This window comes from Chenopodium album, chromosome 18 (assembly GCF_948465745.1).
Source record: "Chenopodium album chromosome 18, dcCheAlbu1.1, whole genome shotgun sequence".
NCBI lineage: Eukaryota > Viridiplantae > Streptophyta > Magnoliopsida > Caryophyllales > Amaranthaceae > Chenopodium > Chenopodium album.
In genome coordinates this window covers 13,973,303-14,045,391 of record NC_137851.1, presented here as the reverse complement: position 1 = coordinate 14,045,391, position 72,089 = coordinate 13,973,303, and the positions used below count along the sequence as shown (strand labels likewise).

Genomic DNA, 72,089 nt, shown 5'->3' with positions numbered 1-72,089 from the left:
TTGGGGGCTTATCTAGGGTCTTGAGCTTTTTATCCTTTTTTCTTCAACGTTTAGCCTAACCCCATTACAACCCTTCAAAGACCTCTCAGAGGTATGCACACACTTGTGCGAGGTTAGGTTAGAGCTACGTTCGACCTGATTCCTAACGGATACGTAGGCAACCTGACATTAGGGTGCGATCGTAATAAAAATGCATTCATTCATTCACATTCATATTTACATTCATACATGATCATATCAAGGGATCTCCAATACTCATCCCTATCCATCTAGGTAAATGAATTTTGGATAGTTTTTTTTAAGATAAAAATGTTGCATATAGTTTTATTATCAATATAATTCTAATACTTCATATATGCATAAAATTAATCATAACTTTTAATAAATATCATATAAACCCAGTTCTATTTCCGTCATAAAATTCGTTTTGAAAAGTTCTTTAAAATAAGATCCATTTATAATATAATTAATTTATTAAAAAAATAATAGAGAATTAGTAAAAAAAAAAAAAACAATTTAAGTTCAATAAAAATATTTTCAAGTCAATAATAACATAGAAATTCACAAATAAATCTACACAAAGTACACTATTATTTAATTAAATAAGCGATATGACATCGTTTATCTAAATATCCTACATTATCAAAAAGGATTGTAAGACCGTATTTAAAATCCAAGTAAAAAAGTTTATATTGAAATTTTATCAATAATCTGGGCATCGGCGAGGCTTAAAACTAGTCACTAATATATAAAGCTGGTTTCGCAGGCAGGCCACGAGACATCGAAACTTGGCATTCCATTTTTTTTTGCCAAGTGTCGACCCACGTAGGAGATAAATATGTATTATTATGACACGTATGATGCTAAATAAACGATTTTTGGATAAATTTTTTAAGATAAGATTATTGTATAGAGTTTTATTATCGATAAAATTCTAATATTTCATAGATACAAAATTAATCGTAACTCTTAATAAATATCTTATAACTCAATTCTATTCCCATCATTAAATTCGTTTTTAAAAAATCTTTAAAATAAGATCCATTTATAATATATTTAATCACTAACTTTTATACATGGTTGGTCAAACCGTGTCACCTATTATTACAAAAGTTACTTCGTAAGTGCTACAGAGGTTACTTGGTCAGTGTTATAGTGGTTATCCAATCAGTGTTATAGATAGAGGTTACTTAGTCAATGCTAGAGGCTACTCCGTTAGTATTACATGGGTTACTCAGTCAGTTTTATAGAGGTTACTTTGTCCGGCCAAATGATATGGCTAGCTACATATAAGACGGCTAATTATATTTAAATAAAATTTATAATCTCGAAAGATAATATTTTATATTTAATTAATTCATAATAAAATAGATATCTATTTACAAACAAAACTACAAAAAGTACACCATTGTATAAATGTAAGCCATGAATGTCTAATATCCTACATTATCCAAACGAATTATTTGACCATATTTAATTTAACTTTCATATCAACCATCTGGGAATCGCTCGGACACAAAACTAGTTATAATATATACGGAGTAAATATTATAATTTTTGGTTTTATTACCATATACCCCTGAGTTTTTTTATTAACCATATGCCCCAGGACTTTTTTAAATTCATCATATACTTTCGAGTACTAACAAAAAATACACAATATACCCTTGATGACTAATGATTGTTAACTACGTTAGTCATTAAGGTTAATTATGACCCACAATCACCCTAAATATATTTTCCTATCCTCGAAACCACCCACATTCCTTCTTTCCACCCCAAGAACCACCCAAATTTCCTTTTCTCATCCCCAAAATCAATCATACTATAGACACCAAATTATGTCTCCCCAAAAACCAAACCCAGTGATGAGTATCTTTCACGTCATTGAATATTGAGCAAGGTAAAATGTTGAAGAGTCTCGTGAATTTTTCATTTTTCTAACCTTTCTTTAAATGTTTTAAGCCAAAGTCATTCACTTCGTGCCTTTAAGCCCAAAATAATTCATTTCGTGTCCCTTAAAATCATTCATTTCATGTCCTTTTTATAAACGTTCAAACCATTTATTTTGGTCCATAATCTGGGTTCAATGATTGTATAGTTGGATGGGGCTTAAAAAAATATTTACAACGATATATTATAAGCCAAAATCCAAGTTATAACAATGAAGTTATGGCTAAAATACTAAACTGGGCCTAAAACAAGTTTTATGTGCGACCCAATGATCATGTGGGGGTCCATTAATTTTAATTATATTCCTAAAAAAATTAGGATTAATTAAAATCTTCTATAAGTTTCTAAAAGATTTTAATTATCCTTTTTGAAAAGATAAGATTAAAGAGTTTGAAATTGAATAAAACTTCTCTTTTTTAAAGTCCTAATTCTATTCGAATTGAAAGACGTTCAAAGATAGTCAGATATTATTTTCGAGCCTCATAATTTTTATCCAAATCTTAGATTGTTGGATAGCCCTTGATATTATCTTTCCAATGATATATTATATATTAATTCCGAGCTATAACGAAAAAGATATGAAAGAAATACGAAACTCTATCCAAAACTGACACCCTTCCACTATTTCGGCCATATCTTTTAGTCTACATAAGATTTTAATCTGATTCTAATTGGGTTAGAAATTAGACTTCAAGTGCTTTCCAACTACTTATTATTTTTCTTATTCCAATTTCTGGATCAAAAGTTGTGATAAAAACAAAAACCGCAAAAGCTGCTATCCATCGAAGGAGTTTTATTCCGATTCGAATTCAAATCTTTATATATTCCTTCGACCCTCTTTTTTCCCCTATAAATAGAGGTCATTCAACCCTTTTTCAATAAACAAGCTTTATCACCCACAATCATCATCTCTTCTCCCTCTCTAAGCCAAAGCTTATTCATTCTTTCTCTCCTTTAATTTTCTAAGCCTAGTCTAAACACATTAAAAACATCCCTTTGATTTTTCTTGATTTGATCACCATTCCTCACTCACAAGACTTAGACAGACATAGCCAAGCTCGAAGTTACCTTAGACCTCGACGTGAAAGGTTGATAGTTCTAAGGGTTTGGTCCCAAATCTAATTTCAATTAATATTATTTTTATTGTTTGATTTGATATTTCCTTGAAGTTACTACTGTGTGTATTGTTTTGATAAAAAGAGGTACGAGGCATCAAAGTAAGTAATTAGATTACTTCTTAATTATTCTTTTGATATAGAAATCATGCTTAGATTGTTTTATTTATTCCTGGTATCATGTTAGGATGTCTTTATTGCTTTCTAATATCATGTATCTTTCTAGTATCATGTTAGGGATAAAGTTTTAAATTTTATTATTTTGTGACATGTTAGGATTTGTTATTAATCATGTTAGTATCATGCTGTAATACCCCGGAAATTCCCTTATTTTAAATTACTCTTTTTATTCTAATTAAAACTATTTTTAAGGAAATAACCAAAATATTACCACCACCGTGATAACGGCTAAAGCTAATTTTCAAAGTCACACAGCGGAAGTCTAAATAAAATAAACCAACTTTTAAAATAAAACTTGAGTTCACAACCTCAAAACAAAATAAACGTAATTAAATCACAAGTTAGAACCATTCCAAACATGGCCCTTTTAAAAATCCAACTTTAAATAACACATAAGGTTAGTCCATAATAAAATAATTCAAACATAAAACTAGGAAAGCATAACAAGTAACTCTCGGCACTCATTCTCATCATGCTCTTTATGCTTCAAGTACCTGTCACTTCCCCTTTATTTCAACCCCTATATTCACCATATAAATGGGTCATAGTAGGGCCAACCAAAGGAAAGCCAAACACAAACACAAAAGTACGAATTAGCAAAAGCTGAGTACATATGCACCACACTATTATGATATCCTATCAATAAGAATAGTAATAAACATGCTTGTCATACAATCACAGTCAACTTACATTTGACTCATAACTAACAATATTAATTATTAATTAATATCTTTCGATTACGCATCGAACGAGTTTCCTTCCTTAAAAATATAGCCCATTAAAAATGAAACTTCCAACCAGGGAGCTACCCCAATTGGCACCTACTATGTCACACCTTGGTGACGGAATTTCAGCGCATAAATTATAATAACGTCCTGTACCCCCCTGTAGAAGCTATGGTTAAATATTAAACCCCATAACTCCCCCCATGTGTTCATACTCAAGGTACATACGTTCCAAGAGTTTTGGTGCGTATCCTCTTATACTTTACGTGATTTACCAATTTAACATGTGAAGACTCCAACCAATCAATCAAGAATAAACATAGTAATAATCAACACATACTTCCAATTAATTCTTGAATTAATTAGTGAGCACATAGTGTTTTTTTTAATTAAGGTTCCTTGCCTAGTTTTGTGCACAAATTTGCACGATTACTACCTCCGTGCATATAATACACTAATAAACTTTCTTGACTCGATCTCAACTCACTTGAGTGAGCAAATAAATAAACTAACTTCCTTGATTCAACACCAACAATAAATAGGTGAGAATAAAATTCATGAATCATGTTCAATAATTCTAATTATAGCTCTTTTAAACATACACAAGCCTTGCTTATTATTTTCATGCTTCCTTGATACTCAAAAATAAAACATACTTCCATGATTCACATATATTCAACTTGTATCATGCTTCAAATATCATATTCACATGCTTGTATAATAATTCATGTTCAACTAACATCAATTCCAATCATATAATCAACCAAACATGCTACTAATACATCACTTCAATCACGATTCACATCCTAGCATGATACTACATACGCATACACAATTATTCTTGTGCACATACGTACCTTGAATAACGCCTAAACTAGGCCACACTTGCTAGAAATCACCTAGCTCGAAACTTCCTACAATTAAAAATACATAACTATAATTAATCCACTATTCTCACAAATTTCCAGCAACTATAATATTATTTAAACCATACTTACTTAGTATACTTATTTAGTATAAAACATCATTTTTAGACTAGGAAATCATTTATAAATCATTAAAACATTTTTCCCTTTTATGGGTAATCAAACCCTAACTCAATAATTAAAAAGTAGTGTGTGTAAATAATTTCCAAGCATTAAATTGAAGGCTTTAAACACATCAAAAACATGATTAGACCATGAATTAATCAAGAACAACAACCAAGCCTCAATCCCTAACCAATTATACCAAATTCCCAATTTCCAGGGTTTATAATTTGGGGTTTTTAATTAAATACAAATCTGAAATTTATGTTAATACATTAGCAACATCAAAATCCTAAAATCAACACCAAAACATAATAAAAATCATGCCTTTAAAGCAATAAATCAATATAATTAATTTTAGAATTAAAGAAGTTTTTATTTTTTATTATTTATTTATTTTTATTATTTATTATATATACAAACCGAAAAGATAAACAAATCGAAAAGAGAGAGAGAAGGGAACGCCGGTCGGCTGGGCTGCAGGTGCTGTTACCGCCGCCGGTGGTGGTGGTGGTGCCAGTAGCTGGCCGCACGTGAGGAGGGGGAAGGAGAGAGGAGAGTGCTTGGGATTTTTGGGGAAAAAGAAGAGGAAAAAGAAAAGAAAAATAAAGGAAAAAGGAGAGAGAGAAAATAAAGAAAAACCTTTGAATTTTTGTGAAATCTGACAATTATGAACTTGTGTGGAAAAATCTTGAGATTTTAAATTATTTGTACTCTCCTTTTAAAATTAAAACTCATATTTACAATTTTGCCATTACTAATTCCTAATGCCTTACAAATTCTCCCTTTGGGCCAACTTATTAGGCCCCTAAATTCCCAATAAGTTGGTTCACCCTTTTAAATAGGATTGACTCAATTAAAAATACTTTTATTGCCTCAATTCATGATCCATTTTATTTACATACACTTATAATTTATTTAAATAAATAATTTATTTAAATAAATAATTTATTTTTAAAATGAAATAAATCATTTTAGTAAGTAAAATAATTAATTTATGTATATAAAAATACAATAAAATACGGAGTATTACACATGCCTAGGATCTTGCTAATATTATGCTTTAATGAGATTGAGATTGATTATTTTGGTGATGATGATGATGATTTGTTGTATCAATATGTTGCTTGATATTATTTGTTGTTATTGCTTGATCACGCCCTCTGTGGCAGTTTTAAAGGGAATTTGTATTTGAAATCGCGTTTAATAAGATAATTAATAATTTTATTTAGGCTAATATGATTTTAATTCAAGTGATCGCCAATAATAGATTTATTTGTGCTTTAATAATCAACCAACATAGATTAAACAGGTTTATGATTAATATGTTGATCGGAAAGCGCACATGAATATGAGAAGAATAAAGTAGAGGCCTATTTAGGGCAGGTTCGATTTCTTTTAGGTTGGACTTGTACCTTCATCCCCGAATATCCAGTCATGGTTTTAGACCACTATGGAGTTAGCGATCTCTATGATCGTGAATGGTTTACAAGTTCCTAAAACTTGTTGGCAATTCTTTTGCTCTACCTTCCTTCCCTTTGGCGCCACCATGCTTAAGTGTATGATCATAGTGGGGCTCAACTGTGGGATGCTTGAAATATTCCCTACAGTTTTTGGCGACTCCGTTGGGGAGAATGTCTATTTTAATTCCTAAAATATTTTGGCAATAATTTAGAATGAGTGGACGAGACTGAAACGTTCTAAATATTCATGTGCGTAATTTTGATTAACATTAATTGCATAAGCATAAAAAGGTCCGCATTGGAAAGACCATCCATAATGCGTAAAAAACATAGGATTTTACACGTAGGAAATTTGGGAAATATCTTTCACAACTAGAATCGAAAAAATGCTACGAAAAATCGGAAATCCCGAGAACACAAAAAGCTGTCGAGGCATGTAGGAACTGTCGCGAGACAGTAGCGTCCATCGCTGTGCGATGGCTTTATCGCGACGTGATGGTCTCATCGCGGCGCGATAAAGTCATCTCTGTGCGATGGACCTTATTTTCGCGCCGAGTTCTTCCAATACCGAGCTAGTAATCTGCCTTCATGTTTTGCCGATTCAAGTATTGTTTGATCGATTTTACTTCCTGGTTAAATTTTTTCCTTCTTTTCCCGAACCCATATGTGTTCTACATATGGCTTTAGCCCTTAGGAATTCACGCTCCACCTACCCAATCGAACGCTCCGTGCAATAAAGGGTACATCCGAGTGTAACACCCTAGAAATTCTTTTTTTTAAAAAATATCTATTTTGCCCTGTTTAAAACTTTAAATAGGAATATCTAAGATATTACCGCCACTGTGAAAACGGCTAAGGCAGCTATCAAAGACACACAGCGGAAGACTAATTTCAAAACCATTCAAAACAAGTCAACTTGAAAAGTCAATCAATGAAAGTAAAGTCAAACGAAGTAAAATAAAATCAATCTACAACTTGGAACCATTATAGGCCCTTATTAAAACCAAACCGAACTCAAAACCTTTGCGTTAGTCATGCATAATAATGATATCACAAATAATTAAAGCAATAAACACATCGTATACTTATAGAAACTAGCATGATTCGCTCTTCACTCATGCCCATTCATGAATATGCTTCATCACCTGAAAAGCTTCTCTCTACTTGTTTCCACTACTCTCCATTCAAAATGGGTCATCATAGGGCCAAGATAAAGACAAGGTCAACAAACACACACAATCAACAAAGCTGAGTACATAAGCGTAATTAACACACTAGCATGTAATTCCCTATCAGTACACAACTTACCTCGTTGCACCTGTTTTTCAAGCATACAACAATCAATAAAATTTCTCACTAGACACTACATAATTTATTTAATGCTGACTACGCATCGAACGGGTTTCCCACTCTACCTCCCCCAAATAAATTGAGGTTACTGACACGGGAGCTAACCGTGCCAGCATCAATAACCACACATAGGTGGCAGAATTCCTGCGCATAATAATAATAAAAGGAATGTACAACGTCCTGTACTCCATTAGAAGTTATGATCAAATATAAAGTCACATAACTCCCCCCCATATGTTCATACTCAAGGTATATACGTTCCAAGAGTTTTGGTGCATAATCTCTTTCACTTTACGTTATTTACAGATTATTAAACTTGGTGATGACTCTTAAACCATAATCATTCAATCAACAATAATTATTCAAACAATCAAATATACCAATTTAATTATTAAATAATTAGTGACCACATAATATTTAATTAATGTTGAACCCTTTTTAAATCTACCTCGGTGTCAAAGACACCTTAAACGCATAAAGCACCACAAATCCTATCCCTCGGTGTTAAAAACACCTTAAGTGCACTAAGGCACCAACATACAGTTTATTCCTCGTGTACAAAGACACTTAAATAGCTTATTTCTCATGCTTATAGCATTAATAAAAATTATATGAACCATAATAAAATTCCTTTTCAATACTCCAAACCAAATTAAACATTTAGTTTAATTAAACATGCTCTCTAACATGCCACAAATAAATATGTGGTTCATAAATAATATTCCAAATTATAATTTCCATCCAATTATCTATCACAATTAAATCATGCTTCATAATTCAATCACCAATAACATCCAAATCATAATTTCCATTCCAAACCTAGCATGATACTACTTGTAATCAATCAAACACATTTAGCATGCTACTACATCAATATAATTATGCTAAGTACGCGAACGTACCTTATATACGATCTTAAAATCGCCACGACTAATAAAATCGCTCACTTCAAAGTCTCCTACAATTTAAAATCATAGAAGAGTATTAAAATCCACTCTACACAAATTTCCAGCAATATATACTTTATAAAACCCCTCATAATTTATTTAAAATATGCTGAAATTATATTTAAAACATCATACTTTAATCCCAATTAATGGGTAATTAAAATTTCTTGAAGAAACGTGATTTTAAATGCTCTACCAAAAATTCTAGCACTATATTTTAATTAAAACTTGCTGTAATTAAGCCTTAAAACACTTTAATCAACGGTCTACACCATTATATATCATAACCCTTCAATAATTTACAAATTAAGAACCTAGGGTTTCAAAAATTGGGGCTTTTTAATTAAAAACATAATCTGAAAATTAATTAACATAATACTCATAATCAAACATCAAAATCAAATCCCAAAACTCATAATTAACAATTAGATTTAGAAATAAATTGGTTTTTAAAACAAAGTTTTAATTTTTTTTTTTCGAAAACCATGGCAGCCGACAGCCACCTGGCTGCTGCTGGCGGTTGGCGCTGCTAGCTGCTGGCGGTTGGCGGCTGGCGGCCACCACTGCTGGTGGTCTGCCGGGGGTGGTGAGGGGGAGCCGAAAAAAAGAAAAGAGGGGAAGGGAAAAAGAGAAAGAAAAAGAAAGAAAAATAAGGAGAAAGGAGAGAGAAGTTTACCTTGGGTTTTCTCCACTCTGGGCAAAGTTTGATTTGCCTCATATGTGGGATATTTATACCCCTTCTCTAAGACCCTTCTCCCTAAATTTTCCTCTTTTAATTTTCCTAATTCCGTCCCTAATAAAACTTTATTAAAATAAAACTTTCCTAAATTAAACCCAAACTTAATTAAAATAATTAATTAAATAAACTTTCCTTTTATAAAATATTTACAAACTTATTTAAAATAAATAATTAAAATACTTTAAATAAAACATTTCAATTTAATTAAATACTTCTCAAAATACTTATTTTAATTAAAATACGTATAAAAATACGAGGTATTACACCGAGTTTGTGAATTCACCAAACCATGGAAGCAAGTTTAACTTGCGGGGTCCCATCTATACGCGCCAACCCTTCCAAAGGTAAGGTTTTCGGCGATGCATCCGGACTCATAACCATGGACCCTTTTTTACTACCATAATCCCTGAACTTTAGAGAACTAGAGTCATAGTTAGGTTGCAAACTCATTGCATCATGTTGTGACTACTTGTGCATCTCTTGTTTGTGCATTGCTTATATGTGATTAAACTAACCGTTTCTTTTGACTTGTGTCTGTAAATAAGTCTAAACAAACTAACCAATGACTAACAAATAACTTTGCGTAATTAATTAATTAATTAATTTAAACTAATAAATATGTCTAAAATCAAGTCATAGTTCATTTGGGTCAACCCGGTTTTTTATTCCCGTATCCTGCACAAGCGTCAACTTGTTTTGGTCATAACCGGAGTTCTAGAAAGAGTTACGTGTCGTGTAACCTATGGATCTGTAGCCCCAGATTGTATCTTTCATTTGACGTTGGTTTCGTCCAATTCGGAGTCATAGAACAAAAGTTATGACTTAAATACTACACCCTATCCAGTTTAGTTCATATACATGAGGTCTTAACTTAGTCTTTGTTGGAGTCTAATCATATGTGTAGTCACGTGGTCATAACACGAGTCTTGAACATATAACTTTCACTCACTAGTCAAAAGCACACACTTTGTATATGTGTCACCATGACCATGACTTAGGTCCATGCATGAGTCGTCCTTTCCGTCATTTGAGTTGGGAGTCCACTCTATTCCTAAATTCTTCTAAATTACTTTCATCTTACATGCTTTCTCCATACATATCATTCCCCTCATACTCCGTGATCTTTTCCCATCTATGCATGTTGAATCGAGTTTAAGTTAAATAATTAATAATAAGTATTCATGACTTCTCTTTCCGCAGCACTTGGTCAAGAAGTGAAGGGCATTTAATCAAGGATAAGACGTTTTTGTTTAATTTGATAAACCAATCCGACACATAAAAAAGTTCGTAATAATGGCTTCTTAGCAAGAAGTTGATGAGTTGAGGAAAAACATGAATAATCTGACTGAAATGATGAAAACTCTTGCTCTTCAAGTCAATGACCCTACCAAGCAACTTCAACTTGAGCGCATGGAAGAGAGCTTTAGCAAAATTTCCAACGACTATAAGTTTCAGGGAATTAGCTCACAAGGGGTCTTAGTGAATAAGGAACTTCTTCCGCAGAAGTTCAATGCCAATGACATCCCTAAGTTCAAACCAACCGATAACCCTTACTTTCACTTAAGAGCTTTCGAGACTATAATGAACATTAAGGTCGTTGATAAGAAGGTATTTCCTTCGCTATTCTCATTATCTCTTGAAACCGTTTGTCAACAATGGTTTTTCTCCCTAGATAAGGAAAAGATTGCCTCTTGGGAAACCATTACAAACGCTTTCATAGAAAGGTACAAGTGCAGTATCCAAGTAGAAACTAACCATAGAGAACTCGAGATGTTGAAGCAAAAAGAAAATGAAGGGTTCACCTCTTTTTTCAACAAGTGGAGGGAAATTTCCGCTAATATGGTTAAGGTCCCTACTGAAAAGGAATCTGTAAGGATGCTCATTAAAAACCTCCAAGACAAGTACCAAAAGCACCTGAAATATCAATACAATTTAAATACTTTCAAAGCTGTCTACGACATAGGTATTGATATTGAAGACGATCTTGCAAAACAGAAAGCTACTAACCATAGTAACAACAGTGGCTGGAAAGGAAATAAGAACGATAATCCTTTTTCTTCCAAAAACACCTACTCTAGTAACAATGTTAGTACCTTTGACCTTAATGATGTCTTAGCCATGGATAATCAAGGACCTAAAAAGCAACTAAGGAAAGAGTTCACCCTATTGGGATGAGCTATGATACTGCTTTCGATTGACTCCATGACAAGGCACTCGTCACTCCCATTGGACCTATTCAAGATTTCGCACCTGAAAAGAGGTTGCCTAGTTGGAACCTAAATGCACACTGCAAATACCATCAAGGTAGAGGACATACTACCGAGAGTTGTTGGAAGCTAAAAGAGGCCATCCAATACTTGATTGATAATAACAAGCTTTCCATACCTCCATCTGGCAAGAAGACCGAGTGATGACAAAACACAAGACACAAGGCGAGCTTCAACGACAAGATTTCGTGACCTCTTTTTCTTTTTTTACTCCCCTCCCCTTAATAAGTCTAGCATAGGCATTCCCCATCTTTTTCACTAGCTTAGATTTAGAGTTTGTTTTTCTACTCTTCACTTTTTAATAAAATGAGCATTTATTTTCTTGCATATGATCATTGCATCAAAAAAAAAAAAAAAACGCGTCGAGCTAAACTTAAGGTACACAAATGATTTGAGGCACCTCTTGTAGCCACATCATATCACCTTCACCCTTTCAAATATATAATCCCTTTCTTGATAAACCACTTTGAGCCTCGTCTAACGATTGACCTTTCTTTTTTCAATCCACATCTACCTAACTTTGGGATGGGATGATGTGCAACTTATGCAATTTTCAAATACAAAAGCTTGAGTGATTTTACAAAAATTTCAAAAGTTCAAAAGTAATAAAAGTGTGCAAAGGGAAAGTGTTCCAATGTCTTTGATATGAACATATCTTTGATATTAACACGTCTCAGATTGCGTCTCTTATCGAGTGTTGGGTACCGTGCCTAAGAAACATGAATGCCAAGTAAGTGATAGATCGCATGATCGGGATTTCCCATACTTATGGAAAAGGATTCGAATATGAAAAAAATCAAAAAAAAAAAAAAGAGAAAACAAAATAATAAACAAAAGAGAGTTTAAAAAGTGAGAAAATCTCAAGCATACAAATACCAGGATTTAAATGCAAGGTTGCACATCTTAAGGGCTTATTTTGGGTCTTGAGCCTTTAGCTCTTTCTTCTTCAACCTTTAGTCTAGCTCCGTTACAACCCTTCAAAAGAACTCCTTGAGGTATACACACACTTGTGCGAGGTTCGGCTAGAGCTACGTTTGGCCTAATTCTTAATGGATACGTAGGCAACCTCACATTGGGTGCGGCTGTAATAAAAATGCATTCACGTTCATATTTACATTCATCATGATCATACCAAGGGATCTCCAATGCTCATTCACACCCATTTAGAGCTAGACTTGGGGGCTTGATCCCTACATCATTAGCCTACCCAGCCTAAGAGTCACCATCATTTGACTCTTCTCAAAATATTTTCCACAACTTTATCCATTGCGGCCTAACTGTAGTGTCACTTTCACACACATCACAGATACATAGACAAATAATCCTTCCTTTAGGAACCTTTTTTCATGAAATTTTGATACAAGTTTGAAGCATGCTTGTCCTTTTAAAGTCATTCATTACTCATAATCATCATTGCATCACAAAGTATATATGAAGTACTTAGCCTCCGTACCTAAGTTACCCAAATACTTTCATCATCAATATATCAACGGAGAAAGTCTAGGACGTTACAATCCTTGCACCATGAGATACAATATCAACACATACATTCGATTAAGGTCATTCAACATGCATCATCACTTGATTCAATTCTTCGCATTTTCTTTCCTTTTGGGGAAGATCCAACACTTCAATTCTTTCTTTTCACCTCTTTTCTTTTTCGGAAGAAAGTCGGTACCTTCCACAAAAAAATGATGGAAATTTTTTGTTTTTTTTCTGCATTTTTGAGTCACACGAGCACAATCACAATACAATGCATACACAAGTCATTTACGTTGAGTCATGTCATGTCACATCACATCAAGTTGAGTTGCACCTTAAGTCATGTCGAGTCATACGTGTCAAAACATATTGAGTCGAGTTGATTTAAAACACATTAAGTCACACAATGAGACACCAAGCCTTAGGTCAACACTAAGAAAAACATGAGCAAAGTCCTATAGTCCAAAAATATAGATGCAGGTACACTAAGAGGCAATTTGATTGAGCGCAAATGAACAAAAGACGACATTAACAACAGCGAAGCTAAACGAGCAGAAAAAGTTCTGACTTTGATTCAAGCGCAGTGCGACATAAACAACGCAGCACGACGCACCCTGACGCAGCATGATGCACCCTGACGCAGCACGATACACCCTAACGCAGCACGATAGACATGTCGCTTCGCGATGGCTCTGATTTTTCCGCGTTAGCCTTTGATGGTCTCACAACTTGGATTGGTTGGTCCAAGACTAATCCATTTGAGCCTCTCGATGAGATTTTGGTTCTTTTGAGCAATTGATAGATATTTGATTGGTAATCAGCCCGATTTCAACTTGATTGATGATTGGCCTGATGACGATCACATTTTGATTACATGTTGAATGAACACCTTTGATTAGTAATCGTCCCGGTTACAACTTGATTGATGATCGGCCTGATGAAGATTAAAATTATCAATTGAATATTGATTAAGCGAATTTGAAAAATGATTAAGAACATTTGAGTAATGATTGACTATGATCGCAAAGAATTCCTAGGATGGAAGATTTCTACAGAAATCAACTTGAAAATCAGAGAATCTTAAGATAAGGTTCTTATAATGGATTCCCCAAAGATGGAAAAGTCAATTATTTCTAGGAGTAAAGACAAGAAAATTTGAGGACTTAAGATGAAGAAGTCTTTGACAGGAGGCACTAAGATTAAAGGGTCTCTCTATTTGATTTGAGAAGGGTGGTTCAAGGTGAAGCAGTCTTCAGTAGCTTTCGCTATGATTGGGAGGGTTATCATTTAATTTGAGAAGATAGCACGAGATGGGCGATCTTCGATGGCTTTCTCTAAGGTTGAGGGAGTGGTCATTTGATGTGAGAAGATAGCACGAGATGGGCGATCTTCGACGACGTTCGCTATGATTATGAAGGTTGTTGCCTAAATTCGAGAAGATGGCGCGAGATGGGCGATCTTCGATAGCTTTCTCTAAGATTGAGGGGGTTGTCACTTGATCTGAGAAGATAGCACGAGATGGGCGATCTTCCACGACATTCTCTATGATTGTGGAGGTTATCACCTAAATTCGAGAAGATGCGGTCTTCGACGACATTCGCTAGGATTGTGAAGGTTGTCACCTTGATTTAAGAAAATAGCTCATGATGTAGCAGACTTCGATGATGTTCCCTAAGATGTGGAAAAACAAGAAAATAGCTCGTAATAACACTTGGAAAAACAAGAAGAAAGAGAAATGAAGGCTTCATCACTTATCTAAATAGGTGGAGGGAAACGGCTTCACTCTTGGTAGATCCTCCCAAAGAATGAGAGATGGTTCGCCTCTTTATTCAAAATTTGACTCACAAGTATAGGGAACATCTCAAATTTATTCCACTAAACACTTTCGAAGCTGTATACGACATCGACATCAATATTGAGGATGAGCTAATAAAGACTGTTGGTAGTAACAATAATAACACTTGGAAAAACAAGAAGAACGACCATCCTTCTTCTTCGTCTTCTAAGCACGAAAATACTACCAACAATATAAGCCAAGTTGATCTCAATGAAGTGTTAGCTCTTGATGTTCCATTGCCCAAGAAAAAAAGAACTTACACTCCTTTATGAATGGCTTATGATGCGGTCTTTGATCGCCTTTACGGTCAAGGCTTGATCACGCTTATTGGGCTATTTTCAGAGCCAAAACCTGAAGAAAGGAGCGCCAAATGGAATCCCAATTCCCATTGCAAGTACCATCAAGGAAGGGGCACACTACCGAGCAATGTTGGAATTTTAAGGATGTCATTCAAGACTTGGTGGATGCAAACAAACTTCCTGTTCCTCCAGGCGGCAAGAAGTAATGAACACAAGACGCACAGCATATCCTTCGTGCAAGATTTCATTTTTTTTATCATTCATCTCCATTCCCCCATTCATGTCTAGCATAAGTTTTCCATTTCGAATTTCCATATGTTTCATGTGTTTTGTACACCTTTTCCATTAATAAAATGAGCAAATTTCCTTTACATCTCGATCATAGAATTTTACATTCACTCATTCAAAAAAAAAAAAATCAATTACCGAACTAAACACAAGGTACACCAATGACTTGAGGCACCTTTGCAACCCTGTCATTCCCCTTAAACCATTTTCAATCACATATCCATTTTTTCATCAACCACTTTGAACCTCATCTAACGTTTGGCCTTCATTTCTTCAACCCGCATTCACTTAACCCTGGGATTGGAAGATGTGTAATTGTATAACATTCAAAAGGCAAGTAAAAAAAAGCAGCAAAGCAACAATAAAACAATGTCTAAAGGCAAGTGTTCCAATGTCTTTGATACGAACACGTCTCGAATTGCGTCTCTTATCGAGTGCTTGGTACCGTGCCTGAGAAACATGAATGATAAGTGAGTGATGGACTGCATGATCTGAGATTGCCTACATTGATTCAACAAAAAGCAAAAAAAAAAAAAAAAAAAAAAAAAAAAAAAAAAAAAAAACTTGCAAAATTCAAAATTTTCAAATTCACAATTACACATCTTGGGGATTATCTCGGGTCTTGAGCCTTGTACCCTTTTCTTCTTTAAACCATCAGCTTAACCATTACAACCCTTGAAAGACCTCTTTGAGGTGTACATACACTTGTGCAAAGTTCGGTTAGAACTACGTTCGGCCTGATTCCTAACGGATACGTAGGCAACCTCACATCGAGGTGCGACCACATTCACATTCATATGCATGATCGAGTCAAAGAATATCCAATGCTTATCCCTATGAACCTATCCATCTAGAACTAGACTTGGGGGCTTGAACCCACATCATTTAGCCTACCTAGCCTAAAGGGTCACCATCTCGACTCTTCTTACATATATTTCCCTCACCATAGCCTTTGCAGCCTTACCTTAGTATCACTTTCACACACTTCTCTGCACACATACATAGCCATATCATCTTTCCCTTAGGAACCCTTTATCATGAAATCTTGTTTCCCTACCGCACATGCTTCATCATCTTTCAAGATAACATTCATTAGAAGAAACGTTGTATACTTGCTTAGCTTCCTGACCTGAGCAATATTCATTGTTTCATGCATCGCATGATGTGCTGATCAACATTTATATATCAATGATTTGTAATCATACAAAGCATATCGTGCTTAGCTCCTTGACCTAAGCAACATTCATTATGCAATAATTACTTCATATATATACGTGCTTAGCTTCTAGACCTAAGTGACGTTCAAGATCGCTTCTTTACACCATATATGATGCTTAGCTCCATGACCTAAGTTCATTCATCTATCGTGTCATATGATGTAATCGTCCTTAGCCTCCTGGCCTAAGAACATGCTTCATGCATACATTATTTTCAAGATAAGCAATTCAATCCATGCGATTCATTTTGTCTTGCTCAACGAGGAAGTTCAAAACTTCTTCCCTTTTCTTTTGGAGAAGTTCAAAAACTTTTTCAAAATTTTCTCATCGAGGGAAGTTCGAAAATAAAAGTTCAGTTTTCACGTCTTTCTTTTTTAGGAGAAAGTCGGTACCCTCCACTCGTCTCATGACAAAAATGACGGAAAATTTTTGCTTTGCATTTTCTGTTGCTTGTGTCTGCACACACACCATATACACACACAACCACAAGTTATATACATGTCATGTCGTGTCAAGTCAAACTTGGTCAAGTCAGTTGGTCAAGTCAATCATAGTCTATACGAGTCCCTTGGCAAATTTTATTTTGCTGGTCTCAATTACAGCCCACGTTCTGGGATAAGCGGACCATCTCCAGCCCACGTCCGGGGACAAGTGGACCATCTACAGCCCACGTTCGGGGACAAGCGAACCATTCTCATCATCTCCCAAGCGAAGACGATTCACAGCGCAAGGTTCTCGATACACAGAGACTTGCAATCTCATCATCTGTCGACTTTCCTCAAGCATGGAAAGTATTATCGGTGGGTTTCTTCAAGTATAGAAAACCGCCAAATTCCTTTATCGGCTTTCCTCAAGCATGGAAAGTATTATCGGTGGGTTTCTTCAAGCATAGAAAAACACCAAATTCATATGTTGACTTTCCTCAAGCATGGAAAGTATTATCCGGTAGGTTTCTTCAGGCTTAGAAAGCTACCAAACTCATTAGTCGACTTTCCTCAGGCATGGAAAGTATTTCAACAAAACGCCATCCAGTGGATTCCTTCAAGCATAGGAAGCTACGAAACTCATTTGTCACCGATACACTGGTGTCAGATAAGAATTCTATCCCTTTACTCTTTTATCTGTAGAACTAACACTTTTCTACAGGTATCGGCGTATCAGAGTGATTTAGGATCGCAGAACGTCTTAAATAATTCTCCGTCCCTATCGACTACTTTGACTATTGTTTTCGAAACTGGCGTTTCTACAAACTCAGTCAAAGTGGGGGCTTCTGTAGACACCTAAAAATGTCTCCCCAAAACCAAACCCGATGATGAACACCTTTCACCGCCACTATTGGTCAGGTTGAGTATTTAATCTTTAGAGTGCTTAAATACATGTTCTATCCAATACATTTCATAAATCAATCCATTTCCTAGCTCATTTCCCTAAACCATAACTTGTTTTCCACTTTTCGTGTCCACATCGCAAAACCAAGAGAAACTGATTTTTTTGACTTATAATTTTGATCCAATTATTATTTGGTTAGATAGGCCTTTTAATAAGCTTTCTAACCATATATCATAAGCCCAATTCCGATTTAAAACGAAGAACATATGAACAAAACACTAAACTCGGCCCAAAACCGACACCCTTCCACTAAAACGGCCATATCTTAAAATATACATATGATTTTAACCTGATTTTAATTGGGTTGGAAAGTAGACTTGATAAGATTTCCAATGATATATTATATGCTTTATTCCGAGTTACGGATCAAAAGTTATCGTAATTTTAAAAACGCGTAAAAAACAAGAATTACCGCGCGCAGTGTAAAATTGCCGCGTCGCGGGAGAAGGTGACGTGGCACAGGGCCTGGTACCGTGACACGGGAATTCTCAGCGTGTCACGGTGCCTGGTGCCGTGACATGGGAATTCTCGTGCTTGTTTCCGCGTTCTTTTCACGCGAAAATTCCCCGCGTCACGGGAAACTCTGTCGTGACATGGGAATTAATGTCGTGTCACGGTATAATTTCCCGTGTCACGACGCCCATATCGTGACACGGGATTTTTCCGTGTTTTCTCCGCATGATTCTTCACGCGCTTTTATCCTCTATAGGTTAAATCTGTCACGCGTCACACCAATTTTCCCCGCGTCACGGGAATCCTTGCCGTGTCGCAGCAGTTTTTGCCGTTTCGTGGCAACCTTTTTTAGGGTTTTTATCTTTTTAGGGTTCCGTGTTTCCCCCTGCTCATTTTCCCTATAAATACCCCCCTCCTTTCTACAGTTCGGGACACAAAAAATCATTCTCTCTTCCTCTCTTTTACACCAAAAATCATTTTATTCTCTCTCTCCCATATTTTAAGCCTTAAACCTATATTCCTAATTACACCATTCTTCCCTTAAGCACTCCAAGGAGTCCATACTTAACCCGAGGTTCCGTCCTTAAACCAAGGCGTGAAAGGATAACTGAGGGTTTGGACCAATTCAAATCTACATTTATTTAATTTAATTTTCATTTGATTTATTATTTATTGAAGTTACTAACAGTTTCTTCATGATGTAGCAATTTAAAGGAACGCGTGGAATGTGAGTAATTAATTAATTTAGTTACTCTTATTTTATTTTAATATTGCTAGTATCATGATTAGGTTATTTTATATTTGATTTGACTAACGCTATTTTGTTAAATTGCTTCCAATATTAATATTTGTTCTATTATTATTTCTGATCACCATATTGCATGTTAAAGGGAATATGTAATTGAAAATCACGCCTAATAAGATACGATTCTTCACAGCATCAGCCCTGTTTAAATTTAAAACTGAACGTCCTTTCCCCTTTTTATCTCGGTAACACGTTTAGTCCGGTTCACTTCATTTTGCTAAACCCGAACATAAGAACTTGTACGCGTGCTCCTTCGCGAAGTAGCCGAGGCCCTGGCGATTCCACAGCCTAGCCTGTCCTCCACCAACCCGAGGCACCGCCTTTTGGGCGGCTTACATGTTTCCTGCCACTAAAACTTCCGTTTAGATAGTCATCGAGCCTCGCGTCGGGTCTAATGTTAGCATAAATAACAGAAAATAACCAGGATTGGGAAGAGCAAATCCGTATTTGGACAACCGGTTTAGGTTCCTTTGTAATCTTGTTATTAAATCAAGTGATCACTAATATTTTAGAATTATATGCTGCATTAATATTCAACCAATTTAGCTTAATAATAGTTTGGAGCGAATTGAATCTTTGTTTGTATGCCATTGAGATCGCAAGAATCACTTTTCACTACAAGAATCGAGTAGAGGCCAATACGGGCGAACGTGACTCCATGACTCACTTCGTACCATCATCCCCGATCCTCCTTTTGTGGTTTCGAACCATATGGAATTAGTAATCTCATGGATTATGAATGGGGTGTAACCTTCACGGGTCAATTGTTGTTGCCTATCGTTGTCCCTTATTCGTGGTTGCCTTAAATGATCCGTGAACGGTTTACAAGTTCCTTAAAAACTTGTTGGCGGCTCCCTACTTTATTTGTCCCTAATCGTATTATGTCAATTCCCACTTCTTATGAGTGCCAAGCATATTCACAACATGCTTTAACGTAGGCGCATTTCGAGCAACGCCTACATGACCACATAGACTTTATATTGAACCCTTTTTAAACTAATTCGGTGTTAAATAACACCTTAAGCGCATAAAGCACCGCAAATCCTATTCATGGGTAATTAAAAATCCTTTATGAAACATAATTCTAACCTTTATATAAAAATTCTAGCCTTATAAAAGCATGTAAAATTGGCTAATTATGTTTAAAAACACCTATTTCAATAATTCCAATCATATACAATCAATTTTCATCAATCTACATTAATTTAGAAACCTAGGGTTTTCAATTTGGGACTTTTTAATTCAAAAACTACATCTAAAAATTATATACATATTAATCATAATCAATCATCACAAAACCCAAAAATAATAATTGAATCAAGGCTAGATTAAAATTAGAACAAAAAAGAGGGTTTTTGTTTTTTTTTTTGGTAAAAGCCACACCACACAACGAGTAGGGGGCTGCTGCCGCCCTCCACGCCAGTGACTGCTGCAGCTGGAAAATAATGGCGGCGGTGGCCTGCCGGTGGAAGGTGGTGGTGGCGGTCGGCCACCTTGTGTGTGCGTGTGGTGTGTGTAAATGAAAGAGGATGGGAAAAATTATGGGGGAGTATATATATATATATATATATATATATATATATATATATATATATATATATATATATATATATATATATATATATATATATATATATAAAGAGAGAGAGTGAGTGAGTGAGAGAGTTTACCTTTGGGTATTCTCCACCTTGGGTAAGATCCAACTTGCTCATAAGATGGGTATTTATACCCTCTCTCAAAACCCTCCAAGCTTAAAGTTCCACTTCTACCCTTAATGTTTCCTTCTCCTATTCAAACTAGTCTTTGACCGTGTTCAAATATTATTGACTTAAAATTTCCTTTTATAAAATAATATGCCCCAAAGTTTTATAATAATGAAATAAAATATTTTCAAAACAATAAAATAAATAAAAATGAACCTTTAATAAAAATAACCTTTTTAAATTAATAAAATACCATAAATAATTCATTTCAAATTATTTAAATAATTTATAAACTAATAATTTAAATTAAAATACATATAAAAATACAGCGTATTACAGCCTTCTTCAGTGCTGTGGTCACTGCTTATTCTTCTACTAACTTAGGCCCCGTGCCAAGTAGGGTAATCCTTATTTTTCAAAGAAAAAAAATTATATCTAACAAATAAACTTGATAAAACATACACCTCAAATATATAGAAATTATAATGTTATAATCGATATTAAAAGTAAAAGTTTAATTTTTTTTAAGATACGTAGTAGTAAATTCTTCGAAACAAAATTGTCATTAATTTGAATGTATATTTAATATTTAAATTGAAATAAAATATTATTAGAGATATTTGAAAAAACGGTACCAAGATGTGACATGTGTCACTCTCGGTGTCTGTTTTAGTATTAAGAAAATGTAATATCTTTAATTATACATCACTAAGAATTAAAAAAAATAAAAATAAATTAATGTGATATAATGGAAATACATATTAGGAAAATTTCTTAGAAAAAAAACTGTTAAATGTCTCATTTTGCAAGAAAAAACCTTTTAAAATGATCTTTGTTAAAAAAATAACCACCACGATCACTTTTTTCCGTTTAATGAAACCTCTCCCCTCTTTTCAGCATTGACTCGAACTTTCAGGACCCCCATTTTCCCTACTTACACCCAACTCTTTTTATATTTGCACTCCCTAGTTTTATTTCCCTCTTATTTTCCCTCCAAAGTTAATGCCCCCTGTATTCTTTCTCCTTCCTCCATGAATACTTTGCTTTGCAATCACATCAACTTGGGGTTTTCTCTCTCTTTCTCTCTCTATATGTCCTCTGGTGCAAGTCATAAATGTTGCTATTGTAAAATAAGCTAAGTGTTAATTCGTTAAATTGTTACTACAAGTAGTGTAAAAATTAAAAATTGGGGTTTTTTTTTCGCTCTGCATGAACTCACGTAATTCTTGTTGCCAATGGCTAAAGGAGGAAAAAAAGGCTTGTTTGGCGCAAAACAAGGTTTCCTAATTACATAGTGAAGTACAAACCAAGGTAAGATCTTCAATTTCATACTTAATTGCCAAAATTGTGTTAAATAAGTTAGGGTTTATTACAAAAATTGGAGTAAAAATAAACCTAATTTACCTAATTGATGCTTGTTGGTGGTGAATTTGTATTGTGTTGCTTAAACCAAACCCACAAAATTGGTTGAATAAGTCAGGCTTTTATTTTTCGCACTTCACGAATGCTGGAGGGAGCACTACAATGATGAAGTTGGCACTACAATTATGGAAAAAATAGATTAAGAACCCTAATCATTCAATTAATCTGAATTGGGGGAGATTTGCCCTAATTTTTTGTTGGAGTGATTTGGCGAGGCTTGCCCTATGTTATTTATATATAGAGGGAAAATTAGGGAGCCAAAAAAAGGAAGGAAAATTACCCTACTGTAGGCTGCAAGTAGGGAAAATAAGGGGTCAACGCCTGAAAGTTCGAGTCAACAAAAGTGACCGTGGTGGTTTTTTTTTTAAGCAAAGATCCTTTTAAAAGGTTTTTTTTTTTTGCAAAATGAGGCATTTAAAAGGTTTTTTTTTTATTGTTTTTATTTACAAATTTTCCTACATATTAATACTAATTTAACGACATTTTATATGAAAACATTTGTATTTTATGCATTAGTAAAAATAGATATTAGTCAATCAAAAAAAGTAGATATTAGTGGAAGTACTCATATAGGCTAATACGGTAAACTTTCTAATTAACTTTTTCTAACTTCACCATTATGATTAAATACAGGCCGTCCCAATCATTACGGAGACCCTGTACAATTAAAATATGATTAAGCCCTCCTTTTAAATCATCGTTTTAAAATGAAAATACTAAACATAGATAAAATGCTTAATATATATATATATATATATATATATATATATATATATATATATATATATATATATATATATATATATATATATATATATATATATATATATATATATATGTATTATATTTAGTGTAGGAGATTCAAGACATAATATGATATCTAAATGCAATTTGATCCCATGTCGTATGTATTCCTCCACCCTTAATACTTTGACTAAAGACAAATTTCTTTCCAAAATAAAATTTTAATATTAGTTGAGTGTACACAATTAAGTTTTTTTTTTCCCAAATTTTTATTTGTGACACTTCTAGATTGATACAAAATATTTGTAAAACACAAAAATCAGATATGTACTAACAATGAGCATATTAAAAATGGTCTCTGTAAAAAGTTAAAAGAAAAAAAAATAATTAAAAATAAAAATAAAAAACCGCTACTTAGAATCGAACTTGGAACCTCTAGCAACAAAACACAAGGACAGAATCTAGCCATTGAGCTTAAGAACTACATCAAGTATAAAAGCACACTATAAAGTATATAATTATTTTAACTAATTTGGGCCTCAACAGATTTTGGGCCCTGTGCAGCCGCTCAGGCTACACATGGTAAAGTCCGACCATGATTAAATATATACTAAGCAAAGCTTGGTGAAATTGGTGAGAAACTCACCTTCAAACTCTACCAAATACATTCACATGGGAATAGGGAATTTTCTTACCTCCTCCCTCTACTCTCAAGTGTTGGCTTATAGCGCTAAGCTGGCTTAACCTATGAGAGGTGCCTGTGAGATACAGAGTACCTTAAAAAAAAAAGAAAAAAAAAAGCACGGAGTATATGATTAAATGCATATGAGACATAAATTAGGCCATGTTCACTTCACCTTAAAATAATAATATTAAGTAACAATAATTTCAATTCCGTAAAAATAAGTTCAGTTCAGTAAAATTAATTTCAGTTCAGTAAAAATAACTTTAGTTCAATAAAAATACGTTCAGTTCAGTAAAATTCAGTTTTCTTAAAGAAGAATTATAATAGAAAATCAGTAAAAATAATTTCAGTTCAGCAAAAATAATTTAAGTTCAGTAAAATTAATTTAAGTTCGGTAAAAATAATTTAAGTTCAACAAATATAATTTTGTTTCAGTAAAAATAATTTTAGTTAAGCAAAAATAAGATGAAATGAACGGGGTCTCACTAAGAGAAAAGACATATTCCCTCCGTCCCTTTAGTTTTGCCCCATTGCCATTTTAGGGGTCAAACTTTGAAAACTTTGACCATAAATTACCGTTAATTTATGAAAGATGATATAGTCATGAGTGTTCGTGTTAGATTCGTCTCATTAAATATTTTATTAATATCACATTTTTATAATGTTTACGTGTATGGAAATAAAGATATGGATGTTTTATTACGCATTTTGGAGACCGTATATAGTTAAATGGGAAAAAAAATAAAAATAAAAAGGGAGTAATTAAGTCAATTTCATCCACGTTCTCTTGTCCAAAAAAGTCTTAAAACGGTTTAACATTATTATGTGATGTGATCACTCTAGTCAAATTTTGCCTTTTCTGGCCTTACTATTTGGTACTCTCTAGGTATTCTTTTATTTGCATCATTTTGGATTCCACAAAGTTTTAAAAGTGTAATATAATATTGTGAGTAGGTGAATAAATTATTATACTAAAAGTAAGATGGGGACCATGAAAGAGAAAGTATGTGAGAGGGGATAAATGTTTTTATTATTTTAGTAAGGACCATGGAAGAGAGAGAAATGATACAAAAAAGTTGAGTGGGGTATTAAAGTAAAAGAGAGAAATGATAAAATATAGTATAAAGTTATTAAAAATAGAAGTATGTATTTTAAAAAAAAAATACCCCAAAAAGAAAAGTGATGTAAATAAAAAAAATGAAGGGAGTACTTCGTATTTTGGTACTCGCTACTCGCTAGTACCCTTTTTTTTTTCCCCTTTTCTTTATATAATCAACTTTAATTTATCCTCCCAAATCCCCAAAAGTGCATTGTTAACTTATTATTATTATTATTTTGTTTTTTTAAAATCAACTTAACAACTTTATTCCATTAACCCCAATAGTATCTCAGCGCTCTCCTCACACTCATCCGAAAAAGGTTTTGATTTCTAACTTTTTAAAGTTGTAAATTGTTGATTGAAGACTATATAGATTGTCAATTGTTGAGTGAAGTTGTAATACAGTATATCAATATTGCTGATTGAAGTTTTGAATTGTTTATTGAAGCTCTGAAATTGTTGATTGGAGTAGTTAAATAAGTAGTAAATTTGTTGACTTAATTAAGTTGTGACATTGTTGATTAAAGTTGTAAAGTTGTTAAATTCTAAATTACTTAATGGGTATTGTGTAAATGGTGTAAAATAGTAGTAAATGTTAATATGGATATATTTTGGCTTTTTTTTACTCTTGAGTTTTATAGTATTTTTGGAAAGATTGTGTGTCAAAATCATAAAAACCACTCGCTTATTTATCCGCAAATTCAATTCAAGTTGATCAACCGCCTTAAAATGAACCTCCAACACCTCTAATCGAAATGTATTGTACTGTGCACATCCAAATTATCTAATTTTATTTTAAATTATGGTTCTTGATTTTACTATATGCGTTTGAAAATTTCGAACCCAAAAAAAACTAATTCCTAGATCACCACTAGTGATCAAATATCTTGATTTTGTCATAAAGAAATCTATTTACTCCCAACGTTTTTTAATACTTGCCCTACTTTCTTTTTGCGGCCGTTTTTAAATACTTACTCCATTTCCTTATTAGGAAAGCTTTATATTATTTAATTCATTTATAATATTTCCATTTTGTCATAATAATGGAGTAAGTATTTAAAAACGGAAGCGAAACAAATAGGACACTTATCAATGTTGTATTAATAATTTTCCTCCAAAAGCACCTCTTTTAAAAAATTCATGGTTACTTAAGGAAAAAAATTGTATCTATAATTATGACATTTGTTTGATATAAAAATGTTTTCCTAAAATATTAAACTATCATTATAATTATTACGTGTAATTTAAATATTTCTCTTGCATGTTTTTAGTTTTAATACATTCCATCATCAATCAATCAATAATCAATAACTATATATTAAAAGACGCACCAGCAATGACACGTGTCATCTCCTGATGTGTCATTACTTTTTTTTTTCTTTTTTTGAAAAACATTATATTTAAGAAACAAATCTTTACATATATAATACAGAGTACTGTAATAATATCATATGGTGTGTAATAGAAAATTTGATGTATCATATCCAAAAAAACATATTAACAATTATAAACTTAAGCAATAATATATATATATATATATATATATATATATATATATATATATATATATATTTTGGAAAGACATATTATGTATACGGTTTGTTTTTTTTTTTTTTTTTTTTTTTTTTTGGGAATGAAATGTACTACGCTGTGTCAAAAAAAAAATGTAGGTACTACATTAATTACAACAGGATCATATCTTTTTTTTTCTTGAATTTATTTGTTTTTCAAAATTACAAAGCTACAAATTTTACCAACGAAATGTGAATATCAAATCAACAAAGGATACTTTTGTTATTTTCTTGAATAATTTATGATTAAAATTTTAATCAATTAATAATCTATAATTAACTATGGACACTTCAATAATACTTGCCAAGAATGACACATGTTGATTATTCTTAGTGTGATTTTTTTTCCTACCATTTTTTTTCTTCAGCATTTAATTGATATGAATATAACATATGAAAGTTGAATATTTAATATAATGTTCATTTAAAAAATAGTTATTGAAAATTACCATGCATGGCACGGGACCTAACCTAATATTTTTTTATTACTCGAGTCATTATATTTATACAATTTTTATAATATTATTGTAAAAAATATTTAATGTAGTTTAACCTAGTGATTTATAAGCCTCATTCTTAGTTAGCATGGGCCAATAAAAGGAGTGGATAGCAAGAGCTGGTTAGAGAGTCATTATCATGCAAATTAAATTGATATCATTATCTCCTTGCTTCCTTACTCTCAGCTTATAAAACTCAGCAAATTAAATCGAAGTTCATTACTACACTATCTATATTTCACCTTCTTCCCTAATCAAGCAAGAAAGAATTAAGAGTATTTAATAGTTCATATAGAGTGTACGCTTAGTTAAAGTTGGTTATCATGTGGAAGTTGAAGATAGCAGACGGCAAGGATCCATGGCTAGAGAGTCTAAACAACTTCACCGGTCGACAACACTGGGAGTTTGATCCGGAGGCTGGAACAACGGAGGAACGGGCCGAGGTTGAGAGAGCAAGGAAGGAGTTCAAGAGGAACCGTTTCAACATGAGGCAAAGTGCTGATCTTCTAATGAGAATGGAGGTCAATTGTGTGTGTGTGTTTTTTTTTTTTTTGTGTGTGTGTGTGTGTGTTTTACACTTTCTTAGTCAACCTGTAGCTCAAAGTTATTTGACTTTTTCTTACTACTAACCCTAAGTTCATGAATTTAAGTTTGGTATTTTAGTATCTATATTTATCACTACAAAATTTTCCTCTAAAATTGCTTATAAGTTATAACATCATTTTTTCCCATAATTTTGTCCTTCCAAATTCAATATTGAAAAGATAATTCTACAAGTGTGGAAATCAATTAACAAAAAACCCTCCTTTTGTGGATTATGGGGTATTATTTTATACTCTTTATTTATTTTATTTTATTTTATTTATTTATTTATTTATTTTTATTTATTTTTTTTGTGTTTTACACTTTCTTAGTTAACCTGTAGCTCAAAGTAGTTTAACCTTTTTTCTTTTTTTAAGACTACTAACCCTTAGTTTGTGAGTTAAAGTTTGGTATATACACTAGAGAATTTGACTTACAAAATAGCTGTATTCATTTTACATCCAAAAATTATACTTTGCACATATAAGTTATTTCAATTTTTAATATACGAGTATAGATTATATGTTTTTTTTGACGTGGTCAAGAATATAATGGAGGTAACATGATGTGATTATTTTGATTAAATTTTTTAAAAAAATGTTTGGACAGTTGAGAAAGGAAAGGCAAATGTGGAAATGGTTAAAGGGGTGAAGTTGAAGGAAAGAGAGGTAATAGGAGAGGAAGCAGTGACCATAACACTGAAGAAGGCCATCAACTTCTTTATCAGTATTCAAGCCCATGATGGTCACTGGCCTGCTGATAATGCTGGCCCACTTTTTTTCATGCCTCCATTGGTAAGTCATTATTATTTACGTAGTAAAAAAAAAATTATGGTTGGGGAGGAGAATTATTGCTCTTGCTTCTGTTATTTCGTATTATTTGTAACATTTTACTGATGCATATGTTACTCCCTCCATTTTGTAAAAGTCGTAATATTTTTAGTGGCACATACGCCAATGTTCAAATTTAACTATTAATATATATATATTACTATGTATTAAGAAGTGTAAAAAGTTATATATTGAAAATAAACCTGATTAAGGTTGACCTGCCCCGATTTTGGGTGGGTTTGGGCATGTTTTTCTGGCCTGAAATTGGCCCGACCTGATTTTTTTTTGGCGGGTTTGGGAATGCGGTTTTACACATTTTTAGTTGATTTTTTTGGCTCAGCCCGAAAAGCCCACATGCCCCCCCCCCCCCCCCCACCATTTTGGTCGGGTTTGGGCACAAAAATTCCGGCCCAAAATTTGGCCTGACCCAGCCCGAGGAGTAGGCTAATTTTTTCGTCTTCGACCCGGCCCGACTCCCCCAATGATCACTTCTAATTGAAAAATGACTAATCCAAAACTATTTTACATGGCAACATATGTTTTTTTTATATATTGGTAAGAAAATATAATCAAAATTGGCATATGAATAGTGCAAAAGTCAAAATGTTGCAATTATTATGAAACACAAGGAGTAATGCACAAGTTTGATTACTAATACTATCTCCGTTTTTTTTAGTTGATATAAACCATTTGACTTTTACACTATTCACAAACTACACTTTGACTACCTTTTGTGATTTATAGCTATGATAAAACATAATTAAGGGAGATCATCTTAGAATCATCTCAATGTATACTTGTATTTCATTAATATTCACTTTTTTATAATTTTATAACATCGGGAATTAGAGATATTAATTTTTAAAATAGTGCATTAACAAGCATGAAAAGAGAATGGTGTCAACTAAATAAAAACGAAAGTAGTACTAATTATACGTTATTAGAATTAAAGAAATTAACGTGATATAATGGATATACATATTAATACTAATTCGACAACATTTTATATAAAAACATTTGTGTTTTATGCATTAGTAAAAATAGATATTAGAGGAAGTACTCATATACACTAACACGCATGGTAACTTTTGTAATTAACTTCTGCCAGCTTTACTATTATGATTAAATATTTAAATACATACTAAGTAAAGCTTGGGAGAGTTGGCAAAAATTCACCTTGTGAGTTTGAGGTCATAAGTTCGAGCCATATATCAACTACATTTGCTTGGGAATAGGGAGTTTTCTTACCTCCTAGCTCTACTCTCAATCATTGATTGCAGAGTTAGGCTGACTTACCTATGAGAGGTGCCGGTTCAATAGAATCAGTCCTTTATATTTTATCTTTTTAAAAAATACTACCTCCGTCTTTTTAGTTGACACATTTTGACTTTAACACTGTTTACACATTCCTCTTTATCCGTGATTTGTGTTTTATATGTAAATAAAAATATACTTATGTGAGATGTTGTTAGATTTATCACGATATAAGTCCTTTATATTTTATCTTTTTAAAAAATACTACCTCCGTCTTTTTAGTTGACACATTTTGACTTTAACACTGTTTACACATTCCTCTTTATCCGTGATTTGTGTTTTATATGTAAATAAAAATATACTTATGTGAGATGTTGTTAGATTTATCACGATATATATTTTCAATATATCAACTTTTCATAATTTTTACACATCGATTTAAAGATATTAATGATGAATTTGTGCATTTACAAATGTAATTAAAAAAACATGTCAACAAAAAGAAAACAGGGAATTTTTTTATTTTATTTTTATTTTTTTACACACAGAGACATAGAGTACTAATAGAAAAGACGTAAGACATAACTAAATGAGTCAACTTCATCCTTGAAAAAAATAAAATAAAAAATGAGTCAACTTCATCCACGTTTTAACTGTTAACCTCATTAATGCTGTGACATGCGATGGATCACTCTAGTCACTTTTTGGCCTTAAATATTTGGTACCGGAGTATTTTGGTAAGGGAGGTGTTAAATACGTCAACAATTTTTATCAAAATCGTCAACATTTAAGGTGAATGGACACCAATACCCTTATTATACCCCCCACCCACCTTCCTCTTTCTCTTATATTTTTTTCTCTCTCGTCACCCCATAAGGGCCCCTACCATCGTACCACTTCCCAACCACCATCAATATAATTACAACAGTCAACAGCAGCACATGAAGGGCAACAGCGGTAGTACGTCGGAGGTGGAAGGGCAACCGCGTTGACGATCGGAGGTGGATGGGCAGTACCTCTGATTTTTTTTTTTTTAAAAATGTCCGTCACTCACAATCGGCACCCAAAACCGATTAAACACCACGGTAACCGGTTTTGGACGCCAGTCAACTGTAGTCGATCGGTGTGCAAAACCGGTCACCTGGGATGGTAACCGGTTTTGGACGTCGGTTACCTTGGTCAATCGACGCTGGAAACCGATTACCGTCCCGGGTGACTAGTTTTGAGCGTCGATTGGGCTGGTCTCCTGAATAAAAAAAAAAACCACTTTCCCGCGCGATGAGGGAAGGTGGTGGGTCGTCGATTTTCTAATGGTGGTTGACTGCTGCCCGCTGTTGGTGGTTGCCGGAAATATAAGGAGATTGTTGCCAGTTAAAAAAAAAATTTGTACCTTTTGCCCTCTTGGTAGTTGTTGGCGGTGATGGTGTAGTGGGTGGTGTTGGTTGTGGGTAGTGATGGTGCAGTGGGTAGTGGTAGGGGTGAGCAAAAATTCAGGGTACCCTGATGTGGAACCGGAACCTGTTCGGAACCGCAGGTTCCAAACCCGGAACCTGTTGAACAGGTTCTAGTTCCGGGTAATTAAATTAGGAACCTGTTGCAACAGGTTCCGGTTCCGGGTAATAAAATTTTGGACCTAGAACCTGTAGGGTACCCTGTTAGTACATGTTCCCTATAGGATACATGAAACCGAAACCTATATGGTATTGAATATTCTAGACAAGTAGTGTTGGTTTGTTATATTTGAAGCAGTGTACTAAAGTTGTAAGCTTTTATTGTGAACATCCATTTTTAAAAATATAGAATTGTCACAATTATCAAGTAATTATTAAGCTTACTTTGAAAAACAGGGTACCCTGTTTAGGAACCGGAACCTGCAGGTTCCGGTTCCGGTTCCCAATTCTTAGGAACCTGTTGCAACATGTTCCGGTTCCGGTTCCTATTTTTAAGAACCTGTTGCAACAGGTTCCGGTTCCGGGTACCGATATTTTTACAGGGTACCCTGCTACGCTCACCCCTAGGTAGTGGTGGTCGTGGTGGCGTGGGTAGTGGTTGACGATTCAGTCTGTGGCTGGATAGATTTAGGAGAGAGAAAGCAAAGTGGGGATAAGTAAGGGTAATTTTGTCTCTTCATTACTTTTGTTGGTGATTTGATAAAAAACGTTGGCGGTATTTAGCAATTCACTTTGGTAATTAGCTCGTAGCTATTCCTTTATCTCTAATTTTTTTTTTTCCAAAAATATATGGGTTATATTTTAAAATTTTTTGGGTCATATTTGGTACGGAGTATTTTAGCAATTAGCTAGTAGCTTTTCCCTTTTTTTCCAGTTTTTTGCCCCATCAATCAATCAATCAATTAACCTATACTAAAAGCGAACTTAAAATAACACTTGTTACGATGTCATTAATAATTTTCCCTTCTTTTTGCACTTTTCTTTTTTTTTTTTTGCCAAATTTTGATGACTTCCATTTTATAAGCTACAATAATACTTATTTCTATTTTGACAACATATCTAATCCAATCATACTCAATTAATTTTTTTTAACATATATTTTATATACTATTAATCTTTTAGTTATAAATATACTAACATAGATTAAAAATAAGGTATTAAAATATATCATTGTCCAAGATTATTATAATATTAAAAAGGAGTATCAATTTTTTCCTCCAACATTAATCATTTGACAATAAAATTTATTTTAATTAAAAATAGAAAAATCATTTTTGTAGCGTAATTTGTATGAATCTTAAAATTATACATAACGTTTATACAAACAGCTGAACAAAATTATTTTATTATATTATACTCCCTCCGTTTTTTATAGGCTAGAGTTGGATTTGCACATTTGCCGAGACACAACTTTAATTATCAACATCTTTAATTAGAGATTATTAAAAATTATGATTTTTTTTATATATAAAAGCAGACAATATGACAAATTTAACAACATAATATATGATCATATTTATATTGTATATTGGTAAAATAAATTAAGTAAATGAGGACACATGAATAGTGTAAAATATTTTAACTCAACATATATTGAAAACTTCAATCTAATTACTCTACACATTTTATACAATGTGATTATTAAAATTAAAATAAAAACCGCTACTACTCACTATAAATATATTTTAAAAAAGTTTATTACGGAATACTAATTATCCTAAAGTAATATAAAATCAACTAAATTTTCATTTAATGCCGGTCAAAGTGTGTCAACAAAAATATAAGGACAAATGTATTTATATGAGTTCGTATATGAGTACTAACCTTTTTTTTTTTTTTAAGACATATACGGGTACTAACCTAAGCTTATATTTTCATTTTCTTATATAAAACCTAATAGCTTCTAAATTTCTATTACTAAATTATTTTTTTATAAAATTCAAAATAATAACCTTTATGCATTTGGTATAAATTAAAATTCAAGTTATTTTGTCACAAATATTTTTTTTTGGATAAATTATTGTTAAATTAACAACCATTCTTTATTCCCCTCAAAAAAAAAAAAAAAAAAAAAAAAAAAAAAAAAAAAAAAACCATTCTTTATAATTTTTGTTGTAAAGTTTAATTATAATCGTGCATGGCACGGGACTTAACCTAGTTACAAAACTATGGGTCAAACATTAAATCTTTTACCGTAAAATACTCTTTATCTATACGAAATAATATAATTACGTGGGATTTTGTTGGATTCATTTTTTTTTTTGGAAGAAAGACGGGCTAGTTTATTATTCATTAAGCATCAAAGTATCCGATAGTACATATGGAGAGATATCACTAGGATAATGATTCTCCCATACCTGTTCTACCCCAAAGGAACTAGCCTAGCGAGATGATGGACAACAAAGTTCCCATCTCTCAACACATGAGACAAAGCGACAGACTTAAAACAAGAGCCTAAGTACATAATATCTCCAAGGATTGAATTAAGATCAGAAAAGAAGATCACTCCCTTTGTCAACTTGTTGATAAGCAGTTGGCAATCAGATTCAAGCACAATGTCCTCATAGCCATACTTCCTGCCTAATTTCAAAGCAAAATCCAGTGCCTTGGCTTCAACAATCTCGAGTGGCCAATAAGCTTTGATCCTTCTGACAGCAGAGTACAAAACCCTTCCTTCGTGATCCCTTGGGACAGCTCCCAACCCTACCCAACCCTCATCACGAAGGCAGGCATCAGCGTTGAGCTTGATGAAACCAGCTGGTGGAGCAGCCCAGTTCTTTACACTAGCTGGTCGCTTCACAGGGGCTGCTTGGTAAATTTTTTGCCGAGTAATTGCCATGGTCTTCCACCCATCTTGCCACTCTCCCCAAGAGAATATCATTAGGCGTTGTTTTGTTTTCAAACATCTTTTGATTTCTCTCAAACCATATGCACCAAGCAAGGAAAACTCCTCTTTGAATCATTTTTGCATCCAACTTTCCCCAGCTCACAATAAGATCACAAAAGGACCCTGCCTCTTCCTATTTCACCATTGGCAAACACCTTCTCTCAACCTAAAGATCACGCACTCGGGTACAGTTAAAGATGGCATGTTCTGCTGTTTCATCTTCTCTGCACCAGGAATAGTAGGCATCAGTTGCCATATGTCTTGTTAGAAGCAGCTTCTTGGCCGGTAAGGTACCAGTACATAGTCTCTAGAGAAAATGGCGCACTTTCGGGCTTACATTCATACCCCATATGTCAACAAAAGCACGATGAAAATTATCTAGGTTACACCCTTTCCCGATCATGTATGAGGTCTTTATCGAGTACTCGCCATCCTTCGAGAATGCCCAGATTATCTCATCCTCCCCACCTCGCCAACTTAGAGGGATTGCAAGAATGCATTTTGCATTTCTCTCATTGAAAAGGCCCCAATCAGCTCTACATTCCACTCTCTTCCTTCAGCAGAGATAATGTCTTTAACCTGACACACCTCCTCCACAACCAAGCTTGTGAGAAACCTCCCCTCTTCATCAGCTACCCAAGGATCGCCCCAAATCTTCACCTTTTTTCTATCCCCAATGCGCCAAATATACCCCTCTAGAATTAGAGACTTTGAGCTCCAAACACTACTCCAAGAGTAGCTACCAGCACACCCCAATTGAGCCTCTAAAAAGGATCGGTTTGGGTAATACTTTGGTCGCATAACTCGGCCTAGGAGAGACTCAGGTTTTCGGATCAGCCTCCAAGCTTGACGCCCTAGCAAAGTGTCATTGAACACCCCTAGATCCTTAAACCCTAACCCCTCACCCCCCCCCCCCTCCAAACACTTCAGGGTGCCATGGCAGACTTGATGCTCTTTATAACATTCACTAGAAGTTTATAGACCCGCATCAAATAGGTCGGAATAGCCTGAATCACAAACTTTAACAGAATTTCCTTCCCGGCTCTAAAAAGTGATTTCTCCTTCCAACCCTGCAATTTCTTCCAGATTCTATGCAACAAAGCCTCAAAAACCACTCTTTTCGATCTATCAACCACAGTTGGAATACCGAGATATTTTTCATGTCTATCAACAAGCCGCATTTTAAGTAGACTCAACAACTCCTTTCTCCGATCCGTAAGAACCTCTTTGCTAAAAGACACTTCCGATTTCTCATAATTAATTTTCTGTCCGGATGCTACTTTATACTATTTGATAATATCAACTATTATTTCGCATTCTTGTCGGGTAGATCTAGCAAAGAGTAAACTGTCATCGGCAAACAAAAGATGTGAGATTTCAAGGCCATTGCGGCTTGCCTTCGCCTCGTGGAGCTTCCCTTCCCGTACTTTACTCTGCAACATCTTCGAGAAAACATCAGCCACCAGAATAAATAAATACGGGGATAAAGGATCTCCCTCACGTAACCCTCTGGATGGAGTTACAGAGCCACTCACTCCTCCGTTATAAACAAAGGAGTATGAAACAGTCGACACACAATCCATTATCAGATTCATCTTATTGTACGTAGTATATTTTATTAATATTTAGTTTTTATACTCTGTAATTTTTATGCCTATTAAAATGGAGAAAAAAAAGTGTTAAGACGCGTCTTAAAGAATGTAAAAAGTCAAATATGCAAAATATTAAGTATAGAGGGAGAAGTTGATATAACTAGTTACAGTATATTAAATGGTTTTATTAACTGGTTGCATTTAATATATTTTTTATTATTTTTTTTTTCCTACTGAGTAGATTCTGTAAATGATAGTCATAATAGTACTATGTACCAAATTCACACGAAAAGTATTCCATACAAAGTCATGATATCGCATTGATAAATAAACTTTCAGGTAATGGCACTATACGTTACAGGAGATCTCAATAAGATTTTATCCCCTGAACACCAAAAGGAGACAAAGCGTTATATCTACAATCATCAGGTATTTAAATAGTGTAATACACCAGTAGAACACTCTATTGTCCTTTGTTTTTCCTCATAACATATAATTAATTGTCCTATTTTCTGCCTATTTAATACAAAGTACAATTATTATTATTTTTTTTTTTCGAAATATATTGCAGAATGAAGACGGAGGATGGGGATTCCACATAGATAGCCATAGTACCATGTTTGGTTCAGCAATTAATTACATTGCCCTAAGGTTGTTGGGAGAAGGCCCTGATGATGGCGAAGATAACGCGGTTGCAAGGGGTCGTCAATGGATCCTTGACCATGGTGGTGCTACGAGCATTCCATCTTGGGGAAAATTTTGGCTCTCGGTTTGTTTATAATCTCCTTCTTTGCTACGTGGTTTCTTGTTTAATTGGAAGTAGCTAGCTAGAACACTACACAATTTGAGCCATACACTTGTGCACAACGTGAGCACCATATATGCTTTCGTTACAAATGACGTTCATAACGTGTGAGTTCTTTTGAATTTACTTTCATGTTATGCTCCTTAAACGGCTGACATAAATAAAGTGAAAGTGGATTCAAAAGAACATGATCATTAAAAGATCATAGAAAGCAACTAAAATGACTACTAGAGAGTAAAATATGTGGCATTATAGTCTATAGACCATGATATATATTAACTACTATACATAGTTTGTTGCATAATCTTTTTATCTCGAGTAATACAAAAACTTGTAACAAGCTGGCCCTTCATTTGGTTTTGGATCAATTACTTTAGGTGCTTGGAGTGTACGAGTGGGATGGGTGCAACCCAACGCCTCCAGAGCTTTGGCTACTCCCTGATTCATTACCGATGCATCCAGGTTCTCATACTACTCTATACATCCATACTTATGTAGTGCTACATGTAATTTATCTCTTACAAATAGGCTATATTCAACTTTTATTGAACAAATCATACGTACTCCGTACAAGACCTGATAATTCTGACCCGACCCGAATGACCTGACCCGTGACCCAAAAATTGACCCGAAGCCGAACTAACCCGCCCCGACCCAAACACGACCCAAAGTGGAGTTGACCATAACATAACCCGATGCCCGAAATGGCCCGACCTGAAGTTGACCCAAAACCATAAGTTGACCCAACCCGAAGTGACCCGAATTAGTTGACTCGAACCAACACAACCCGAAGTGACGCAATAAGTACTCATGTTTTTTTTTTTTACCTTTTTTTTTTTTTTTTTTTTACAGAATTTTAGTTTAGTTTCTAATTATTATATAAAAGCTACTACTATTATTGAAATAAGAGGGAATTTTCCCACAAATTTTCTAAGTGAATTTATATTTGGCGACCTGACCAGAACTTGACCAGACTTGAACTGACCCCGACCCAAATTAACTCGACTCGGACTTGACCCAAAAACTAGTCTTGAAAATTGACTTGACTCAAACAGACCCAACCCTTACTGACACGGCCCGAACTGACCCGACTCGAACTTGACCCGACCATAACTCAACCCGAAGTGTTGACCCAAAACTAGAACTGACCCGAATTCAACCCAAATATTTGCTGACCTGAAAGCGACCCGACTGAAAATGACCCGACCCGAACGACTTGTTTGCCAAGTCTACTCTGTACTAACTTTGACGGTACATTTATAATGCATGGATTATAAATGGCAAAAAATTTAGATAAATCAACAATTTTGTCCGGTTAGCATGACATTTTGGTAAATAAATCAAAAATTATAGGACCCATATATGATAAAAAAAAGTTGTTGATATATTTACATTTTTGCCATTTTGTCTAGTCATCATGACATTTTGGTAAATAAATCAAAAACTGCGAGATCCATATATGACAAAAAATTGTTGATTTATTTACATATTTGTGATTTGGTAAACATATTTTGTTTATCAAGAGAACAAACTTGTATTTTCTCTTTTTTACTTGCCCATTATATATAGTGATCAAAGTTTAACAATTTGGATGTAATTCTCGATGTTACATCTATAACTTTATACTAAAGGCGAACTTTGAGATGACACATGTCATCTTCTAATTAAAAATTTCCCACCTAAATGTGATTTATTTATTTATTTTTATTTTTTTGCCAAATATTAACTTCTACATAGTATATATATTTGGCATCAAATTTCTTCCATACTACCAATATATAATTTCATATCTTTCTTACCATTTTTATTGGGTATTAAAGTAGTAATTTTCTATAAGTAGACTTTTTTTTTAGGAAATTTTTCTATAAGACTTTAAATTATTATTATTATTATTTTTCTCTAATTATATGTATATGTTGTACTTTGTATTTTATTTTTCAAGAATAAATCCATCAACAATTTTCGATGAAAAGTAAAAGAAATGAAATTGTAAGAATCTATACTTTTTGTAAATATAATACAAATATGCAATCCTAAATAATTACTCAAATTATATATTTATACATAACTATGTATTTTTTTTTGTTTTATATCATAGGAATATTAGACAAAAATACCCATTGAATACAATCATAACAATAGTACTAATAAAACAATAATTAAATTCTCCACGATTCACTAAAAATGAAACAAATAATTAATTAAATTACGCATGTGCCTATCAAAGTCTGGGACTAAAAGTCGCACAGGTATTGACCTTGATTTTATTGTTATAATGTATTGTGTATAATGAAGTTATTTTTTCTGTAGTAATAACTAAAATTTGTAATTCGTAATAAAATTTTGTAAAAAATCGTGCATTGCACTTATTTATATTATAAAACAAATTCATAAGGAATATTGTAAGATTCGTTTAGAGTTTTTTTAAAAAAAAAAATTTATATGTAATATATCAACCTAAATATTGTACCGTAGTTTTTCAACTTAAATATTTTTTAATATTTTTTAAAGGTGAGAATATGAAACATTACGAGATCCTCCTCACGAGGGGAGTTCCTAATTCATACAAAAAAAAAAAAAAAAGAAGACAATATAGAGAAGTAACCGTAGTTTTTCTGTACATCGAATGTGTAACAAATTATTGAATGTAAAATTAACAAGAAAAACATACACATATTTACGTTGTTCACCAACAATATGTTGGCTATGCCCACGGGCAGACAAGAGTAATAATTTTATTGATCTTAGGGAAAACAAATTACAGATTTTGAACAGATTTCAAAACCAATCACAGAATTGGTTATCTCTCGGATTTCTAATATTATCTTTCTTAGAACTCACAAATGAATAATCAATTAAGGCTAGGAAATAACCTAGGGATATTTATGATAACCCATAGACTATTAGAAAAGATAGACTTTATTCTAGGAAACAAAGTACACGAACAAAGTATCCAAAATCGGCCAAAATTGCTGAGGCACAGACTTGCCTCACGTCCAAAAAGCACCAAAACTCAAAATATGCTGAGGCATGGATGTGCCTCGTCGGAACTCCGTCTAGGAACGGACGTGCCTAGCTGAATACTTGTGAAGCTCGTTGAGGCACGGACGTGACTGCTTTATAAGTCTTCAATACTTCTTCGTCGAGGCATGTCCATGCATTCCTAAGGCATGGACATGTCTTGCCCCATTTCTTCCTGGTCCCCCAATCGATAGCTCTCGACTCAGGGCTAAAAGGCATATTTCTTACAGAATGTATTTTAGTAAGGCAAATATAATTACTACAATACCACATCAATCAGTACTTCAATATAGGATTTTAATTTTGATAACAAATAAGTCATATACCTAATATCTAGAGACAAATATTAGGGGCCGTTTGTTTAGGGTTAATCATCAAAGGGAATGGGAATCAACTGTCCTCATTCCCTTTATTGTTGTTTGTTAGACCATTTTTCCCATTCCCTTTACCCTCTTCATTCCCCCAAATCCCTCTAAGTTCATTCCCCACCCCCTCTAGACTTTTCTATTCCCATTCCTTGACCACCATCTCACCACTATACCACCACCCTCTTACTACACTCACCATCGGGAAATCAGCCACCGCACCGCCGCTCTACCCCTAACTGTTTGCCGAACCTCCTCCGATCGTTCACCGCACCTCCTCCGGCCGTTCGCTGCACCTCCACCGCCCTTCCCCTCCGTCGTAAAACTTTCCCCAGCCCCCGCAAAACCCTAAAAACTCCCCTCCCTCCCCGTAAAACCGTCAACCGCCTCTCCCACCACCCTCGAAACCCTAGTGCCTAGGGTTTCGAGGGTGGTGGGAGAGGCAGCTGACGGTTTTACGGGGAAGGAGGGGAACTTTTAGGGTTTTTCTTACCTAAGGAAGGTTTTTCGAGGGAGGGATGAGCCGCGGTGGGGCCAGCTAGGGGTGGGGGAGGGCTGGCGAAGGGCGACGAGGGGCGGGGGAGGGCTGGCGAAGGGCGGTGACTTGTTTGGTGGCTGGAAAAGGTGGAATTAATGAAATAAGTGGTGGTTGTGGTGGTGGGATTGTTTCCCTTTGTTTTTAAAACAAACAACAAAGCAAAAATAAGGTATTTTCATTCCATTCTCTTTGTTCATTCCATTCTGATTAAACCGTGCGAACCAAACGGCCCCTTAATACTTCCTCCGCCCTTTTTTACTTGACCCGCTTTGACTTTTACACTATTCATCACCTCTTCTTTGACTATCTTTTGTGATTAATATGTAAGGAATAACATATTTATGTAGGATCTTTTTGAATTCGTCTCAATAAGTATTATCATAATATATAACTTTTGTAATTTTTACTTATGGAGAATCAAAGTTATTGATCATTAAAATTTTACATTGACAAGCGTAATAAAAGATACAGGTTAAAAAAAAAAAAAAAAAAAAAAAAAAAAAAAAAAAAAAAAAAAAAGAGGAAGTAATATACAAGTATATTTTTATTTGTTTGTTTTTGCTTTATATACCCACAGAATAGGCTTTTTTTTTTTTTTTTTTTTTTTTTTTTTTTTTTTTTTTTTTTTGTTAAATCGAAATCCAACATTACCCTTCGGTTTGCAGGGAAAACTTTGTGCTATTGCCGATTAGTGTACATGCCAGTATCATACTTGTATGGTAGGAGATTTGTTGGTCCAATCATTCAACTCATTCAGTCACTTAGAACAGAAATTTACCCCCAGCCCTACCATGAAATTAACTGGAACAAAGCTAGAAACTCATGTGCTAAGGTAAGCTCTAGAATTTCTTACGACGTAATGACTAATTTTGGACACAATCGAGCATAATTATATAGTTTACACAACTAACAACTTTTTCTAGGAGGATCTTTATACTCCACATCATGTGTTGCAAGACATGATTTGGGGAATTCTTCACCACATTGGTGAGCCAATCCTCAACCGTTGGCCCTTCTCGAAACTCAGAGAAAAGGCGCTCAAAACAGCAATAGCAAATGTACACTATGAGGACATTAACAGCAGATACTGCTGCATTGGTTGCGTTGAGAAGGTACACATTATTACCATTCACAATGATTACAAACAAGCCCTTAGCCCTCCATTTGTGTCTTTACTTTCTTTTGTTGTATTCCTTATTAAGCACTTGTGGCACAGGTACTTTGTTTGATGGCTTGTTGGGCGGAAGATCCAAATTCAAAGCATACAAGAAACATCTAGCCAGAATCCCAGATTATTTGTGGATTTCTGAGGATGGGATGAAGTTTACGGTAATTTTTAGTAACGAGGCAAAATTGTGGCATAACTCACTAACACAGTAACAATGTTGTGTAACAATAATTTTTCGTATGCAATTTACTTATGATCCTCATACAAATTTGGGAACAGGCCCTTGGTTGCCAAACTTGGGATGCAGCACTAGCATTTTACGCAATATATGCCAGTGATCTTACTGATGAATATGCAAAACCACTTAAGAAAACCCACAGTTTTCTCAAAGCCTCGCAGGTTTTATTTCACTCGACAAACGCCTTTTTTTTTTATTTTTTTTTATTTTTGTTTTTATCTTTCTAATAACTACTACCTTTGTTCCTTTTTAATTGCAACAAAGAAAATTTTCATATCTCACAAAATATACTCCGATATTGTATTTAAAAAGTAACGAAAGTAGTATAAAATATCATGAGATATTTTTGACATATGTGAAACATATGTAAGAAGCGAACTTTTTAAACCTTTAATTTTTCATAGAGAATAATTTCTTATGAATATCATTTCGAGTATTTCTAATGTATAAAACATCTCGTGAAACTTCTCGTAATATTTTTACTCATGTCATCATGTACTTAACGCAAGTATCTAAATTGTATAAAATGTGATGCTCTATTGCAATATATAGGTTAGGGAGAATCCATCAGGAAATTTTAAGGAGATGTATAGACATATTAGTAAAGGTTAATGGACTTTCTCAACACCAGATCACGGCTGGCAAGTCTCTGATTGCACTGCAGAAGGACTCAAGGTGATTGAATACAAACATTTTCAAACAGAAAGCAAAATATTATATTTCATTTAAATTGTATGCTTCATGATAAAAAAAAAATGAGAACTAGCTATTTCCCTTTTTTAATATGATGGTATATTTTAATCATTTAATTTAATGATTATTGATCATATAATCTTCAAATGAGCAAAAAATAACATTAATGCGCCTTAAAAATAACTTATATGTTTGTATATAAAAATTTCATTAAATTCAAATGAGCAAAAAAATAACATTAGTGCACTTTAAAAATGACTTATAAGAGTGTATAAAAATTTCATGAATTTCAAGCTTAAAACAACTTGAAATACTATTATCCAAGCGATTGCTGTGGTTGCTTGCTTTACCAGAAGATTCTGTATCCTTTTTTGCTTATGGTTATTTTCCAACGGTATTGTTGTATAGGTTGCACTACTATTTGCAAAAATGTTTCCTGAACTTGAGGAAGAGAAAATGGAAGCTAAGCGCCTATTTGATGCTGTGAATGTCATTCTTTCTCTACAGGTTTGAGTTATACCTAATAACTGCTTAAATTCCGTGCCACGCACGGTTTTACAAAATTTTATACTCATAGCAATTATGTTATTTATATTAACAATAATTTACTAAAATATTATATTTTTACATGAACCAAAAAAACTTGAATTTTAATTTATACTCATAATAAATCCGTATTTTTTTTTTACAATAAATAATAAATCCGTCAAAGTCATTAAATTGATGTATAAGACTTTATAAATATAAAAGTGAAAGATTTATGAACTATAAGTTATGGTACACCATATAAGAAAAGAGAAGAATTTAGATAAGTACCCTTACAATACTACAATATGCTCATATATGGATAAACTCTTCATTCCTAAATTGTTGTAAAATTTTGATCGACACACATTTTATGTAAATTTATTTATTTTATTTTACTTTGATGGACACAACGTTTTATACAAAGTATAAAAAAAATTAAAAAAAAAAATAAAAAAAATCTAATAACATTCATTTATTTTTAATATAAAGGTTATTACAAACATAATACTATACTTCATATTGAAGCAAGGGAGGAAATTTGAATTCCTGTCCAATTACATACTTTCAATATATATATATGTGAGAATTATTCTGTGTGAGAACACTCTTTATGTTCTAAATTTTTACTCGTATGTTCTAAATTTTAAATCTGATGTTCTAAACTTTTCCTCATGTGTTCTAAATTAAATCAAATGTTCTGAATTAATACTCACGTGTTCTAAACCATAAATTAGTTAAGTATGATGTTAAAAATTTTAAATTAACTTGTTCCAAAATTTTAACTTAAATGTTCTAAATTTTAAAACGTGTTCTAATATTTTTAATTATATGTTCTAGATTTTAAAGCGTATGTTCTAATTGTTACTCGTATGTTTCAAAATTTTACTCACATTTTCTATATTTTATATTTAGTGTTATAAATTTAAATTCACATGTTCGTAATCTTAAATCAAATGTTCTAAATTTTACTCTTATGTTCTAAATTTCAAGTAGATTTTCTAAATTTTTACTCACATGTTCAAATTCTTAAATCAGACGTTCTAAATTACTTACACATACGTTCTAAATTATAATTTGAGTCACGTGTTCTAAATTTTAACAAGTATGTTCTAAATTTTTATTCACATGTTCTAAATTTTAGATCAGTTTTCATATAAGTATAAATTCTCACATATGGACCTATTCTCACCGGATCCCTATATATATATATATATATATATAATTGAGATCATGTGAGAACCAAGGTGAATAATAGGAACTAGGAACCAATCTCAGCCTTTAATCACGCTACATCTGACGGCTCACATCTCACCCGCAACCATTAATGGTATTTTCGTAATTTTGCGAATTTTAATATTTTTTTTTCCAGTTTTTTAACTTTTAAGGCAATTTCATTTACTTTATGACTGATTTCATTTGCTTTTACTAACTTTTCATTTGCTTTTTAGAAATTAAACTGGAAATCACTTTGTAAAGTTGAAATATTACGAAAATGCCATTGATGAGACGGGAAGCATGTTGATCGCCCGATTAACATGATCTAAGAGCCTAGATTAGTTCCTAGTTCTTATTATAGTCTTGGTTCTCATTAAAACTATATATATATATATATATATATATATATATATATATATATATATATATATATATATATATATATATATATATATATATAATCTAAACCCTTAAATCATGTTAACTTGACGATCCACATGCTTCCCGTGTCACTAATGGCATTTTCATAATATTACAATTTTACAATATAGTTTCCAGTTTCATTTTTAAAAAGTAAATGAGAAATTAGTAAAAGTAAATGAAATAAGTCATAAAGTAAATGAAATTGCCTTAAGTTTTTTTTTAAAAAAAAAAACTGGAAAAAAGTTTTTAAAACTGCAAAATTACGAAAATGCCACTAATGAATGCGGGTGAAACGTGCTCTGTCAAATGGAGTGCGAGTAAAGGCTGAGATTGGTTTCCAGTTCTCATTATTCACCTTAGTTCTCACATGATCTCAATTTTATATATATAATATACATATACTCCCTCCGTCCCATCATATAGTTCTTGTTCGTGTTTTTTCACGATAATTAAGAAATAGGAGGAGAAAGTAGACGAAATACATTAATAAAAATGAAAAGTACAATTATAGACAAAAGTTAGAGTGAGAAAGTGGAGAAAAGTACAAGACATATGTAAAATTCAAGAGTAATATAGGAAGTAGAATAAATAATGTTAAAAAAAAATGAGGATATAATGGTCTTTGCATATTATTCAAAAATAGAAACGGGAACATTTTGGCTCTCCAAAATAGAAAAACAAGAACTACATAATGTGAAAGATATGCTTAAAGAATTTATTTATTTATTTATTTTTATTTTTTGAGGAATTAAAAAAAATATTTGTTAATGTACTTCATATGTAATTGCCATATTAGAAGGTAAATATTATAGAATGTAAAATTTTTGTCATGAGGATTCAACAAATTATAAAAATAATAATAAAAAAAGGCGAGAAATATGTGTCATCTTTGGTTTCGCCTTTAATGTGTAGCTATTAATGATTATTCGATGCATCTTATCCTATCCTATTGTTATAGAGTGAGAATGGTGGTTTTACAGCTTGGGAGCCTCAGCGAACATACCGTTGGATCGAGGTATAACCAACTCTTCTATTGTAATATAGATTAAGTTAAATTCAAAATAAATTTTATAATTTCTAATGAGATGTATTGTCTAATCTCAGAAATTCAATCCAACGGAGCTCTTCGATGATGTTCTAATCGAAAGAGAGTAAGCTTCTATAGGCTAACTTTTTTCATACTCCATAGTCCATAGTTATCAACTAATACTATCGTGTCCATTCTGGAAAAAAAAAATAAAAATAAAAATAAAAAATCCCTTAATACTATGGAAGTTAACTAGAGATAATCATAGACTGGGCCAAGACGATCAGTTGTAGTCTTGTAGAGTTAAGAAAATAACAAACAGAACTCAACTCTTCTAATTTAATGAATATAATCTTGATTTTTTCTGTTATTATAGGCATGTTGAGTGCAGTAATACAAGCTTTTACACTCTTCAAGGAGCAATACCCAGATCACAGGACCAAAGAAATAGAAGACTCCATCTTTAGAGGAATACAGTACATTGAAAGGGCTCAAAACCCTGATGGTTCTTGGTAAATATGCTGATTTTTAATTGAAATGTGATTTTCGTAAGAGAGAAAATACACTTGTGGAATTGAAAGTGATTTCTTTTGGGTTTGTTTTTGCGGGGATAGGTATGGTTTTTGGGGAATTTGTTTTACCTATGGAACATGGTTTGCAGTGGAGGCACTACTAAGGTGTAATAAAAACTACCATAATAGTCGGGCTGTGCGAAAGGCATGTGAGTTTATACTCTCAAAGCAATTACCTAATGGCGGGTGGGGGCAAAAGCTACCTCTCAAGCTCCAACGAGGTACTCTAATCCACTCCCCTCTCTCCCTCTCTTGTGGTGGTAAAAGCCGCATCTCTTGTCGAGAAATAACATCAGTCTCACGACTTTTCCCTAAAAGTTTAGATTTGTGCATCTTTGGGATTGTGGAACAGGTTTACACAAACCTGAAAGGGAACAAGTCAAATCTGGTGCAAACTTCATGGGCATTGTTAACTCTCATTAGAGCAGGGCAGGTGAGTATAACTGTATTCTATCCTGCATTTCCTATTGCAACTTAAAAAATGACAGCAAACTTAAAACTATGGTTAACCCAAATGGTTCTCAATGTAACAGTGGGAAGTAGATCCCGACCCTGTAGACCGAGGGATGAGGTTGGTAATCAACTCACAGTTGGAAAATGGAGACTTCCCACCACAGGTAATTACAAGGTTTTCTTCTAAAAATAAATCAGTTTTGATATTCAATAATATTACCTCCGATTCTTGAGTTTTACTGCAGCAACATAAATCAAAAAGAACTCAACCTAGCGGGCTAGTGGGTACTTCCTACTTCTAGGAAAGGATAGAGAGCAAAAGATATACTGTATTAAGTATTTAAGTAATAATAGGACCCGAAGAGGTGGGGTAGGAGATGATTATTAATGAATAAAAGAATGTCATAAAGGAAATACAATAAGAGATATGATATTATATGAAGGAACAATTTTCAAATTCATTAAAAAAAGTCGGACGATATCAAAGTTCCTTGATTATGCACCTTTAAGTGGACTCTTTTATAAATAAAAAGAATCATAAAACCACTGAATCAATCAATAGTTAGCAAAAGTAAAGTGCTGATTAAGCAGATTTTAGTTTAATAAAATTACTGGTTTACTATAAGCAAAAATATGCTTTGTTTTTTCAAGAAATCAACAAAGGTAAACCACTAAATAAATAGCAGTTTTGTCCATGGTAAAAAAAAAAAAATTAATAATAAAAAAAAAAGGCTAATTCAATTATCGATTTCAATAAACCGCTAATTCAATTAGCGATGTTATTCAATGAACCGTTAATTCAATTAGTTACCTTAGACAAAACCTCTAATTCAGCAATTTTACTTTGGACAACTTATAATTCAATAATTTTTAAAAAAATTTAATGTGAACTGACAAAAAAACGGGATATTATCTCTTAAGATGGTGTGTAAGCCCTCCATCCCTAAATAAAAGTCTTATTTACTCAAGAGTGATTTTAAAAAATGATAAGCGGTTAAGTTGATTAATTGTAAACTAAAAAAAAAAAAAAAAAGTAATGTTCAGTTATTTGAAGGTGATTAAAAAAGTGGATACTGATAAAAAAAAAAAATGGGACTTTTAAAAACACCAAATTGTAGTAAATGAGACTTCTATTAAGGGACAGAAAGAATATCACTTATCAATATAATAATGCAAAAATTGTTCCAAGGTGAAACCTCTTGTATCCAAGGACCAAGGCTATTCTTCGTGGTAAGAGTAGACTGTTCCTCTATACAAGAATTTGCCTTGGCAACATGAATTTAAAGTTACAAACCCAGACTCTCATTTAACTTCAGTCACAGTACACAGTTTTACTTCTTATCCATGATATCTAACAGCTAAGGTAACTTTATACAGGAAAGCACTGGAACATTCATGAAGAACTGCATAATCGAATTTTCATCATACAGGTGTATTTTCCCCATATGGGTTCTTAGTGAATATTGTCGTGCACAAGCACAAAGATCAGCCATACAATAGCCAACACTCACTGGAACTACAAGAGAGATTGGTCACAAGCTATTAGTATCTATAAAGTATTGCTGCTAAACATCACAGGATGTAGAAGCAAATCAATAAATCATCCTTAGTTGGCTATAATCGAATTTTATGCTCTAGTTTACTATTCTTTGTCAATTTAAGGTTACCGAGGAAACTTCTAAACGGTAACTTCCAAAAGTCAGGTTACATTACAATTTTCACTTATTTTAAGGGCGATTTGTGAAATTATAGGAGTGATTTCCATGAAAATTACTTAAACAAACCAAAATTCTACAATTATGCTGATTTTTAACAAAATTCCCTACATACCGTCCACGTCAGCTAAATAATCCATGATTTTTATTAATTAAAACGCGTGAAACTGCTGATTGAATCAGCGGTTTATAGTTTATTGAACGCTATATAAACCGCTAATTCAATTAGCGATTTTATTGTGAACCGGGAAAAAATTATTTCATATTTATAGACATTGATATGGACGATAGGTAGGGAATTTTGTAAAAAAGTGACGCATTTATGAAATTTTGATCTCTTTAAGCATTTTCTATGGAAATCACTCAAATTATAGTGTGTTAGGTACTGAAAATGTTAAGCTTTTATCCTTTTTAATTTCCAATTGGCTGATGCCAAAAGCACAGCTTTAGTCAGAAAACCTATAAGAAGAGCTTAAAAGGTTCATAAATATCATGGAACCCATTTAAGCAATCCAAAACAAAAACAAAAAGACTTTAGAAAAGAAAAACAGGGTTAAAAGATGATTCTCTAGAGTGAGATTTACATTACTGAAAGGGACATGATTTGACTGGCGAGCCCAGGATCTTGTTGCAGCAGCTCCCCTTCAGGTTGTTTTTGTTCCACTTCCCTCATCTTCTTCTCCAGGTACTCTTTAGAAGTCTGTCACCAAATATAAAGACAATGCATCAAGTTAAAATCTCCAGCAACAAAGTATTCTCTATAAATAAACACATACAACTGAAATTGGGATAAATTTCTGAAATATTGCAAGGTGGTCTTGCTAATATGACAGTAATCAACGATTTGAAAAACAATAAACTGAAAACCAAACAAATGAAAGACTAATTGAGAAGGTAGAAAACAAACAAATTAATAAGCATAAAAACCTGTAAAGAAGCTATTGCAGTCTCGCTATCCTTGAACTTCTGTTCCTGTTCATCCATCAAGACTGATTTTGGCAAAATATTGTTGAGGATTTACCACCATAGATTCTGTAAGTCAAGGAGGACATTCACGTTATTCCTGCATTACAAAGGAAACAAAAACACCAATAAGTACAAAAATCTATAAGGTAAACACTCAACCAACAATACAGCAGTCGCATTCAATTGAACATAGGTCCCAAACTGCACCACACCCAAAAAGCTACAGACATGTGGTTCAATTCATGTATCAAGAACTTATACTGATATTGAACTTACCAATTGATTTGTATGTAGTCGTGTCATCAGGGACTTGTCGCAACTCCTCCAAGGTTAAGTAAGAACATTTCTTTTCTGTTTCTTTCAACAGTATTTGGTTTTGCACCTACATATATATCATAGAACATGGTTATATTTAACTATACGAAAGCATAATAGACAAATTGCAGCCCATGAGACTAATGTACTAGAGGGGAAATTTTGATAAGGAGCATTTAAGATGAGTCACAAGTTATTAAGTGCTAACATCAGACTATAAGAGACATGTACCAATGAACATATCGCACTAAACATGTTCCTCATAACATGTTTTTGGAGAGTAAAAGGATGAGTGATAGGATATGGAGATAGCCTAGAGAAGGATATGTAGATTGCTTCACATATCTACCTGTGTCATAGTCAAGTGTTATGACACTGGATCTGTGGCACTCTCTCGTCTATTGGCAATGAGGGCACAAACCATGTGCGGAAATGGCTTGTCAGCACAAAGCAACACATTCTATAGACGAGGCACTCTGACCTGTTGGCGACAAGAGTGGAGTCAAGGGTGTTGATCAGAGCTTGTGACAGTCCAACAGGGCAAAAGCAGGTTCGACAACGAATTTTGTCTATTTTGAGGGTTTCTAAAATTTTATCTGTTTTTGGGTGTTTTATACATGTGCCAGCATAATTATAAAAATGCCTACAACAACACAAAAGGAATAAAGCGATAAACAATGGGTAGGAAACTCAGATATAATTAATCATTGCCTCCTACAGAGCTTCTTTTGGAATTACATTGTTTTCCCAAATTATAATTTACTCTAAGGTCCACAAAACTTAAGTAAAAGGCCTAGATAGCTTCAAATACATTCATAGAGAGTTGGATTCTAACACTATGCTGCCAGTTCTTCGCTTGGCATGGCTAATGCCAATCCCTGGTGCAAGGATTGCATTTGCTAATGGACAGACAGCATAAAACATTGTAAAAGCTTTGTAAGAGGTACTATTACCCCTTTAACAGTTTACCACATCATGCAATTTAAATTCCAAATTTAGCATGCTAGGTAAGAGGGCCCAGAGGTGTGCCATGTCAAGCGACCTTCTTGGAAATGACCCACTAAAATTCTTTTTTCACCATTGACTGAAATTCTACCAAATAAAACATATTAGGGAGGTCAAGATGTCCGTACCATTTGCACAGAGATATAATGGATCTAAGTTCTTTAAAGAACATAATCATCTTTATAAAAATTTGGAGGGAAAAAATAATTATGAAATACAATCTACAAAGGGAATGAGGCCGTCACAACTACCAAATCATTTGAAGACCTATGTCACTTGACCTTTGGGAAGCAAGCCTCTAAGGAGTGGTAACATCAAGCTTTTGAATATCTCTACTACGCTTGTCCTTAAATAAGCTTCATTTCTCCCAAAATAAAAGTCTCACTATTTATTCAGTCGGAGTCCATCACATATTAATCTTTGGGGAAATTGTTCCGTGTACCCCTAAGGTTTTAAAAAATGCACCATGTACCCTTGAAAACTTTCAAATGCACCATGTACCCTTGAAAACTTTCAAATGCACCATGTACCCCTAACGTTTGTAAATAAATGCACCAAATAACCCTAATCCTCTAACAAATGCACATATCATTGACTTATCAAACTAAAATCATGCCCACACATTGACTCACTTTTAGTACTTTATATTTATGTAGTAAAACCGCCTAAAAACATAAATTAAATCAAAATTTAAACTCCATCGATCATTCTAAATCCTAAATTTTTGGGTGTCAGAATTTGCTTTATTAATTAAGTTTACTTATACTTATATCATTTAGCATTAAAGTAACATTAAACTGTAATAATTTGATGCTTAGATAGTCTCAATTTAACAAAATTAACATTTATTGTGAGTCTAAGGGTATTTAATGCAATTTTATACAAACCTCAAGGGCACACGATGCATTTAAAAGTTTTCAAAGATATACGGTGCATTTTTTAAAACCTCGGGGGTACATGGAACAATTTCCCTAATCTTTTTAATTCACTTTTAATCAAGAAAATCCCTCCAACCCTCATATTTCTCTCTCTTTCTCAAAACAATAAACTATCCCATTACCTTCAAAAAAAAAAAATCAACTTTAATCTACATTACGCCACTATAACTCCTTCCTAAATCCATGTACACCGAATAAACGTGGTGGAAAGGGATGTAACTCTAAAACTTCACACTCTCCTCTTCTGAACCCCTTTTTCTATTTTTGACTACCAATATTAATCAAACTACTAATAACCTAATTCCAACCATATTATGCCTGAGCATAGGTACAAATTCCAATTCCACATAGTCAAATAACTAATTCAATCATTAAACAACAGTAACATGTCTATAACATAGCTCCAAATCTTCCAATGAAAGAAATAGATACAAACAGCATCTTGTTCACCTAGGAGCTAAAAGCTCCGTTTAAGGACAAATATAACATACATGCATCCAGCCAAATCTCAATCATGCACATTCTTCTTTCATTCAAAATCCTAAAAAAAATCACATATAACATAAATTAGGCTAACACTTTCTTCAAAATTTTAAAAATGTACTAAAATATGTTAAAATTTAAGCATTAACATACTGTTCTGCTTGCTTCATCCGCCATTGCAGCAGACAAGGTCAAACTTAATCACTGTTTCAGAAAAATAGCAATTAATCAGAGTGTATTCAAATTTTAAGTAGAAATGAAAACGAAAAGTGAAAAAAAAAAAAAAAAAATTCATGGAGAAAGAGTAATGTAGTTGGGTTTAATTGGAAAAACCCTAAGATCTGTAAATTGATTGAATACTTAATTTATGAAGAAGATGAATGAACGATATTTAGTATGCCAATAAAAATATCGGATTCAATTTTCAGACGGCCTTACCGGAGCCAATTATCCGCGCACACCCACTCATCGAGAGATCTTCTGCTCTTCAAATTCCACTCGTAAATACTTTCTTCTGCTTTAACTTTTATACAATTCACCAACCGTAATTTGTGATTTATTTGTAAGGAAAAAATAATCACGTGAAATCTTATTATAATTGTTCCAATAAATGCTACTCCCTTCGTTTTATAATATTGGTCTCTTATACTATTTTGGGCGTTTTAAAAAGATATCGTCATATTGAATATGTTCCATATTTAACTTAATTTTTTTGGAATTAATTGGTTGTGGATTGATGACATGAATCTAAATAAGGAAATCTCTACCTCGAATTATGCAATTACGATTTATATTTTCCAAAAAAACAATCAAAAACTAAAATAAGGTAAACTAATTATGAATTATTTTGTACTTTAATGTTAGATTCCAAATATTCATCTTTTCTTATTTTATGTGATTGATTCTATATGGGACTAACATTATGAAACAGAGGGAGTATCATGTTGTGAAATAAAAAGAATAAGAGAGAAATTGGGGAGAGAATCAATCGGTCCATAGAATAGTTAAGGTTTTCTTAGAGAACACTAAATCCTAGATCTAGAATATTCTAGAGAATGTAGGAATATAATGGACATCCACAAATATTTCATAACACCCCCCTTGGATTTCAATTATCAAAGACTGTGTCTTATTAAAACCTTACTACGAAAAACTTGTGGGATAAAAACATAGTGAAGGAAAAAGAGATCATTCTTTGTAATACGCTTATAATGCTGCCTCATTAAAAATCTGACCAGGAGAACCCAATGTGAGACAAAACCATGATTAAGGGAAAAGGAGTGCCGCGCGTATTTCTCCCCTGATGAATGCATAACTTGAGATCTTCCAATGTAATGATCCAATGCCTTAGTAATTTCACACTTGTAGTTGAATAACATTCCTTGATAGTTGATCCTCTCTGATATGATCAAACTTGAATATTCTAATCTTCACTGTGAGGATCTTCACTTCTCTACACTTGTGAGAACAATATCTATGTTGTATTTACCACTATCTTATATGACATTTTTGTTTCAAATTGCCTTACCATCAAAATTATACCTACTTCTGGAGGTCGTAAAAGTAGCTATTGAAAATCAAATATTGATAATAATTTATGGCAACTTGTGATGTCTTGATATCATTATCTAAGCTTATATGAATTAGTAATAACACAAGTAATTACTATGTACTTTACTCATGGTTCTTCTGAACCATAAGAAGATTATTCTTACTGTTATATATCTCATTATTATTCTTATTTAGACATTTTGCATTTTATACGAGAGTTCTCCAATGTATACAAAATCGATTAACTCTCACATGGTTAAACTTCAGAATGATATCTCATTAACTTAGTCACCAATACTCTTCATGAGTTTGATAACAATATCATCAACATTGTCATTTTTCAGAGTATAAAATTTGAAGGGCTAGATATTTGAGTACGTTGTATGTAAGTTGTTCATAAACTTTTCATGCATGATTTATAACATGTTATTGGATCATTATCATATAAACTTTCATCACAATTATAAGCCCATCGAGGTATAAATTTCTTCTTGTAAGCCTTCATCTTAATTATAAACTCATCATATCACAAACATTCACATATAACACAATTGTTGTATGGAAGTAATGCATGTAATATGAGATGTAGAATTCATGATAAAATATAAAACTATATATATCAAACTACATCATATACATACAATGAGTAATGCATAAATCTAAGACTCAGACATGCACGTAAATTAATGACTCAAAATGCAAACATTATACAGTGTGGATTTCAGAAATCCATTTTCTAATTGGACTACTAGTCCATGATAAACTTTTGATCATTAGCATTCATATTTCTTTGGACTTCTTGTCCATGATAAAAAAAATTTATTTAGTTTTATGTCGACATCAAAATGGACATATATTTCTAATCCCTCATCCACAAGTTCATTGCTTCTGCATATGCATATTATTTATCGGTTCCATCATATACCGGTATCATATATATAATTCCTCAAGATACAATTTTAATTTGCATGCTATTTTGACAATGATATCTAAATACATTTCTTATTGGTACCATCATAATTTTCTTACATCATAGGCCATCTATTGTAATAATTCAGATATCTATACCACTTTTAGGGTATTTCATACACTATGGTATTTATATACTACACTATTAAAGTTAACTGCACTATCCTGCCATATATCATATCTATTAGATATATCTTTATTTTGGAATCGATCATACAACGTACACTTCAGCTGTAGTAATTCAAGTATAATTGGCAAGATTTTATCTCAATGTATACACATAATTAATGTGACCAAAATGTATCTTCAACGCTATGCAACATGAGTCATAATTGAATACAAATCAAATCATAAATGTGCAACATCTCTTGATAATATATAGACAAAAGTTGGCATATAACTTTTCAAACTACCATTATAGGGATCATAATTATTATTTGATTATTTTTTAATTTTCTAACTTTTGCTAATTTGTGCTTCTCCCCCTAAGTTGGTAAAATGCCTCAATTATAGGAGCGTCTAATTCTATACCAACTTAGTAGACAAATTTGCATTAATAAAATTCACTTCATTAGGAGGATCACAATCAAAATTTATTTCTCAGAAGATTTGTATTAAACAAGTTCTATCTCTTCTGGAGAATAATTTCAATGAAGAATCATTTCTTCATTAACTTTACATTGCATGTGTATCTATTATTACCCTTTTCATAATATCTTATGGAAAAACAATGTCAATGGGGAGACATGAGTTGTGCAGTTGTAAGTTTTTCCTTTTTTTCCAATTTCTTATGTGCTGACATATAATAGTCCCAATCAAAAGAATTGTTATACAAGCATAAATCACTTTCTTGTATTTCTACTAGGCGGTGATCTTTTGGATCTTTAAAGAGTTAAATAGTGTATTTGGTGAGCTTCTGGTCTCCTAATAGTCGACAATAATATATAAGTTATTTTGGTGAACTTTTGGTCACCCATTACTCTTTTATATAAGAAATCAAGACCTAATAACTCTTGAAATTTTCATCAATACAAATTATTATGAATCACAATCAAATATAGCTCAATCTCAATGTTATGTTTTGCCTTCAATTCATTTCATATATCTAACATTGAGAGAGCGTCGGCACATTATCAAATGAAACTTCAGGTTTTCATAACGGTAATTATTAAACCTGGATGACCGAATTTAATCATCACATCCAATCATTTCTCTAAATTTAAACTCTGGTCGGCTTTCAAACACTAGTGATCACTTTATTAAACTTAATTTATGCATGGCCATGAATTTGATGTGATATTTGAACACCAACATGTCTTTCTTTATACAATTGGCAAGACAATCAACTAATATTTTATCTAATAATTTACTCATACTCTGCAGGAGTTTTGACTATGATCTTGATACATGTTAAACTTATTGGACATTTTACACTCTTTTGTAGTGTTTTATATAATCATGGTACATATCAATTTTACTAAACATAATCTCCTCTAAAGTTCTATCAGAATGTATCACTTCTTCAAATTTGTTATTGTCAATAGTGATTCCTTTCCTTTTCGAAGATACTTAATTATCTTTAGAACCTATTGATCTATCACGCTTCAGGCGTGCTATAAGTTCATCAGCAATTAATGTTGTCCTTCTGGGACATCAATTTTAATTGGAGCATTTACAGCTAGTATGTGATACATGAGATTTACTTATATCCATCATCATGATGGTATCATTTCAAAATATTTAATTAACATGTGGCCACTTCTATTAAATAAATCATTAATATTTTAAGTTAATGTATGTATCAAGCTGACCATCAATATATTTATTATTTATGTGCAAGGATTACATAATATAATGGAATAAATACAATCTCCCACTAATCCTTGCATATGGGGGTATAAAAATAGTTCAACAATCTTTAAATCACTTGTTCCTTTTAATCCATAAAATCTTTTAGCAATGCATGTATTAAGCAAAGAAAAATTATGCTTATAAAACTCTTACTTGTAACTTTTACCCAATTATATGAATCTCTTATAAGTATGGGCGTAAAATATATATTTTTCAAGTAGTATATGTGATCATGTTTGCAATTCTTTGTAACTTTTCCATGAAAAAAATCATGCAAACATATATAACTCTCATTCTCTTATGGGAATAAGTAAGTCAAGTAACTTATGAATCATTAATATCACCCAAATAAAGTTTGGTATCTATAATGACCACCAAATTAACCCTTTTTATAACTTTTGGATAATCATTCTCATGACTTCTTGTTTATAATCATTTTCATGGCATTCTTGTTTATAAAATCACATTAGTATTGTGAATGGTAGATTATTTAAGCAACATACTCTAGAAACTAATAGAAGTTTCTAAGTCATATATGTATCTTCATATTATTTTGAGGGTTTTTGAGCCTTCATAAATTTATGGAACTTCAGATCCATCTGCATGAGTATTTTATGTTCAATTGATTCACTATTTCTAAAATTTAATTTTATGTAGGGATATAATATCATATTATAATATATTTTAATCACACATCAATAACTCTTTCAATATTGAAATCATGTTAGTACATTTCATGATAATATCAACTTATAAGGTTACTAACATACATGCCATGTTAGCGAGAAAAAACCTACTTAGATATTTCACAGAATTCAATATATCAAGGTCATGTATAAACTTATGTAGTGCATAATTCAATGTACACATCAATTATAGTTTTATAGATTCTATGCATTATGTAAAACACTTTAGAGTGAGAAATTAATTCTTCATAGTTAAAAGAACCCTATTGTAGACACCTAAAAATGTCTCCCCAAAACCAAACCCGATGATGAACAACCTTTCACCGCCATTATTGGTCGGGTTGAGTATTTAATCTTTGGAGTGCTTAAATCCATATTTATTCCCAATACATTTCATAAACCAATCCAATTCCTAGCTCATTTCCCTAATCCATAACTTACTTTCCACTTTTCGTGTCCACATCACAAAACTGAGAGAAACAAATTTTTTGGCCCTATAATATTGATCCAATTATTATTTGGTTGGATAGGCCTTGAAATAATCTTTCCAACGGTATATCATAAGCCTAATTCAAATTTAAAACAAAGAAGATATGAGCAAAATACTAAACTCGGCCCAAAACCGACACCCTTTCACTAAAACGGCCATATCTTAAAATATAAATGATTTTGACCTAATTCAAATTGGGTTGAAAAGTAGACTTGATAAAATTTCCAATGATATATTATATGCCTTATTCCAAGTTACGGATCAAAAGTTATCATAGTTTTAAAAACGCGTAAAAAACTGGAATTACCGCGCAACAACTAAATTGCCGCGTTGCGACAATTGCTGACGTGTCACGGTGCCTAGTACCATGACACGGTATTCTGCACCGTGTTGCGGTACACTTACCATGACATGGTGATTTTCCGTGTCTATTCCGCGTTTTTTCTCACGCGCTTATGAACCTGGACGCATTTTTAGGCAAACTGTACACCGCGACACGGTGTGCTATACTGTGCCACGGTGGACTAGTGCCGTGTCACGGTACACATACCATGACACGGTGCTTTCACGTGTCTTCTCCGTATTTTCTTTACACGCTTTATGAATCTGGAAATTTTTAGGCCGAATTGTGCACCGCGACACGGCGCTCTATGCCGCGCCACGGTGGACAATGTTGTGATATGGTGCCCCGTACCGTGTCACAGTGCCCAACACCGTGTCACGGTGCCCAATTAGGGTTTTTTATGCATCTCTTATCTCTTCTAGGGTTTCATGCATCCCTCTACTCGTTTCCTTTATAAATACAAACCTGATTTCTGCAGTTTCGGGGCACCAAAAATCATTCTCTCTCCCTCTACACCAAAAATCATTCTCTTCTCCCTCTTTAGCCTAAATACTAGCCTACCTTATTCTCTCACAATACTTCCCCTAAGCACTCCAAGGAGTCCATACTTGACCCAAGGTTCCATCCTTAAACCAAGGCGTGAAAGGTATAATTAACTGAGGGTTTGGACCAAATCAACTTTACCTTTTAATTTAATTGTTTCAATTTAATTTATTATTTATTGAAGTTACTAACAGTTTATTCATGATGTAGCAATTCAAGGAAACGCAGAAAGTGAGTAATTAATTCACTTAACTACTCTTATTATTTTTATTGCTAGTATCATGATTAGGTTTACTTATATTTGATTTGACTAACAATTTATTGTTGAATTGCTTCCAATATTGATGTTAATTCTATTATATTTTTATGATCACCATATTGCATGTTTAAAGGGTTTATGTAATTTAATAATGCCTAATAAGATAACTTGGACAACCGGTTTAGGTTCCTTTTTAATCTTGTTATTAAATCAAGTGATCACAATAGTTTAGAATTATGTATTTCATTAATATTCAACAAATTTAGCATAATAATAGTTTGGAGCGAATTGAATATTTTGTTTGCATACCTTTGAGATCGCAGAAAATACTTTTCACTATAAGAATCGAGTATAGGCCAATACGGACGAATGTGACTCCATAACTCCCTTCGTACCATCATCCCCAATCCTCCTTTTGTGGTTCCGAACCATATGGATTTAGTAATCTCATGCATTATATTATGAATGGGGTGTAACCTTCACGGGTCAATCGTTGTTGCCTATCGTTGTCCCTTTATTCGTGGTTGCCTTTTATGATCCATGAACGGTTTACAAGTTCCTTAAAAACTTGTTGGCGGCTCCCTACTTTATTTGTCTCTAATCGTATATGTCAATTTCCGTTTCCTAAGAGTGTCAAGAATATTCACACATGCTTAATGTAGGCGCGCTTCAAACGACGCCTACACCTATGCATCACAATATGTATATGACATGTGAATAAACAGGACTCTTGTCATTAATCTAGAAAATCATAACTAACTTCTTGGATAAATAACATTAAATAACATATATCATGTATAAATAATTGAAACAAATTTACTACCCCATATAAATAATCACAAGTATTCAAGAAATAGAGGTTCAAACTTCCTATTTTTATCACATGTGGATTACAAACTAACCTCTGTACAACCTTGCTTAATGGTATTTTGTTGAGTAATAAGGTTTGGATGATTGTAAACTAATGATGATTATCTATCTAACGTGTTTGTTAAGTTGTGCATAGAAAGAACAAGTATGCTTAGAACAAGATACAAGGAACCAGATTATTGACAAGTATATATATATATAAGGAACTTGAGCAATATAGGATGAGCAATAGAGGAACACGAACAATGATGAGTGTTATGGTTGATAAGCATGATGATGGCGAAGGAACCATGAAGGTAACTATGTATGTAAATAGGTGTTTGCATATGTTAGCTTCATGAGGTAAGTACTCTATGCATACATAAGTTGTATATGAGTAGGAGTATTTATGTTGCTTTAAGTTTAATTAGTATTTATTTTAAAGGAGAGAAATCTAATGTTCTCTTAAGTGTTTATGTGAAGACAGGAACTGACTTAGGTGAAGTCAATGGGTTGGAACTTAGAAGATTTCAAGAGAAACATGAGAGAATGAATGAAACTAAAGTAGGTTCTCCTACGAGAACCAAACCACAAAGGAACCTGAAAATATTTCTCCAATGAGATGCAGAAGGAACTTTCGGCAGGCTTTCCCACGAGAGCCGGAGCAGGTTCCGTAATAGGTACATGAGGTGTTCCCTAACAGGTACACGGTGGACAACTCCCTAATAGGAGTGCAAGTGACAGCAAGTTCCAGAAAGGAACCTGGTCTGCGAGTTCCAATAAGGAATGAACAAAAGTGGCAGCAAGTTCTAGTTAGGAACTTGGACTGCAGTTCCAGAAGTGGAATATCGCCCCAAGATCTAGAATACATCAATACTACAAGATTCCTGAACAAGAGTTTCAAAGAAACAACATGAAGACGGAGAAATCGAAGTATATCGCTCTAGGATTCATGTAAGTATGTTGGACATAAAAGTCAGTCTGGAACAAGTCTATAAAACCAAGGTGAACTCTTAATCATCAATGAAATTAGAGTTACTGACTTGTTAGGAACTCAGAGACTGTGAGTTCCAGTGTAACACCTTAGAAATTCCTCTCCTTTAAAATACCTGTTTTGCTTTGTTTAAAACATAAAATAGGAAAATCTAAGATATTACCGCCACCGTGAAAACGGCTAAGACAACTATCAAAGACACACAGTGGAAGACTATCCTTAAAAACATTCAAAATGACTCAACTTAAAAGTCAACCAACGAAAGTAAAATCAAACCAAAGTAAAATAAATTCAACTTACAACTTGGAACCATTGTAGGCCCTTAACAAAACAGTACCAATTCAAAACCTTTGCGTTAGTCTCACAAACATAATATAATAAAATAATGAAAGCAATAAACACATCATAGACTTATGGAAACTAGTATGATTCGCTCTTCACTCATGCCCATCATGAATATGGTTCATCACCTGAAAAGCTTCTCTCTACTTGTTTCCACTACTCTCCATTAAAAAAGGGTCATCATAGTGCCAAGGTAAAGACAAGGCCAACGAACACACAAACACACAATCAGCAAAGCTGAGTACATAAGCGTAATTAAACACACTAACATGCTTTCACCTATCAATACACAACTTAACTTGTTGCACCTGTTTACAAGCACACAACATACAACAAGACTTCTCAACTAAGTAACTAAATAATTTATTTAGTATTGATTACGCGTCGAACGGGTTTCCCCCCTACCTCCCCCAACACAGGGGTACTAACACGGGAGCTAACTGTAGGGAATATTTCAAGCATCCCACACTTGAGCCCCACTGTGATCATACACTTAAGCATGGTGGCATCCAAAGGGAAGGAAGCTAGAGCAAAAGAGTCGCCAACAAGTTTTAGGAACTTGTAAACCATTCACAGGGTGAAGGTTACACCCCTTCACGATCCATGAGATTGCTAACTCCATAGTGGTCTAGAACCATGACTGGATATTCGGGGATGAAGGTATAAATCAACTTAAAAGAGATTGAACCGGCCCTAAAAATAGGCCTTTACTTTATTCTTCTCATATTCATGTGCGCTTTCTGACTAACATACAATCAATATATTAATCCTAAACCTGTTTAATCTATGTTGGTTGAATATTAATGCACAACAAATCTATTATTGACGATCACTTGAATTAAAATCACATTAGCTTAAATAAAATTATTTATTATCTTATTAAGCGTGATTACAAGTACAAATTTCCTTTAATCATGCAAAAGAGGGCGTGATCAAGCAATAACAATAATAATATCAAGCAAAATAACAATATTGATTATAGACACAACAATCATCATAATAATATTCTCATCAAAGCATAATATTAACACTAGCAAGATCCTAGGCATGATGCTAACATGATTAATAACAAATCTTAACATGTCACTAAACAATAAAGATCAAAGCTTTAAACCCTAACATGATACTAACATGATAGAAGAAAATAGGAATTGAAGCAACCTAAGCATGATATAGAAAGCAATAAATAACATCCTAACATGATACTAGGAAGCAAAATAATATAAACATGCTTTCTAAAGATATATATATATATAACAATAAAACAACTTACTTTGTTGCCTCGTATCTCTTTTTATCAAAACAATACACACGTTAGTAACTTCAAGGAAAACATTAAATCAAACAATTAATAAAAATAATTGAAATAGGGATTTGGGACCAAACCCTCAGAAATTATCAACCTTTCACGTTGTAATACCCCGTATTTTTATACGTATTTTCCTAATTAATTAATTAATTATTATTTTCTAAAAAGGGTATTTTAGTAATTCAACTTACTATTTAAATCTTGGAGCCAAAATGATATTTGAATTTTGGAGCCAAAAGTATTTTAAAAACAAATTATTATTTTGGATAAGATTTATTATCCATTTATCCTATTTTAAAAACCGGATTATTTACATATTTCGGATATTTTAATTAAAGCAAAATAATATTTTATTAATTAATTATTATGGCCGAAAATTCCCAATAATGAGTTAAGGAATTTCGAATTTTCAATGAATGGAAAATCTGATTTTCTTGGTTATTTATTGGTAAATAATTGGTATTTAATTAATTAATTATTTAATTATTTATTCTATATTATTTATACAATTATTTTATTCCTTAAAAACCGAGCAAAATCTTCCTAAATATATCTAGAGGAATCCGAAAATTTGAGCTATGGTAAGCTCAATATTTTTGGCCCTTTTGAATTATTTTGGGGGAATTTATTTGGTAAAATTGTATTTTTAATTATCTCTCAAAATCTCTTATTTTCCTTAATTCTATTTCTCCATCTTTTTAATATCTAATCATCATATTTTCTTGCCATTCATTCTTCTTAATTATTCCCCAAGTAATTCCAATTTCCTTATTATTTTTCATGACATACATACATTACATATTCAATTATACACAATCACCTTAATATCCAAACTTTCCTTAATTCTTTTACTCACTTCTCCAAGTAATCCCTTAAACCCTACTTGCCGTAATTCTTCCCACATTCTCTTGCTATAATTCTTGCATAAGTTAGCCTATAAATACCCCTCCATACCTCTCACATTTTTAACATCAATTCTCTTCTTTTCTTCTCCTCTTTTTACACAAATCATCTTGTTTATCTTTGAAGCCAATTTTCGGGCACTTTTGGTCAGTTTTTGGGGTATTAACGTTTCACAGAAGATTGTTCCTCTCAAAAAATCCTTGAGGTTAGGCTCAAGAATCACGCAATTCGGAGTTATATCGAAGGAGTTACAACCTCTGCAAGTTCTGCCTATTCTTTCCAACGCAAATCCAATTCTTCTCTTTTCCTTGATTTCTTATCTTTTCTTCTTCTCTTCTCTTATTCAATTATTATTATTATTATTATTATTATTATGGGGGATTTATAAAAATTATTATGAGTAGTTTTAATTATATAAAATTAGATTTTTAATGATGTTTATGAAAATTAATTTAAAAGGTTCATGTACATATAGTTGGGAGGTTTTAATTTAATGATGTGTGATTATTTATTAACCTTATATTGATTAAGGTTATATTTATTTGTAGGGTGATTTTGATCAAGCTACTTGAAGGTTCTTTTGAGGTGTTTTTGGCTAAGCAAGAATCAAGGTACGTTAGGTGGTTAGATACCTTGAAAAAAAGATTGGTTTGAATAAGCATGTTTGAATGATTTCTTGTGATGATTGAATTAAATTGAATTGAATTATGATGATGAAATAAAAGCATGTTTAAATAAATTGATTTTGATAAATAAATTGGAGTATTGAATTCTATCACGTTTTTAAATGATTAAAATTATTATTCATGTTTTAAAAGGGTTTGGTATTAAAAGCATGTTGAATTTAATAAAGGAGTTTGAATTAATTGGAATTGTTGGATTTAAAAGAGGATTTATTGAATCATTGAATTAAATTTATTTTTAATGCTTTATAAGCATGTTAGTAACCCCACTATGCGAATTTGGTTTATTGATAAGGGCTTGGACTTTGTATGACCGGGTCTTTCCTCAAGAATAGCCTTGTAACATAAGGAGACTAGCTTGGGGGTGTGCACACTTGGGAGAGGAATTGGTTTTATTGGTTTATTATTGAGGAATTGGTTTTTAATATGAGGAATTGGTTTTAAAATAATTGGTATTGGTTTTGTTGATTATTGATATTGGAATATTAAGAATTGGTTTTGAATCATGAGTTTGAAATTATTGGATTATCTATTGGAATTGAGTTCAAAAGCATGTTTGCAAATAAATTGAGTTTAACTATCTTACACTTACCGTACTTAGCATATTTTGCTAACCCATATTTCTTATTTGTTTTGGTTCGCCCTATTTACCGTAATGGTAAGCAGTGTTATTTCAGGTGGAGTGAATAAATTGATGCATTGGAGTCCCGGGATTTGGTTTCATCTAAATTAGGAGTTTTGGTCTTGTATTTAATTTGAGTACTCATGACATTGGTTTCAATTTATAGTTATTATTAATAAAGAAGAGTTTTGAAGTTTCCGCTGCAAAGTATTGGTTTTGTTTAGTCAGTTTGAGTAACCTTGCGTAATCACGCGGCGGTAACACACCTAAGTCTATCTCTACGGTATAATTATATGTATTATACTAGTATTTCCGTAGAGGGAGATTTGGGGGTGTTACACACGTCTAGTGCGAAGGCAACTTCGAGCTTGGCTAGGTGTTTTTAGAACTTGTGAATGCGGTATTGTGTTTGAAAAGGGCTAGGCTAGAAAGAGAGAGAAAGAATAAGCTATGCTTAAGATAGAGAAGAGAAGAGAATAGAATTGGATGATTATTGATGATTGAAAACGGAGAAAAACGACCCTATTTATAGAGAAAATAGTCCGGAAATGATCAGAACGAAAAAGACCGAATCCAATCCGGAATAAAACTACTTCTGTCACGCCGTGACAACTTTGTCGTTTCGCGATGGTTCACGCGTTTTCTAAAATCCGTACAGAGTCCTTAATCTAATTAAATTCGACTAATTAACATCCGTACTTATCTTTTAAAATCAGATTTAATTCTTTTTAGAACACTTGTTTTATTCCAAATAAAATTCTTTATTTTCTGAAAAATATAATTATTAATACTAATTCCACTAGAACTCAAAATAACCTTCTAGATTATTCTAGAAGATTAAAGTCATCCTAATGACTTTAGGAATAATAATTAATGGGCCATCCACTTGATCATTGGGCCACATATAAAACCATTTCAGGCCCAATTTAGTATTTTGGCCATAACCTCCTCATTATTCATCGGAATTGGGCTTATAATATATCGTTGGAAAGCTCTTTGCGAGCCCAATCAAACTACACTATTATTGGACCCTTATCATGGACCAAACTAAATTGGACTGGACATTTCCATAAATAGAGTACATTTTCGAACATAGAAAGGAAGTATTTTTATTAAAACAACCGCATCACAAGACTTTTCACACTTTCACTTCGTTCGATAATCAATGATGTGAAAGATATTCATTACTGGGTCTGTTTTTGGGGAGACACAATTAGGTGTCTACAGAATCCCCAACTTTGACTAAGTTTGGAGAAACGCATGTTTTGAAAACAAAAGTCAAAGTAGCGATAGGGATGGAGAATGATTCAAAACGTTCTGCGATCCTAAATCATTCTTGTAACGCTGATACCTGCAAACTAGCGTTAGTTAAACAGATAAAAGAGTTAAGACACGCGTATCTTGTACCGTCGAGTACACGCCTCTAGGGTAACCGATTTTGTTTGACGACCTCCACAAGCTAGGGGACATCGCCTGAAGACTGCTCCGCTTATAGCTGCCTTCAATTTCCGCTGTGAAAGTCCTCCATATCTTAAGGAACACCATTGAAGATTGCTCCGCTTGTAGCAATCTTCTGCCGTTTTGTGACCATTCTCCACATCCTAGGGAATATGATCGAAGATAACTCCGCTTGTAGCCATCTCCCATTTTCTGACGATCTTCCATATCCTAGGGAACATCATCGAAGATAAATCTGCTTGTAGCCATCTTCAGTTGTTTGTGACAACTCTCCACATCCTAGGGAACGTCGTCGAAGACTATTCTTCTTGTAATGATCCTCAGCTTTGTTGTGACAATCTTCCACATCCTAGGGAACATCGTCTATCATTGCTGCTTCATCACGAGCTATTTTCTTGAATCATGGTGACAACCTTCACAATCATAGTGAATGTCGTCGAAGACCGCCTCATCACGAACCGTTCTTCTCAAACCTAGGTGACAACTTCCATAATCTTAGCGAAAGCTATCGAAGATCGTCCATCTCGTGCTATCTTCTCAAATAAAATGACAACCTCCACAATCTTAGCGAAAGCCATCGAAGATTGCCCATCTTGTGCTATCTTCTCAAATCAAATGACAACCTCCACAATCTTAACGAAAGCCATCGAAGATCGCTTCATCTCGAACTGTCCTTCTCGAATCAAAGCGAGAGACCCTTAATCTTAGAGCCTCCTGTTGAAGACTTCTTCATCTTGAATCTTCAAATTTTCTTTTCCTTACTCCTTAGAAGTAATCGACCTTTCCATCTTTGGAAAATTCATCTTAAGAACCATATCTAAGATTCTTAAAGTCTTCAAATTGATTTGTGGAAATCCTCCATCCTAGGAATTCTTTGTGATTATAATCAATCACTACTCAAATGTTTCAAATCAATTTTTCAATCGATAATTTGATCGTCATCAGGCCAATCATCAATCAAGTTGTAATCAGGTTGACTACTAATCGAACAACTAATGATTGCTCAAATGCTCATCAAAAGGCTCAAATGGATTAGTCACGGACCGACCAATCTAAATTGGAGACCATCGAAGGTTGATGCGGGCGAATCAGAACCATCGCGCAGCGACAGGTATATCGCGCCACGTCAGGAAGCTTCATGCTGCGCCAAGGTGCATCGTGCTGCGTTGGAGTGCATTGTGTTGTGTTGTTTATTTTGCAATGCGTTTGAATCCTATTCAGAGCTCTTTCAGCTCATTCATTTGCGCTTAATCAAATTGCCTCTTAGTGTACCTGCAGCTATATTTTGGGCTATAGGACTTTTGCTCATGTTTATAATTATCTTAGGGTTGACCTACCTAAGGCTTGGTGTTATTTGACTCATTGGGACTCGATGTGTTTTAGCATATGTGTTAGACTCGACTCAATGTGCAAGATTCCACTCGATGTGATATGACACGACATGACTCAATGTGCATAACTTGTGTGTGCATTGTATTGTGATGTGCTTGACTCAAAATGCAAAAAAGCGAAAATTTTCCGTCATTTTTGTTGAGGGTACTGATTTTTGTCATTTTTGTGGAGGGTACTAACTTTCTCCCGAAAAAAGAAGGACGCGAAAAGGAAGAAGTGAAGTGTTTGAGTGTTTGTAGTGCATGTTGAATGAACTTAGTCAAATGTATGCGCTAATGTTGTATCTCATGGTGCAAGGATTGTAACATCCTAGACTATCTTAATTGTTGACTCAATGATAAAAGTATTTAGCTGACTTAGGCACAGAGGCTAAGTAATTTATACTTTGTGATGCAATGATGATTATGATGATGAGTGATTTTGATGTGACAAGGCATGCTCCAACGTTGTGTTTAATATTTCATGACATAGGGATCCTAAGGGAAGGATTATTTGGTCATGTATCTATGATGTGTGTGAAAGTGACACTAAAGCTAGGCCGCAAGGGCAAAGTGTATGGAAAAATATTATTTTGAAAAAAGCCAAATAGTGGCGACTCTTAGGCTGGGTAGGCTAATGATGTAGGGATCAAGCCCCCAAGTCTAGCTCTAAATGGATAGGGATGAGCATCGGAGATCCCTTGTTATGATCATGTATGAATGTGAATGTAAATGCATTTTTATTACAGCCGCACCCTAATGTGAGGTTGCCTACGTATCCATTAGGATTCAGGCCGAACGTAGCTCTAGCCGAACCTCGCACAAGTATGTGTATACCTCAAAGAGGTCTTTAAAGGGTTGTAATGTGGTTAGGCTAAAGGTTAGAGAAGAAAAGATAAAGGATCAAGACCCAAAATAAACCCCCAAGGTGTGCAACCTTGCATTTGAATCTTTGTATTTATATGCTTGAGATTTCTCACTTTTGAACTCTCTTTTGCTTATATTTTTGCTTTTTTTTTTATTTTTGTTTTTTGCTTCATCATTTTATTTATTTATTTTTATAAGTGTGGGCAATCCCGATCATGCGGTCTATCACTCACTTGGCATTCATGTTTCTCAGGCACAGTACCGAGCACTCGATAAGAGACGCAATATGAGACGTGTTCATATCAAAGACATGTTCATATCAATGACATTGGAACACTTGCCCTTTTGCACACTTTTATTTTTTTTTGCTTTTTTGAACTTTTAAGATCTAGGTAAAATCACTCAAGCTTTTGAAATTGCATAAGTTGCACACTATCCCATCCTAAGGTTAGGTAGATATGGGTTGAAAAAAGAAAGGTCTATCATTAGACGAGGCTCAAAGTGGTTTATCAAGAAAGGATTTATATTTTTAAAGGGTGAAGATGATACGATATGGCTACAAGGGGTGCCTCAAATCATTAATATACCTTGTGCTTAGTTCAGCGTTGATTTTATTTTTATTTTTATTTTTATTTTTATTTTTTAATGTAATGCAATGATCATATGCAAAGAATAAAATGCTCATTTTATTAAAAGGAAAAAAGAAAAACCTATAAAATCTAAGGAAAATATACAGGTGCCTATGCTAGAATTATTGGGGAAAGGAAGAATCAAAGAAATAGAAAAAAGGTCACGAAATCTTGTCGTTGAAGCCCGCCTTGTGTCTTGTGCTTTATCATCACTCGGTCTTTTTGCCAGCTGGAGGTGTGGGAAGCTTGTTATTATCAATTAGATATTGGATGGCTTCTTTTAGCTTCCAACAACTCTTAGTAGTATGACCCCTACCTTGATGGTACATGCAGTGTGAATTTGGGTTCCAATTAGGCAACCTCTTTTCAGGTGCGGGATCTTGAATAGGTCCAATGGGAGTTATGAGTCCCTTGGTATGGAGTCGATCGAAAGCGGTATCATAGCTCATCCCAATAGGGGTGAACTCTTTCCTTAGTTGCTTTTTGGGTCCTTGATTATCCATGGCTAAGACTTCATTAAGATCAAAGGTACTAACATTGTTACTAGAGTGGGTGTTTTCAGAAGAAGAAGGATTGTCGTTCTTCTTTCTTTTCCAGCCACTGTTGTTACTATTGTTAGTAGCTTTTTGTTTTGCAAGGTCGTCCTCGATTTCAATACCTATGTCATAGACAGCCTTGAAAGTATTCAAGTTGTGTTGGTATTTCAAATGCTTCGAATACTTCTCTTGGAGGTTCTTGATGAACATTCTTACAGACTCCTTTTCAATAGGAACCTCAACCATATTAGCGGAAGTTTCCTTCCACTTGTTGAAGAAAGAGGTGAACCCTTCATTTTCTTTTTGCTTTAGCATCTCAAGTTCTATGGTCTGTTTCAACTTGAATGTTGCACATATATCTATCTATGAAAGCGTTTATTATGGAATCCCAAGAAGAGGTCTTCTCTTTTTCAAGGGAAAAGAACCATTGTTGACAAACGGTTTCTAGAGATAGCGAAAACAACGAATGGAAAGCTTTCCTATCAATCCCCTTGATATTCATTATAGTTTTGAAAGCTCTTTAATGAAAGTAAGGATTGTCGGTAAGCTTGAACTTAGGGATGTCATTGGAATTGAACTTCTGCAGAAGAAGTTCCTTGTCCACAGAGACCCCTTATGAGCTAATTCCTTGATACTTATAATCGTTGGAAATATTGCTAAGGCTCTCTTCTATGCGCTCAAGTTGTCGTTGTTTACTAGGATCATTAACTTGAAGAGCGAGAGTTTTGAACATCTCGGTCAAGTTAGTCATGTTTTGTTTCAACTCATCAACTTCCTGTTGGGTAGCCATTAGTACGAACTTTTTCCTGTGTCTGATGGGCTTATCGAAGAGTAGAACTTGAATGAAGGTGTTGTCCTTGATTAAGCGCCCTTCTCTCCTTGACCAAGTGCTGTGGAAAGGGAAGTCATGGATACTTATTGTTAATTGTTTGACTCAATTCAACATGCGTGGATGAGTGTAGGGAATATTTCAAGCATCCCACACTTGAGCCCCACTGTGATCATACACTTAAGTATGGTGGCGTCCAAAGGGAAGGAAGCTAGAGCAAAAGAGTCACCAACAAATTTTAGGAACTTGTAAACCGTTCACAGGGTGAAGGTTACACCCCTTCACGAACCATGAGATCGCTAACTCCATAGTGGTCTGAAACCATGACTGGATATTCGAGTATGAAGGTACAAATCCAACCTAAAAGAGATTGAACCTCCCTTCACGAAAATGCATGTCGTTTTCTACCCTTTCCCCAAGCCAAACTAAATTTGTAAACACCTAACCAACCTTATATGAATATAGGGTAAGTTAAGGGTCGGTCCCAAGGGAATGCAATGATGAAAACTAAAGTCTAAGTCAAGCTACCTCGGAGTCGAAAATGAGATATTGGTTGGTACTAAAATGAACTAGATCAAATTCAACAAATAATCAAAGGTCTAAACACTAGGGATATGGGTTCCACATGCAAAATCAATGATAATGCTAGATTAAAGCTCAATCAATTAATTCAAGTATTGCAATGGACAAACAATAGTAGCAATCAAGAGAGTTCAAATACTATCTCCTATAGGCCAATCTAGTGGTCACTATGAAAGGCAAACCAAGAAGAATCATAAGCAAACTCAATCAATTAGAGCAACCTTTAAATCAATTGGTCATGTCATTAAGAGTTGCAATGCAATCTAGATTAATCTTATAGGGTGATCAATCCTAATCTAATCAATCTCATGCAAAACTATGTCAACCAATTTAATTGCAACAAATCAACCAATCAAAGAGCATCAACTAGCATTTCCATTAATCAAACATGCTTCCCCCTTTCCCTAGCAACTAATCTACTCACTAATCATGGTGAAATTGAAGAACAAATAACTAGAAATTGCATTGATCATCATTCCATATCAAAATCTAATAGAAATCAAAGTATTCAATATTATCAAACTCAAATCCAAGAAAAACAAACATCAAGCAAAAGAATCAAATAACAAGTAAGTAAAAGATGAAAGAAAGAAGAGAATCTCACTAAAATTGATGATTGAAAATGAAGAAATCCAAACTTGATTGATCAAATGTTGAGTTACAAATCCAAAACCAAGAACTTCTCTCTAACTTCTCTCTAACTTCTCTCTCTAAAACTAAGCTAATGAAAATTATCAAAAAGTTGGCTTCAAAAAGGAAATACAATTCTATTTATAGGCTAAGAAGAAAACGGCAGCTCCCGCGGTCTCTCTCGATAAGCCCGCGCCTGCGGAAAAATGGGTACGGAACCCTCCGCGGGCTGCCTGGGCAGCACCCGCGCCCGCGACCTCAGGGGCCCGCGCCCGCGGCTTGATGACCCGCGCCCGCGGCGAAGTCCCCTGCTCCCAAAGGCTGATCAGGGGAGCCGCGGTCTCTCTGAGCGGAGAGACCTCTCCAAATTGCCCGCGCCCGCGGAGAGACCGCGGGGCAACCGCGGCTAGTTCCTGCCAACTTTTGGCACTTTTGAACAATAAAAGCCCGCGCCCGCGGCTTGAAGTCCCGC

At 33.6% G+C, this 72,089-nt stretch overlaps 1 long non-coding RNA gene and 1 pseudogene across 2 annotated transcripts; one reads left to right on the top strand and one right to left on the bottom strand.

Annotated features, from left to right (window-relative positions):
* The first annotated feature begins 27,443 nt into the window (after positions 1-27,443).
* Positions 27,444-48,542, top strand: LOC145591540 (lupeol synthase-like; annotated as a pseudogene). Its single transcript, XR_014102318.1, has 18 exons — positions 27,444-27,786; positions 28,450-28,634; positions 36,194-36,283; positions 36,426-36,623; positions 37,037-37,121; positions 41,249-41,415; positions 41,507-41,695; positions 41,800-41,912; positions 42,031-42,150; positions 42,542-42,664; positions 43,091-43,189; positions 45,807-45,863; positions 45,953-45,999; positions 46,252-46,387; positions 46,490-46,668; positions 46,800-46,880; positions 46,981-47,064; positions 48,278-48,542. The product of XR_014102318.1 is annotated as a lupeol synthase-like (transcript).
* Positions 48,543-48,671: 129 nt separating this feature from the next.
* On the bottom strand, positions 48,672-52,804 carry LOC145591542 (uncharacterized). The gene is made up of 5 exons (XR_014102319.1): positions 52,761-52,804; positions 52,476-52,526; positions 49,858-49,963; positions 49,543-49,678; positions 48,672-49,315 (listed from the first exon to the last, which is right to left on the bottom strand). It is a non-coding gene; the product is annotated as an uncharacterized LOC145591542 (long non-coding RNA).
* Between the last annotated feature and the right edge of the window lie 19,285 nt (positions 52,805-72,089).